Consider the following 53,031-nt stretch of genomic DNA (forward strand, 5'->3'; position numbering starts at 1 on the left):
ATATGTGTGTATGTGTGTGTATATATAAAAAATGTGCGCGTGTGTCAGAGAGACTCAGAGAGCAGGTGTACATGTATGTGGTTTCTGTCTGTACTTGAGCCGGAGGTTAATTGGGGGCAGTTGTCAGTCTCAGGAGGAGACATGTTGTACAGCGCTCAGCAAGCTGACACCACGACTGCCTCCTGACATGTCCTGTCTGTCAGCTTACTCTACGCCCCACCGGTGACGCCGACACTCTCCATTGTGTATCAATTAGGTGAGGGAGGGGCCCATGTGTCACCCCTTTGTCTTATTCATGGATTTGCCCTGCGAGCATGTGTTTAATTTCACATGATTACACATGTTTTTGGCCCATGACTCTTCCTGATTTCTTAGATATTAGACTCTTAACAGTGACCATCATCCTAATTTCAGAGAGTGGGATCGAAGAAGATAGACTTGGAGGACCACTTGAGACGAATGTAGAACTGCGTCTCTGTGTCATGTGATAAACAAAACCTCAAGAGAAATCATTTTGCTATAAACCCTCAGGTTTTTCAGGCAGAGTATGTTTTCCAGGTTGAGGCAAAGGTCATCACACAGAGCTGGAGTAATACACGAGTTATGATACACGTGCAGGCGTCGCAACAGCAGGAGTCCCCAAAGGTTGGCTGGCTTGAAAGCTACCATGAATGGATGACAGCATGTATCTGAGGAGGGAGATGAAACAAACAACAGGTTTGGGCATGTAAGTGTTTGTATGAAGCCATTTTTGAGATTTTATTCCACTACATCTACCAGTTTAAAAAAAAAAAAAAACTAAAGATACAATGATTTGGTTGATTTAGTTACAATAATTCTTACTCATCATCAACATATCTAATATTAACTTTCTTTTGTTCTAAACAAGAATCCTCAGATCCTGAATCCTGTCTTAACTGCTAAAAGTGCAGTAAAACCTAACTGAGCTTTGAACTCATTTGCCTTCAGTACAAAGTAATACCTCCTTCCAGCACTGGGTCAGATGCTGCTTTTTGATTTTGTGGCTAGTGATGTAGCAGAAAGTATGAAAAATCTCATTTGTCACAGTCTTCCTTATTCCTTGGGCATGGTCAAACAGTCAAAAAATGACCTCCCATCAGCCTTTCCAAAGCTCTTTTCCTTGACCTAGTTGGAAAACGTCAGGAGGTTAAGGAGAAATGGCAGGTGAGATTCACAGGGACCTCAAGATGATGGCTTTGCGATGAGAATGTGGATATGTGTGTGGTCAGCCCGTGGCAAGGCCGAGGTTAGTATCTAACCTCCTCTCCCTTTTCCCCCTTCAGTAATAAATCTAGTTCTGCAACACTTTTAGATAAAACCCATAAGTCCGTGTGATGAAAACATGTGGGGAATGACAGGCAGACACAAGGAGTTCCCTCAAGATTGCAAAATTTTATTATTACCACAAAATGTATGATTAAATACATACACGTAAATATGAGCTGAGACAAAAAAAAAAAGGGCATGAAGATATAAACGTTTAAAGAGCCTTCACTTAAAATATCAGACATGAGCAATGCATTTAAAGGATTAAAGTGAATATCCAGTGAGGACTGTGGCCGCTACAACCATTGGAGTAAAAATCTACAGGGTCAAGTCCTTACCCAGCCCGCAACCCACGAATGCACAACAAAACGTCCATGCAACTTAAACAAAATGCTAAAAACGAGCAGGAAATATCTGGATAAATACAGCACACGGAGGAGGGGGCCACAAAGGACGGGTGAGACCCTGCATGGCTGCCATCCTCTAAAGGCGAAGCAGCAGCAAATAACCCCACTACTAGTACATAACTCTCAGCCCACTATGTCACCATAGTGTAACTTCCTGAGGGAACTCAAATCTCCTAACTCCAAAAAGTGCTTTTGACACTTCTCCTAATGCAGTCTTATGATAGTGAATGATAGTGTTGTAACAGGATACTGACACTCATGTTCCTGTCCTCATTTTCATTTATTCTTCCACACAAATCGTTGTCACCATGACTGGATGAAAATAATAGCGGGTTGCTTTGAAAGTTGTGGCTGCAAAGAATTGTGGGACGGATTTCTCTCCTTTCTCTTGTAAGGACCCTCCACTGCTTCCTGTCCTAAAGGAGAACAAAAGGAAGCACTGAATCCCCTTTTCTGTATTATTTAGAGAATTTGAACAGCTTTCATCGCAGTTGCCAATCAAATACTTTCAGGTGATTTCACTCAGTTAGGAACCTTCTTAAGTTTAAAAAAACTATTCAGCCGGATCCTTTGTTTCCTTTTCTATTCCCTCCCTCTTTGTGTTTCTTGTGGCTCTTATCTTGTACTCTCTCTATGTATGTGTGAGTGTGTCTAGCCCCAGAGTTTCAACAAGCTGCCATTAGCCAGGCACCTGAAGCCTCTTCACTATTCAAGCACTGCTGTATGTGTGCTCTCATCTCTGAACCTCACGTGTTCATGTGGCATTACCACAGCCCGCTTGCAGGACCTCCATCTTAGTTTGCCCAGACGCCAGCTTTTGTTCAGATAACTCTTTGCTCTGCAAAACTGTGGAGTGACGTGTGGACTGAATTTTTCTGCAGTTTGTGGTTAACGTCACACACAACAGTATCATGAATGTACATCTTTGTTCGTATTTGCTGGTGAAGTTGAGCAGCACCTAAGACTGGGAACCTCTGAGGCCAAAGCTGTAAAAAGAAACGTAAGAACAGTATGTCTTTTTAATGCCTGTATAGCTTTTTAAATTTATGCTCAACTCCAAAATGACGAATGAATGTAGTTTTTGTCTTATTTCCCATTTGTATAGATATTTCTTTACTTTATCACTTTAAATCTAAACAGCTAATTTGTCATTTTCATACATTTCTATGGAATCTTTATTTATTTATTGACGTCATTCTTGTTTTTTCTTTACTTGGCACAAATGTATTTCCGTTAACCTCAAGAAATTTAGGGTCCAAGTACAAATCCTGACAAGCTCTTAAAGAGCCTGATTTTAAACACGAGGTTCCAGCTCACTGAAGTAAACTGACAATATGTCAGTTGAGCTTATTCTGTCAGCATCACTATTAAACGAGATGCACCCTCTGTGGAGTCCCCCGTGACATCCAGCCTGCAGTGCTTGATACTGCAGAAATCCTCTTGGTAGTTAGAAAATATCCTCTGAGGGCCTCAGAGATGTGTGTGCAAAGCGTGTACAACTTGACAGTCCTGCTTCTGTCATTAATGTCACATCAGCGTACACACTGTGCCTCTCCGCTCGCCAAGCTGGAATACATTTACACCTCGGCTTATCAAGTTGTCTTGTATCTTCAGTGGGTGGAGTGGGGGTGGAATTACACTCTACAACACTGGTTCATTTTGTCTGCCGCTTGATGTTGTATCATGAAGCACAGCCTCAGCCTAATCTGTCAGGCACAATAAACTGCAAAAACAATTAACAATTACTATTTTTGACACTATAAAGGTGTCTATATGTAAATGATTGAATAATCCACATTTTTCTCATGCTTTGTATCACAAATTAAATGGCTCTTTCAACTCATTTCAATTTATTAAAAGCTTTCACATTTTCTCTTTTAACGCCCTGCCAGGAAACCTCATCTGGCACGCACATAGTCATTTATTTTCTCTTCGCAAATTGCTCGATTTGCATTAAATAAATAGAAGAACTTGAAAGTTTTTGTGAGCAGATCAAATGAGGAGGATTGGGAAGAATTGAAAAATTTCTAAAAGATACTGAAGTTGTTGCTGTCACTACAACTTCAGTATTGTCAAAATATCACCAAACAACAACATCTAAGCAGCCGTTTGAGTCTTTATTTAGTCTTTATCTGTTCAACTTATCCGGTCCATTTTATTTTCCAGTCCATCTGTCCTTGCTCAGACACCTCCCATGGTCCATACATAAGCCCTCAGAGCCCTGCCATAGCTGCAGCCTTTCTTTGTTTGACAGGGCTGAAAAGGCTGCTGTCTGCCCCAATAACATCAGCACTTGTGAGCAGTCTGGGGAACAGTGGGAGTACAACTAGTCCTTCGAACCTCGTAGGAACCATCGCCAGTCGGGTGTGAGCAAAGTGGAGCTGAACTGAGGAAGTGAAGATGTCATCTTAGTTATTGTGCCAGATGGTTTTTCATAAAAATAAAGGAAGATAAGTCTAGGAGGAGGACACAAATACTCAGTTCATCGCTTTAAAAATATTACAATAAAAAGATTCCACCATATCAATTAAGCTTTGAAATGTGTATGTTTTAAAATCTTGCCTTATTTTCATATCAGTCATGGAGAGGAAACTGCAATCAATATCATGCAAAACAGACGACAAGCCTCCTTCAAACAGTGAGGCTTAATTTGTAAAGACACACTCGGTGTGTTCCTGAGGGGCAGGATTAATTCTATTTTTCTGCTCTGAGAAAGGAGAGACTCCTCCCAAATCTTCAGAGGATCTCTTTGCTCTGATAAGCCAGAAATTGCTTAAATAAAACATAGACCACGGTGATGCTTTGGATCCAAATGTCTGCAGGTTCAACTGAGAGATTAAGAAGAAATCAGGGTGTCTCTGTAACAGTGAAAGGCCTTGAAGAACACAAAAGAAATGTCAGCTTCCACAATATTGCATGAAAGCAGAAGGGAATGGGCATCTTTTCACAAGCAGAAGAGGCAGAGGTATTAATATTCTGTGAATTCTATCAGTGTAAAAATGACTCATGACCAAATAAGTTCATAAATAAAGATTTTTAGTCGTTACATATCAGCTTCAGCTTATTTTTTCATGATATTATACTTCCTTGTTAGCAAGACTGGATCACAAAACCAAGCTGAATTTCCATTTAAATGTATTAAACATTTAACCATGATTTGAAGATATTCTGCTGAGCAAAAAACTAAACAGACTCAATATAGCCACATGGATAATGTGTTTTAAAGCATCATGCTCATGTCTGCCATTAAAACAAGCATTTGACACAATGAATCAAATAATATTACAGAAAAAGGGATTACATTATCTACATAAAGGCATAGCAACAACATTAAACACAAAATAAAGGACGATCAACATGTGCATCCACCATTAGAAACTGAATTTATGTTTTTGATCACGTCTAATGTCTTGTGTTTTAAAACAAGCCAAAATTTTATGAAAATCATAAAATCAGAATAGTTCAAGTTCCAGTTGATTTTGCAGACATTTGAGAAGGTATTATCTAATTTTACAGACGGATATTCCTAAAGAAATATCCTAAACACACAGACCCATAGTGAAAATGTATACCTCTAAGCAAAGGGGCATTTAGATTTTTGATATATGTGTCAGGATACCTCAGAAGTATGTGTTACAATTACATGTTGGAAGACAGAGTAGAATCTGCTATCATTGGCAAAATAAGTTGATAACATTGCATCGTGCATTGCGTTGTATACAAACACTGAAACAAGCTGTTCACTGTTCATTGGACAGCAATATGTGAGTTGTCACTGCAGAGGTCACTACTTTTTATGTGCAGGTCGGTCAAGTTGGATTGTTAGGTCGGGGCCGGTGAGGTTCCTCTGATTTTCACACTTACAATGGTTTTAGTTTGATATTCCTGTGGGAAAATTCTGACTGTTCAAATGGGAAAGTACCGTTCGCACTTCTGCCTCACTGAAGAAGATTTCATGTTAGAACCAATGAGCTTGAGATCGAACGTTCTCCCTGTGGACTTGCAAGTGGCCTTCGGTCACCTTCTTCTAAAAGCCCAAAGATATGCATGTCAGATTAATTGGTCATTTTAAATTGGTCATGAGTGAGAGTGCTAGGCTGTTTGTCTTTCACTGATAGACTGCATAATACCCCACCTCTTGCTCTATTTAAAGTCACAGCTGGATGAGCATTGTGGAACATCAGGCATTGTCCTGCAGCCATACTGCCAGCAATGCTAGATGGTTAAAAGAAAGCAACAAAGCTGGAAAGAAGAAAGCTCACAGTATCTTTGGCACATTTATTTTGTAGTTTAAGTCACTCATATTTAGCATTTAAAGATTGACGCTCATCATCTCTGTGTATGCCTGAGCATTCTTGTTGAAGCAAACAGCACATCTGGGAGAAAGCTTAAGTGTTAATTTGAGGCTGTCCCACAGGGACTGGGAGACGGCTTCCTTGTCCTCTGTATTTATCGCCTAATGTGATTGCCATGGCTCTCTCAGACTCCCAGCTACTCTAGAATAATGAACATACTTAATATTCCTTTCAGACTCTTGTGACCCATTGTGTGTGAGTAATAGTTAAGTGTTAAAAAAATTAAACCCAGCAGACACAACTGGATTTATTGTTCAACATAAGACGTTGTGGTATGTTTGTGATGGTTGCTCTGTTGCAGAGTCAAATTAAACCAGATTTGATACGTGGTCTCTTCTGACACTTGTAGGGTGTTAATGATCTTGGGAAATCCTCTGGGAGAATCCTTTATGTAAAAGAAGCTTTTAAAGGAATAGGCTGACATTTTGTGAAATAAACTTATGAAAGACACACCACTCTCATATTTTCTGATGAATATGAAGCCACCACCAGCTATCTGAATAGTCAGTTTAGTCATTTAGAAATGTGCAATATCTTGATTGTTTTCTATTTGTTTCGCTGAAGAAGGGACTGAACCCATGAGACGCTCTCTAACTCACTGTTAGAATTAAAACATTTAGGGTGGAATATGAACATATGGGGGTTTCTTAGAATTATTTTCTTTGTGTGTGTTGTCTGGTTCTACTTTCAGTTATTCAGTTCCCTCCTATTTTATTACTCATGAGCTTCACCTCTGTCCTCATTCTTCATGTACATTGTAGCCCATCTTAGTTGCCAGTTTGGCTGTTTATTCAACTTATTATCCAATATCCTTCTACCGTGATATATTGTGTCTCATAAGAATTGATTCTTGGATCATTCCTTTGCAGCCCGTTAATCCTTTCTATTTTGAATTTTCCAAGAGAGAATTAAAACATGAGTAGCTTATAGCAGTTACCTTATAGCAACTATGACATTTGCTTATCATAGCTAGCTACAGATGACATCCAGATCTTGAGAAAATAAGCAATCTGAAACAGCAAAACATCATAAAACTTAATGAAAATAAGAAATCATTCATTTTTTAATCCAATAATGACTTGGATTGGTGCTCGTTTCCGACATAGGGCTCTACTGGAAACTAATGGAAAAATTGTTCAATTAGCACAGTGATTTTAGACATGCAACAAAAGCTTTTATCAAAATTTTGGCCTTCTGTGCTGTGCTTGATGGCGTGTTTCGACTGCTCACACATATTCATCATGTTTACACCATTGTGTAATGAATTGGGAATAATATGTGTCAGAGCACAGCAATGTTAAGTTTTTCAATTCCCATTAGACATTTGCAGCCCATTAAAAATACTGTTGCTCTGACATGCTCTAAGAAGGGAGAATATGTTAATTAAACTCTTAATTTCCTTCACATCCAGTCAATGTAGAAGTAGTTCAACGCATTGTCACTAGAGACAAGGCAATCTCATGACAGAAATACACACATTGCTCAATGGAAAAATACCTAGCAATTTCACATTTAAGACAAAAAAAATGTACAAAACATTTTCTTCCTCCACTGTCTTCGGCAACAAAGCTGCCGTCACGCTACTGATGACATTTCCACTGCTGTCACGATGTGATGTCAACAGTTGCTACTCTTCACTATGACAAAAATTACATGAAAGGAAGCATAAGGGGGTGGTTGGTGTCAGATCCACTGCCTTTCTAGCAAAAGATTGTTAGAAAGGAAATTGATGATAGCGGGCAATACGTTGAAATTACTTGCTGGCACCAATTGAACAAAACCAATAAAAGGTCAGTTTGTGAATTTGTTATCGTGGATGTACAATTATACTTGTCATAGTGGACATATAGATTTCCTCAATTGACGTGGAAAAAAAGCACAGCGTTCATTTTACACTGGCTACATGTTCAGTGTCCAAATGTATCGGAAATCATTACTTTTTATTGTCAGTCAGCTACTGTATAGTTAGGGTTCAAAGAGAATCCTTGGTCACTCTTTTTTCCTCTTTGGCTTCTCCCACAGTTGTGCGTTGTAACACAGCTGTCATAAAAAACAATCTCCATCTGAGCCCTGCACATGCACAGCCATACACATGAATTTGTTGTCATCCTGATGAGGTTAACTAAGAAAACTTAAAGGATAAGACCGTTTTTTTTACATTGGGCCCTTGATTTCACATTATAACATGATGTTCTACTCACCCCTGCTTGTTGTTGGGCATTTGGAGCTGTTCCGAAGATATTCGCGAGGCGTCTGGCTGCTCTCTTGAGATATTCGGCCATGAAACGGTTTCCTATGGGCAAGCTTATACAGGCACAAACTATGCTGTTTATAATTTATTAATTACTGTACACTAGCACTGATAACGTGGAGGTGCGTCGCTTACTTAAAAAAAATCCGGGTTACTAATTTTGAATTTTAGCCGAATGAATAAATAGGCAGCAGGTCTGTGGGCTGTCTGTGGTAGTAGCACGACGATGACGTCAGTAACACCCACTTTACGACAAAAAATCAAAATTACAGTAACCCGGATTTTTTTAAGTAAGCGACGCACCTCCACGTTATCAGTGCTAATGTACAGTAATTAATAAATTATAAACAGCATAGTTTGTGCCTGTATAAGCTTGCCCATAGGAAACCGTTTCATGGCCGAATATCTCAAGAGAGCAGCCAGACGCCTCTCGAATATCTTCGGAACAGCTCCAAATGTTCAACAACAAGCAGGGGTGAGTAGAACATCATGTTATAATGTGAAATCAAGGGCCCAATGTCAAAAAACCGGTCTTATCCTTTAAGACGCCACCCATAATGTCAAACAACAATGTAGGGTAATGTTACAGAACCTGGCAAGAGTATAACTGCATATTATTTAATACAGTAATACATGTTATAAACAAACACAACACAAAAAAAATGTATATATGTTGCTTTGTTCTCTTCTCTGAATAAACTAATCTTAAACTTGGGCAGGACTCATTACTATGGTAACCAAGCACACTAGTCTGACAAATGGATATGAACTGAGCACTACTATTTTATAATACAGTGGATTAAGGTACAGCTTGTTGCTTTCTGTTGTGCTGTTTTCTCTTCTTTAAAACATTTATTTTATGTAAAGTACTTGTAATCGTCTTCATAAAATGTCTTTGGTCTTATGAGACTTTGCAGAAGTTAAGGAGCAAATCCCTCTCATAAGAATTATTATTCAAAAATAAAATATCACGATTTGCTGAGTAATAGTGAGAAATACACTGGACTTTTGCTTCATAGCATGTTTTTATTTTAAATGACACAAATCGATAACATAACCTTTTAGCACACATAACAATTAATATTTGAACAATACAAGTATGCCGGATGAAAACTCATATTATCTAAACATATAATACAAACATATAACTTATACTAGAGACATAGTAACAACACAGCTATGTAATTATAGGTGGCAAGACTATTTGTATTACACTGCAAAAGATTGTCTCACTAAAAGCTCAATAAAGATAAATTGAATAACTACAGGTAGTAGCAGGGATTTAGATAAAGACTTCTTCAACAACCTTTTCAGAAATATGTTCAGTCGTGCAGAAAGAATCACAAAATCATCCTACAGGATGTGAAGACAGGATTGCTCTCCACAGGAGACTGTTTCCAGTTTCCTCTGGAAACTTACACATATAGAACCTATTGTGATCACGTCTCTTGACTTGGTGTTTATCTTCCAAATGCCTATCAGCAGCATTTTAAAAGTGCAATTTCATTATATTCTGTTCTTATAAAACTATTAAACAATAAAGTGTGTCTAGTAAGGCACAGAACAACAATGATACTCAAAGCATCTCATCCATCTTTCTGTTCCATGTGTGTTCAGTAATGAAATTAACTGTCATTTCATAAATGTAATGCAGACTGCATCTGTTGAGCCATTCGTCTGCTTGTTTGACAATTTGTTGCAAATTAGAATTATCTTCTCTTAGATCCAGATGACTTCTGTACTGGTAATCAATGAATGAGTTGTAAGAATCCTTCAGCAGGAGATTTACTTGCTTTCAAATATTTGTTCACGTGACAGGCATACGAACTTGAGGAGCAGAGCAGTTGTGAGACAGAGATATGACAGATTTAATATGCAAAAAGAATCAGCTGCAACAAATTTGGAGGAAGCTTATTGGTCAAGTCTGCAATTATTCACATCTGTCTGATGTGCCATTGATACTTCACAGGGACAGCTCATGACAGATCACTAACGTGTTAGCGGCCAACACGGAAACCTGCAAAAATAGATAATAACTAATTATTTTGGGAATTCTACCGAGGGAACGTTTTATCAAACTATGATTAGATACTTGAACTGGCTAAACAATTCTTGCCCACAGGGTGTATTCAGAACATGATGAAGGTGCTTTACCCATTAATGGATCTCTACATGAAAACACTTGCAAAATGCCATTAACCCTGAAATGTTCTTTTCTTTGAACAAGGGCTACATGAAAATGTCGACTGGTTATGTATGATCTCTGCTATCAGAGCCTACTGTCATGCAATCTCATTATTCACTGGCAAGGCATACCTTTTTTTTAAATGTGACAACTGTTTATTCACCAGCTGGCACAGTGCTCTCTGCAATATGGATAAATTACCATGTCTGTGGACATGTTTCACATCACTTTATTTTCTCTCCTACAAATTTTTGCAGCATCAGCTGCACTCTCACTGAGCTCTGAGGCAAAACATTTGGGAAGAGTCAAGAATGTTATCTGTTTGAAGTGGAATTGTTCCACTTGTGCACATATTTAACAGTTTCATGCTACCCAAAGGAGGAACCACTCTTTTTGAGAAACATTACTTCTCCTTAATGTCAACTTCAGTAAACATCTGCATTACATAAAGGATGGTCATTCTCCCAATGAGATCAGCTTTTTCAGTTTCTGTTCTCCAACAGTCCAATGCCACAATAAGACCTTAACCGTAATTGCCTGCATAACACCGAATCCATGTTGTTCGTTCTATCCTCAAGAGACTTGGTTTTCAGATAATTTGCCCGTTCAAGGTTTGTTCTGAGGCTTTATCTGATGCTTTTAAATTCTATCTTCCATTCAGTCCCAAGTTGAAAGAAATGAACTCAACCCCATGTTTGTCTCTTCTGAACACATTTGATTGGCTTGGCCCTTTTGTGTGACTGGATGAAAGGAGTCTGTTTTGATGTAATCATACTGTTGAGATTCTTAAGGTATCTACAAGGAAGAAAAAAAAGAAACCTTGAAACGTTCAGTGTTATTCAAATACAAGTGTTGTCAGTGTCAACAGAAGAAGCACAAACTGCTACTTGTCATTGAATTGCATTGAAACTGTAATGAGAAAAGGAAACATTTCAGTTTTCTTGTAGGTTAAAAGATTGAATCTGTTATTTCTCAAAAGTACAAGACATATACAGTTCGTGTATAAGATCTTATTTAGCTTTAAAAAAAAAAAAAAGTTGGACTGTTTGGACACTTCTGACACTTCAAAAGTTGTGATGTCAAACAGATAAAACAAATCATTGCTAATGTGTTTACAGCACACCAACACGCCACATGAATCCCATTTTCTAATGATCAGAGTCAAAACATGTTGGCTTTAATAAATGCGACTGTTGCCACCAGCTCCCAGAGCTCGTACATCAAGGAAATATTTCAGACACTTATGATGCCACAGACCTCCACATTGCAACTCATTAACACACAAACACATACACACTCACTCTGAAAAGCTAACCGAGACTGTTGTAGTGATGCCGGAGGTTGTAGTGACACCTAGCACTCAGTGAGAGATAAAACAGATAATGTGCTGATTCCGTTGTTGAAACAGGTGCAGCTGCATGACACATCATTAATCAATCAAAACTTAACAATGAACTCTCGACTTCGGTGGTCAGGACCTTTGACCTCATCCATGAACATGTATTTGAGAAAGATTGATGAGGGCTGAACCTGTCTTACAAAACTGGGTTAAACCAATGAGCCAAAACTGAAATAATACATTTCCTAACACTCCTCGCAGGGGGAAAGAGGCCAAGCTTGTGAAACTCTCCTTTTTCATCCAATAAATTGTAACCATCTAGGCCAGCTAATATGTATCTGTCCATCTGATGCCCGATACAACTTATTCTTCCTCATGGTGGCTTTGTTCTTTTCACTATAATGAAAATGGGCACTGTCAATTGATTTGGAGTCATTTCCACATACAGTACTCCAGCCTGCTCCCATAAATCTCCACTCCCAACTCCTCAAACTGTTGCCAGAGGCCACAAAAGCCTGCCTGTTTTAGAAAATGGCTGCCTGCTAAAAATGATGTGGAAGTGAACCAGAAAAGAAGAAGAAGTATTGGTGGCAGCAGATTTACAAATGAAAGTTTGGTAAAAATAAATAAATAAATGAAACAGGTTTGGGGATGAGCGGCTGTTATCAGTTCTCTATAAGATTTGAATAAAGAAATGAATCACCATGAACATACTGAATATTGTGAAATATTGATGAAGCAATCAAAACAATATAATTAATTTATTTTATCTTTTATATTCCCAATTGTTTTTGTCCAAATGTGAAAAAAAAGAAAAAGAAAGAGGGCTTTCTGGAGGGCTTCGGTGTGTTAACTTAAGAATCCCAAGGACGGAGTTTTATTCATTCCCTTTAAAAAATGAGAATTTTTCAAAAGGCAACACAGACTAGCTACATCTCAGACGTGAGGGTGAAGAGTGAAAAAATGCATGACCGAAAGCTGAAAACTCACTCTGAGCCAGTTTCTTCACTCATAAAAGACTGATTCTGTAAAGCAGTGCTGCCTTCATTTGATCATTTACAGACGATTCAAAGCTTAGAATGTATACGTGTGAGCCTGAAGTAATTTAGGGCACAAGCTGTGTTGCGATGAAAAGTGTAGGGGGGCTATAAGGCGTAAAGTGAAGGATCATCTATGATAAGCAGGATGGCTGGTGGCTGGGGGCCAGCAGGCTTGCTCATACTCTGCAGCCATTGATCTATTTTCCAGCACAGATGGCTGTGATTGCTTTTGGAGGAAGAGATGTGAGTGCTACCTGTCAAGGACAAGATCATATTCGTCTCTGGGTGTTGTTTCTTATGATGTGTCAAATATAATTCATAATGGTCTTCTCTACTGACACATTACTGAGATACGTATATATGTTTGCATATATATATATATATATATATATATATATATATATATATATATATACATATATACATATATGCATATATATATGCAAACAGCATACTCAGAACTCATACTCTGAGCAGAACATCACATTGAATAGTTTACGATCAGTAGCCAGGTCGACCATGTATCAGCTGTCACTGCAGTAAACCAAATACACTCAGATTATGGTAGATTCTAAAGCAAGAATCTAAACATTAAAACAATACGTTTAAGTTCATTGACTTTCGTAACGCACTTTCCCAGGTCTGAAACAGCCCTAAAGCATCTGAGGGCTGTTTTAGATCACTTGACATTTTTGTGGGCTTTTGATGGTGTCTTTGGGGTCTATAGTTGTACGGTTTGCAGGGCTCTCATACATATTCGTTTCAATGACAGTGGTGTTTAAATATGCCAATAAGCGAAAAAATAAGCAAAGAAATTGCCAAATTATTTGGTGTTACTTTAAACTAAGGTGATAACTAAATCGGATGAGTTGGATCAATCTATTGATGGATTACCACAGAAATTGTGCAATGCTAAGTTAAAATACCTAACACTGCTGCAATTGATATACTAGTTTAATCAAATCTAGATAAATGCAAAAGTAGATCAAAGTCATGGCAATTTGTGAAAATGAAATGTGGTCTTGGACAAATTTTTTTATGCTTTTTCATGTGTGTGGACACAAATATTTTACTTGCTGGACTAAAAATCTGTGTTAGGATCAAAGAAGGAAACCTGAAACCCCTTCCTGTCAAAACCAGTGCTTTTCATCTTTCATTTAATTTTTTTTTTCTTTTGGTCACTCTAACTCACTTTTTGATTTGAATTGGGCATCTGAGGTTTTTAGCTTTGTGCATGCAACAGGATGGTTAGGGCTCTTTTAAAAGAAAACAAGTCCTATGTTAAAAATGTGGGAATGCCTGTGTGACAATATCTGACCCATCTGCAATCCATCTAACCCTGCAACAGCACAAACCATTTCTCCGAAAGTCATGTATAATTTGTGTCCGTCTGTACAAATCGAATCATTTTAGCTTCGTGTCTATCTCACAATTCACAATGATGATGAGTTGCAACTGATCGTGCACTCTATGGGAAAACCAAAACACGTAAGCAAAGAAGCAAAGAAATGAACTGCTCAACACCACAAAGGCAGCTTTATTTTCGGACGTCGCATTGGGTAAAATGTCAGAAAACAAACCATTTGAAATGCCACCTTCAACAATTGTCCATCTTTCGACCTAACCTTTGATCAAGAAGGTCCAGACACACGCATACAGAAATATTACTGTATGTGCTTGACTTTACTTGAATAAATCCTCCATACATTATTGTGTTAAAGTTATTAGAATTTCCTTTCATTTTGATGAAGACATGAAAATATGTACCACATTGACGTAGCAAATCAGCTTGACCTTAAAACACAAGAAGACAAACAAATCTTGAAAGAATTCCTCTGAGATGTGAAAGCACCCTGAGACTGTTTGCTGTATGTATTTGCCAGTAATTGTTGAATGAACAGGAGTGAAGCAGAATGAGGGCTGATAGGTACTATGGGTTGTATGAAATGTTTTCACACTGCTATTTTTTTACAAGTGACAGCAGTGGAAGGTCCACACATGCAGAGCATTGCCTCGGGTTTGTATTTGCTTTTTCAATTCCTGACTGAAGTACAATACTGTGTATATGATATTAGATCAAATCAAAAGACATTCTGTCGGAAATCTGCGCATGAAATGAGGAAATTGCAGAGCTATAAATAAAGATTGAATTTCACAAGTCTTCTTCTCTCTGACAGAAAACGGCCATGTGATTCCAGGTAAAGTGACTGCTGGTGTCATGGCAGTCAGGTTCATTTGGCTTTTTTGTCAGTTTAGGAAGCTCTGCAGCTGCACACGGGGCCGGGAAGTGATTCTCTGGCTGTGAATACGCCAGTATCAATGCAAGACTACTCTGGATGACACTTTTACTCTTTTACAGGGCTGGTGTTTCACGAGCATCTCATGAGTATTTTTTCAGCTGGAAAAGTCAGTGACTCACACGCTCTCACAGATCTCCTTTGAGGCTGCAGGGATTCGACTGCACCGCTGCTTTAACCCAAAAACCACGAAGGTTAACATTTCCGAAACAGTTAGCTGGGCATTTCTGCTTGAGTGACTCCTATGTGCCCATGGTATTCATTTGCACTGTCTGTGCAAGTGAGCATTCACTGAACCACCTGCTAAGTCTTTGTGATTGCAACTGTGTTCTGCTGAGATTAAAAATGGTCTTTACATGACTAAATGGTGCATGAAGGAGATTCTACCCACTGACCATTATGTTGTCAGTGGGTCTGTTCTGCACCAGCAAAAACTACATTTTCGGTAAAGGAAATTCATGCGGGGCAACCTAATTTAAATGTTTTTAAGATGCTGATTTTTGTCTTTTCTTTTTATCCAAGGAGAATAGAACAGAAAACACTCAGTCACAAGGTGTATTGCTTTTAGTAGTGCTGCTGTTTCCTTTAGGGACAATGTGTGCAGAGTTTCTTAAGCTGGAGAAACACAAAGAAATATTTTTCTGCTGTAGCTTTGAAGCACTTCAAGTCTTTGGAAAATGGATCACCAATTATATTCAGTTGCCTACAGGAACGCGAGGCACCTTAATAAGGGGAAGAATGAGGATGACTGTTAGCCATATAAGATTTTTTGCACTTTGTGGCGTCACCTTGGCTATAATATGAAGTGTCTACATCTGGGAAGACAGGAGAGAAGAGACAGATTAGGAAATGGTTAAGAGCTATCAGCCACAGCCTCCTCTCCCACTCTATTTATGCATCTCTTCCTCCTCACCCGTCCTCCCCCTCCAGCCCCTCCAAACAAACACATCAGCAGCTTGCTTCAGAGCCTCGTCTGGTAACACGTCGGGTGTGTAACCGCTCACATTGCTTTTCGTTTTTTTTGGTTTCCACAAAAGAATTAACAGCACCTATCAAATACATTTGTTGACATGCAACACATGAGAGAAATCAAATTTTTTTTTAAATGTAACTCATTGACATATTTCAGGATGTATGTTAATGCACGAGAGTGTGTACTTAGGAGGACTCGCTCCTGACTAATGATTCCATAATGCTGGCAGCCACTCATATAACAACTGCCTGTAAATGGTGAGAGATCAATATTAAATGGACTGCATAATGGTGCTTTCATGTGGAATCGTGCTAAAATCAATCACTGTTAATCCCTTGCAATATTCATCTTCCAAGCAGGATAGACATGAAACAACAGCAGAAGCACACCCAATGAAGACAATTTAAGAAGATTGGAATTCTACAAGTTTCTGTTGTTGTTATACAAAGGCCCTTTGCCGTTGTAGACAGCTTTTGTGTTTAAAATATCTCCCTCTCTCACTGAAATAATGATCATAGTTATTATAATGGAGGTGGATTGCAGCATCACCCCACTGCTTTGGGGGACAATAGAAGCTAAACATAGAATCTTTAAGCAAAACATCAAATTGTCAAACAGAAGTCACTTTATATCTGAATTAATTACATATTCATTTTCCTCCCACCTATGACAACCACGGTGTTTCTGTCCCTCTCTTTTGAGCTGACTTTATTAAAAGAGCCCATTGCATATAGCCTACTCTTCTGCCTCGAGTGATCACTGGCTGCTTGGGTCTTCATCACAATCAGCCTTACAAGTGTTCCCTGCTTGTTGGATGTCTCCTCAGCCACTTTGACTCTGCCAAAAGTGGAGGTTGGCATCATGTGTAGTGTCTTTCATTGTTTTCCCATTCTGCTGGATCGCCAAATTTCATGTATTTTCCACCACGAGATGCATGTAATTTGGGAGATAGCACTTCTGCGAGAGCTCAGTGGAAATAATTGTGCAGCTGCCTGGGGCAGGAAAGGAACTCTTAATGGAGTGTTCATGTGACCCCCAACTGCTGTAAATAGATAAATAAATGGTGGAGGATATTCAGAATGGACCGAGCGATACTGTGAGTTTAAAATTGCACTCAAATTACGCTGCGTGGCTCCTATTTATATATGCTTGAGATTACTGGAACATCTCTTCTCCAGATGCAGCGTCGGAAGAAACTGTAAGCATACTTTTACTGGAATAAAACGAGTAATCCAGAAAAATTTATAATTTAAGTGACAGAATTTTGCAGAATGCCTCTGAATTATCACGTCAGAAGCATATTTAATGTTGTAGTTTATACATGATTTATGTATACAGGATTTCAAACATTTCCGGCCTAACTTTATTGCATTTTTCACCTCTTAATGCACCAAATATTTTCAGTGGGTAACTGGCTTAGCACCTGGACTCCAACAAGAGAGCAAAATTATGTAATAAGTGCAAAAATGTATATATATGCATATTTATATGCATATGATATTTTCCTTCTGTTCTTTAGGAAGACACAGCATTAATGGTTTCCAATGTTTCTTTCAAATAATGATTAATCAGATTACGGAACAATTTTCCTCATCATCTCAGTGGTATGACGTGAGCGGGGATCCAGAGAATCAGTGGCATCTGCAGGATCTTATCTATGTACGTTTCATCTTAGGAGGAGTCTTGACTCACGTTTGGAGATGCAGTGATTAACAGTTTCCGGAATAGTTTCTAACCCCAGTGGAGTGATTTCCATATCCTAATCATGATCATACTGTATAACCATGCTCTCTATGCAGAGCTGCATAAGATGATGCTCATTCAGTATTTGTTTTGAGTTGTCCATCGAGTACACAGAATCTTCTGTCTTCTTAAAATTATGCAGTATAGATGACAAAATCCACAATTTTTTTGCAAAAAAAAAAGATTATTCTTTTGTTAATCTATTTGATCTTTGGCAGGGATACTCTTTTTATACTCGATTGCTGTCATACTACTTAACTAACCTGACTAGTTTTTACTAGGATTTCTTTAAGACTGCGCTTTGACAGGCTTTTCTTGCCCCTTACTCAACTTTTAAAAAAATGTTTCGGGCACCTAATTGTAAACAAGAATATATGTTTCAATAAACAAAGTATTTCTTCAGTTGTCACAATTGTTAAGGTTTCTTTTGGCTTCCAAAAAGAGTGTTGAAATGATTAGAAAATTACTGCACTCGTCTTACAAAACCTCCACTCCACACCGTCTCCTTTTGTTTGGGGGGTGGCTTAAAGAGAGGATTGTTACACTGCTTGCGTTTGCATTGTCATGGTAAGACATTGGTTTGCCACAGTCATATTCAATTACAACTTATACATTTGAGCAGCTTGACACAATAAGCCATCATTTGTGCGGGAGTCAGAGGCTTCATCTGTAATCAGTGCATTTTTTATCTGTCCTCGGTCTGAGCTTTAAACTGACTGCACAAAAGTGCGCTGGATGAACACTGAGGAGGTAAATCTCCACACAACTCAGTTGCTTTTCTGTGTTGCCAGCGGCTGCTGTGTTCATTTATAAATAGGTGGGGATGATGCTGGAGGATGCGCTCCCCATAGTGCGCTCGAACACCTCAGACCACGTGACCAACAGGCGCACAAAGCGCAGCCTTATAACCGCCCGCTCTCCCAAACAAACCCACACCCCGTCGGCTATCCGTCTGCTTTAATGTCTTTGATGCTCACCGTTTCTAGCTGAGGACTCCACGCGGGGATATTCACCTGGCCAAACACCGCAATAGCAACCACAGCAACTTCACAATCACTTTCAGCTTCATTGGAGTTAGGCCACAGATTTTTACTCTCGGTTTTTAGAGTCATTTCTTTTCCGCGGCACGGACCTGTGTGGGATATTTGCTCTGAGAAAATCAAGGTATGTCTCTTATAAAATCACTGTATTTCACAGATATGTATTTGTAATACAAATACATATCTGTTGTGTTAGTTTTTTCATATATACGAACCGCATTCTACCTAAATTGTCCTCACACGTACTATTACTCTAATTATAGCGTTTCAAAACTTTCATTTGAAAATCATCATGTAAACCTGGCTGTTAATAATTGATATCGTGATTACTGACACCTTTTCATGGTTCATGGATTAGATATGTTTACGCTTTGTAGTCTCTCTCATGATGCTTAATTAATCTACTGATTGCCGGAAAAAGCTTAATGCCTAATGACCTTATTTAATTAATAAGAAAGCCCCCACTGTCCTGCATACATAATTCTGCGGTATCCCCTGAGGCTGCACAGGTTCATCAACTGTTCAGTTTCCCACTATTGTCTGGGAGGCATCTGTTCAGGAGTCAGCTGGCTGATACACAGATTCCCCCAGTAACACAGTTATTTTCCAGTTAATTAATCATTAATAAGTAGTGACCTGATTAGCCAGGGTGTTACAGATTGATGTGGATGGAGATGTCATTAAACACTTTTCTGTATTCCTCATGAAAAAAAATGTCCTTTTGTCTTTGTAGATGTCCTTTTGTTTGTGTCTAATGTTGCAACACCACTCGCTTCCTCACTGAGCATCTTGCAGCCACAAACCAGCCATGAAGCTGGCTTTGCACCGAATAGCAGGCACCACAATGAGCACCCTGATAACAGGTGTCCAGTATCTCGGCTCCAACGACGCCAGCTACGACGGCCCCTCAGTCGACTCCAGCCTGGTCAAGAATGGATTCCACTTTGAGAAGCCTCACTCTGCCTCCATCAGCAGCTCATTTGCTGAGGTCATCCCTGGAAATAAGGAGGTCATTTTCACCGCCCTCTCTCCCATTTTCCCCACTAACATGTCAGACTTCATCCTGGGCAACGCCACCTCTGTGGAGGGAGGGGGAGCCTCACAGTGCGCTGAGAACTTAGTGGACAACCTGGAATGCTTTATGATCCTCACTCCCAGTCAACAGCTTGCAGTTGCCATCTTAGCACTCACCCTGGGTACATTTACAGTGCTGGAAAACCTCATGGTGTTGTGTGTGATCCTACACTCCCACACACTTCGATCTCGGCCTTCCTACCACTTCATAGGTAGCCTAGCAGTGGCGGATCTGATAGGAAGCATTATTTTTGTGTACAGCTTCTTGGACTTTCATGTCCTTCACAGAAAAGACAGCCCCAATGTTTTCCTCTTCAAGTTGGCTGGGGTTATCGCCTCCTTCACTGCCTCTGTGGGCAGTTTGTTCCTCACTGCAATCGATCGCTACATCTCTATCCACAGGCCCATGGCGTACAAGCGCATTGTCACGAAGACTAAAGCAGTGATCGCCTTCAGTATGATGTGGACCATTTCCATTGTCATCTCACTGCTGCCGCTGCTGGGTTGGAACTGCAAGCGTCTCGGTTCGGTCTGCTCAGACATCTTCCCTCTCATTGACCAGAAATACCTGATGTTCTGGATTGGGATGACAAGCATCTTGGTCTTGTTCATCATATATGCCTACATGTTCATCCTCTGGAAGTCCCACCACCACGCTGTCCGCATGCTGAGCCGCAGCTCGCAGAGGAGCGTGATTGTCTACACGGCAGAGGGAACCAAAGTGCAGACAGTGAGGCCTGAGCAGGCTCGGATGGACCTGCGTCTGGCTAAAACCCTGGTCCTGATCCTGGTGGCCCTCATCATCTGCTGGGGTCCACTCCTAGCCATCATGGTTTACGACCTCTTTGGGAAGGTGGACGACGTAATTAAGACTGTGTTTGCCTTTTGCAGCATGTTGTGCCTGCTCAACTCCACCGTGAACCCTGTGATCTACGCCATGAGGAGCAAGGACCTGCGCAGGGCCTTCTTCAACATGTGGCGGGGCGCAACGCAGCCTCTCGACAGCAGCGCTGAGAGCGACTGGAACAGTAGGAGTGTGAGAGCCACCGCAGGTGGGGCAGGGAAAGATGGGGCAAGCAGTGGAAAGACTCAAGTAAAAGTAGCCCAGGTTACTGTTTCTGGAGTGACTGAGACATCTACAGCAGAGGCGGTCTAAAAGACAGGCTGTGCTGGTACAATTGTGAAGAACAGATGGTGTGTAATCGCCTCAGTCCTGTCAGTGGACAGCTCTGTGACTGTGAAATGGGCCAAAAAAGACTGAAAAACAGAACTGAAAAACAAGCTGATTCTTTCTTTTTTCTAAACAGCAATTTGTAATATTATAGTCTGTATGGTAGCGTGTGGTGACCCTACTAATTATGCCTTCGTTGTGTTACAAGATTGTCTTACATAATTCAGTAGATGATGTTGCATCTTTAAGAAAAAAAACACGTTTTGCTCAAAGGCATTTTTTGTCACAGCATTATGCTTGGTCATCTTTTCTCTACTTTAAATGTGCAAAAAATATAACAGATTCCAGCTTTGTAAATACAAAAGTCGTTTCCTGTTGTGTTTTCATATTTACATCATATAGCAATACTGTTGCTGTGATTCAAAGTAGAATTCTGTCGACTGTCATGCAACATATCTGTTCTGAATGGGAGAACATGCTTTTGAGGAAAATTGGCCTTTCATCCGCGAAGTGAAATTGAAAATGAATGATTTTAGATAAGCTTGACAGATGCTCAGTTTAGTCCAATCTTTTCTTGTGTATTTATTTATTTAACTACTTATTTATGTAATTTTGCAAAGCAAACTGGTGGGTCGCACTTTGGGTTTTTGATCAAATCAAAACTTCAGTATGTAGTTATCTGGTGTTGCATAGTTTGTTGTTTTTTGTTCAACATGTGATTATTAAACAATTACAGCATACTGTTCAAAGCCTTTTTTTTTTTTTACAATAAAATGTCAAAAGCTGTTTATTGGCCTCTTTTTTCCCCCTCTTTTTTAAAAAGACAAAAATTGCATTTGAATATGTGATTCTTATCTTGTGTTTCGTACCTCAAGGCCATTGGTCTTAGGAGAGCTAAAAATGCAGCCCTTAAAAAAGAGGGAATAATAAAAAAAAAAGCATTTAATAATGGTTATCATGTACCACAGAAATGTGTATTTTCTTTTGTTCGCAATTTAGTCAATTTGCCATCAACTCCTCAGAGCTTGAGGAGTCGCCAGTTTGAAGAGTGAAGCACTGCCCCCTACTGGACATTTTTTGGAACTTGATTAACCATGAACACTAGCATCGATTAATGTAGTCCATCAAAAACTATGAGGTTGTGACGTAAACAAACAAAATCCAAAAAATGTGAATTGCACTTGATTGTAGGCCAAAACATCTCGGACGACATCAGCCTCATCCTGTGCGTTATTTCACTACATAACCCAGAATGCGTCGCGTGTTGAGTTTCCTACCTGACGTCACGAGCCGGAGAAGCCGATACAGCCTCATATCAAAAACGGGCTGCTAAGCAGCGTTAGCTAGCTTCACTATCTAACGGCTGATAGTTGGCCCGCTGGCTGGTCGTCGCTTCAACTTTTGGAAAACAACTTTTACGACAACGCGAGTTGGTTAACGCAGTCAGAAAAACCTATTCCCTCCTCAAAAGGTAAAAGAAAATCATGTTTATTGAAATGTTCAACAAAACGTATTCTCCTGTCAGCGGTGGTCTAAGCTAACGTTAGCTTTGTTTTCTTTTCGATTATTGGCTAGCGGGCAACGCTAACGTTAGCGTGCTACTAGATATTTAAAGCCCGAGCTGCGCACTATGTTCAACATGTATTTCTTGGCAAGGGAAGACGGCTTGTAGCTGGGAATTTACACCGTTACTGACAAGTCGCATTAGAGTAACCACGATCAGCCTTTATCTAAAGTTATCGGTGTTATCACCTCATTATTTTCCTCTTACGGTGTTTGAACCATCTTTTCTCTCTTCTTTGTAATTTGAAGTCATGGCGTGTGGAGCCACCCTGAAGAGGACCATGGATTTCGATCCACTGATGAGTCCTACGTCCCCCAAACGACGAAGATGCATCCCTGTGGCCCCATCGTCTTCATCCCCTAGGAAGTACCTCAGCCTAGAGCCCTCGCCATTTGGGGAGTCGTCCTCAAGACTTAGTGCAGGTAATGTTACTAACGACGCCTAAGTTGGCTACAGTGATTCAACTTCATGATGAACAATATTAGCAACATGCTGAGCCACACGATTACAACCCCCTTATGATTGCCTATCATGAAAGCTGATCAGACTTTATAGATAGATGCTTTTCTGTCTTTTGACCCACTAGAACAAATCCTAAACGGCATCAAACAAGAGTACAAACGCATTCAAAAGAGGAAGCATCTAGATGGAGGCTACCAACAGTCAGAGTGCTGCTATTCTCCAGAATCCCCATCCCAGTCCTCCACTATGAATGTTTCCAGCATGACAGGTTGGTTTTTCAGACTCTTCTGTGGCATTTTTGACACAAAAAGCAAGTCAATGCAACTGTTATCAGCATCCTGAGAATTTGTTGGATTTATAAACAGGGACGTGCTCAGGAGGCGTCTCTCCAACTAGAAAAGAACAGCCATTATTCACCCTCAGACAAGTTGGAATGATCTGTGAACGCCTGCTGAAAGAAAGGGAAGAAAAGGTGCGGGAAGAGTATGAGGAGACCATGACTTCAAAACTGGCAGGTTGGTTTATTTAGAAGAAGAGATGCCACAAATTTAAAGAAAAATAAGCCGACACAACACGCTTGGAGATATTGAAATTCCAGGTGGACGGCACAGAAAATCAAATCGTTTTAAAACCCATTTCTCTCGGCACATTGCAGTTATTTATAATCGAAAACGTGTTATCAGTCAGTTTTCTGTTACTTGGCTAATCAACATGCGGGCACTCTGAGTAAGTACTAACTTACTAAACCGATCAGTTATTGTGTTAACTCTCAACAAGTAGGCTGAGCTACCAGATACTACAGAACTGTTTAATCCCAATCAGTTTAATTTTCTTTAAGGTGCACAGATAAGTGTGGAGCAGTCCTAACTGTCATTCCCTGTTCTTTGAATTGCAGAGCAATACGACACCTTCGTCAAGTTCACACACGATCAGTTAATGCGACGATTTGGGGAGCAGCCTGCAAGCTGTGAGTTTTTAAAGATTTTATTTTCCCACATTCCCGTTTAACTGGCACATTATCAGCGAGAAAGTCTGCCTTTGAAGTCTAAACTAACAAGTCTGCTTTCTGTACTTCATTCCACCTCCCGTTTTCTCCAGATGTTTCCTGAGTGTGGCACAGAACCTTTGCAAGACGGCCTTCTCTCTCTCTCTCTCTGCAAGCTATCATGTGATATTTCAGCAAAGAAAAAAACTGCTCGCCATCGTAAGAGATTCAGTTTAGCTTGTTTAAATGAAACTTCTCTCTCACTGTGCCATATATCTGTCTTTGGGCAAAGGTTTATATGAAGCTGTTGTTGGTTGTTACCACTCTGTTGTAAGCAACTAGGTGCTTCCTAATGTCAATTAATGGACCCAGTCTCTACCAGTGGCCTCTGTTCCTCCAGCTGTACATGTATTTACAGTTATCTCACTTTTGTAATGATTCCCAGCATTCCAGGCTTTGTCACTTGTTTATGTTCGTTACATGTAAATGAGATAAAGCAGTGAAGTTTTACACAAGGTCTGCTGGTCAATCTGACAGTAAGTGAAAGAAACAAGACGAACAGAAAGATGTTTGCAGTTTGTTCTTTTGTTCACTGCTTTTTAAAATTCGGCATAAAGTGGGCTTCTGCCTTCTTTCTTTTTTTCCCCCTTCTTCCTACCAGTGTTTTTATTTATTTTGAGATTTGCTCTGCTGGTATCCTCTTTGAAACCGTTGTACTTTATGGGGGGGGGACCAATAAAAATCTTTAGAGTTCAGAATCTTGTATTGCATGTTCAGCATCCCTACGAGCTCACATTGGCACTACTCTTATTAGAGTGGTCCTGGTTGAAGTACATTTAACACCTGAAAGTATTGTTTTTATCTTTAGATGGCTAGACAATGTGTCTGATCTGCATAATATGAAACTGAAGAGGCATAGAATACATCTTTTATTAGAGAAAAATCAAAAGGTAGCCGGGACTGAGATGAGACATTTTAACAGCTGCAGAGGTTTCTCTCCTTCGGCGGGGTTGCGGTCAGCAGCCTCCCCAGGTGAGTCGGGCTACGTGGTCGGTCTTCTGCTTGGTCGACTTGATAAAGCCCAGAAATTCGAGTTCTGACACGGCACGGATGAAACGAGCGCTGAAGGACAAGTTAAGGGATAAAGTGTTTAAACTGCAATTAAATACTTCGCCTGGAATGATCGGCCTTGACCACATTTGTCATTATAATGCAAGGACTGCTCGTTGCATACTTAAAGACGATCAGAAGTAAAAAATTCATCATTGCTGCCGTAATATTGTTGTCGTTTGCAGAACCAAACCCCAGACAACTGAGGAGTCTGGTGTTGCTTCATTGGGCTCTCCTCCTTTTAGTTTCATAGTGAAAGTTTCCTCTCGACTTCAGCCCATTTTTGTGACCCCACAGTCACTGACAATAGTTTGCAGAAATCTTCATGCGGCAGCTTCTACGTGATCATGCGTTTATGATCCAGTGTTGCTTCAGGGCCCGTGGGTCAGTCTCCTGTGTACAAAGATCTTTCCAAACCCTAAAGTACGCCATTCTGCTGCGCACGATGAATCTCCCCATTCTATAGAGATTTTAAGTTTTGAGAAGTTTAACTAATTGCTCAGTCTTTCAAAGTAGTGAACTTTGCATCCATAAGGCGTTTAAAAAATAATAATAAGACAAATATTTGTCCATCAAGGATACTGCTTGACCTCATCCACTTTCCCAAAACTGTCCGAGTCTGGATCGATGCCCTCTGCAGCAGACACCACAGTGGCGTAGGCCTGAAAACAAACAAACACGTGATCAGTCGTGTCAGTATCCCAAGTCACTGGACCAATATTTGATCTTCTGATCAATAGCAAAAAAAACATGTGATCTGCTCGATCAATAAAGCCAAGACAAAAACACAAGAACTGAAAGAGGCACGGTTGTTAAAGCTGCGACGTAAAAACAAACGCTGAGAAGAACGTCCTCCGTTCTTCTGAGGAGGGCATTAGACTCACTTCCAGCCAGTCGTACAGGTTGATCAGCCGGCCGCACTCCAAGTGGAGCTTGTATGCGATGCAGATATCAGGAGCTGCGTTAGAGACGGTTCCATCTTCAGCCTTCAAGCTGTCGTTCTGAAAGAAGAGTCGGAACGCTCTGTGAGAGGGAGCTGCTCATCACCGCAGGACGTGTCTCGCACTTCATTTCCCGGGGACAGCAGCAGCACAAAAGAGCTTTGGGTCGCTCCTGCTTTTACGACCGTTACACGGCAGATGAGACGGACGTACCTGCAGATAATAGAAGGGGCTGCTGAGCGCGGCCTGAATGGAGGTGCGAGGCGTCGCATTGAGGTGGCGTCTCACAGTGGCAGACGAGCTGTAGTAGCACACTTCGCTCAGAGTCTGAGACTCTGGCGGCGGCAGGTGACTCCTGGGTAAAACAAACACATTGGATGAAATATATTTAGCCGTATTGAAGAGTCGAAAGCCACTTTGAGCAGAGCAAAATCTGGTGGGATTTTTGCTTACTTCACTAAACTGTCAACGAACTCGAGAGCTTCATTCCTCAGAGTCTCAAACGGGCTCAGTTTCTTTGATCTACGAGATTCGTTCATCTCCAGCAGGGTCTGCAATAATAATAGGATAATCGCAGCGCTTTCAGCGTTAATGATAACCAGTTCTCCCGAGGTTGTAAATCTTTTCAAATGAACACGGCGAGGACAGGAAGGATGCCATTCTTAGGCTGACCGACCTTCTGTAGCTGAAACAGATCCGTTTTCTTTTGAAGATCTTTCACTGGAGAGATGACGCAGTCCTCCACACTGGAGGCCACTTCGGTGGCAGCTGCTGCAAAGAACCAAGCAAAAAGACTAAAATTACATCTCGGAAGGTTATTCCACTTTGAGCAATCATTTTCTGAAAGGAGAGAAATCCGAGACCCGAGTGGCCAGAGACTCGGGAGGGGAAACCCGAGACCTTCTTTACAAACAGAGTAAAATTATGCATTTGGAACCTTTTCTCTTTTTCTTTTTACTACTTACTCTCCAGCTGCTTGAATTTAGCGAGAAGTTCCTCAAGCTGGACGAGAGCATTCTTTATCTTCTTTGACTTGACCGGTTGCAGAATGTCCACACACCTCTGTAGCAACAAAATCAACTCATCTTTTGCCAGCATCCTGGAGAAAGAGTTTTAGTTGCTCATGACAGATAAAGATAGAGTCTCTTAATGTGCTGTACATCAATGGCTCCTTGAAAACCAGGAGGTGCCATGACCTCAATAAGATGCCTTAATATGTTCACGTGGTGGAGAAATATGTAAATGACATTTGCTGGAGGGAAATGGAGTAATTATCGTGCATTAACAGACATGAGGAATACTTATCACGAGATGTATATTAAAACAGCAGGATAGAGATCCCTTGAAGTTCAGATTTTTATTATTTCCTTTTAACCTTTGCACAGAGATCAACCATTTGCTCTTACCTTAAAAGCTTCATGGCACACTGGTAGTCCTCCATCTCCCACACATTCTTTTCGAGACATATCAAATGGAGTTCCCTGATCTGCAATACACAACAACAGACACCAGTGACATCGATCAGGTAAGATTCTAGTGCTCGGCTCGGGTCGTGACAGGGGAAACTATGTACTAAAGAGTTTTATAGGTAGTTCAACACACTGTAAATTCTTGCCTGTTTTCCAAGAGGATATCGAGGTAATGACGATGTCAGAGTGTGGAGACACCTCAGGATGGGGTAATAGTTCTTGTGGTACCTGCGGAGCTCCTTTATCAGCTTCTGACACACCTCCTAAAAAAAAAAAAAAAAAAAAAAAAACAGACAGTCTGAAAAACAAATCCTCATCGACTCCTAACAGATATGTGCCCCATTAATGGCCTCAAATGAAGAGGGACAACAAAGAATGCACCTTTAAATGAGTGTCATCCGTCGTGAGCTTTGCCTGTTCCTCTGTTTCCTGCTTCTCTATGTACCTATGATACACACACAAATAAAAACAGATGTCAAAGTGTGCATTTTTACATGTAAAAATGGAAAGAAAAATCATTAAACACGCCAACAGACTGACCTCTTGAACGACCGCAGCTGCCTAATCCTTTCCAAGTCGCCGTGACTGAGCTGCGCCAGGTTAAGGAGGGCCTCCTTCTTCCTGCAGCACAGCACACTGAGAGGCTGCGAGTGAAAGTGCTCCAACAGCGCCAGCTACACAGAGAGGGAGAAGTCACCAGGTGTCGGGTGTTTGCTCGTCTGAGCTACGTTTCCAGACGAGGACGGAGCTTTAGACGCCGATACTTACCTGCAGGCCCTTGATGAAGTTTCTGACTGAGAAGTCGTGGTAAAGGAAGATGCTGATCAGCACCTGCATGACTTTTCCGTTGAGCTTAAAGGGGAATTGAGGAGTCAGGATCAACTGGAAACCAAGCAGGACAAAAAGGAAATGATGCAAATGAGTTAAATTGGGTCATTTGTGTACAAGCCAGAAGACAAAATGATGTACACGAAGTGTCGAACTCACACCTCATCGATAGCCAAGAAAATAGTATTAAAGCGTGTTCAAGAGATGTGGTTGGGATTTCAATTACATTATCGCGCCTGGGTTGTTGTTGGCATGTTTCTGCAAAAAGCAGAAGCGTAAAAGTTCCAACCATTTATTTGAGACACCGTGAGTGCAGGCAGACATGTTCTGCAAGTCAGTTTCTTCTCATGAAATTAACTGGGCAGACAGCCCACTGAGGTTCCCTGCTGGGGCAGCTGGGTGTCGCTAACACAGAGACACAGAACGCCGAGAGAATCCTCTAACGCAGGCAGTGACTCATCTTTCGATTTCTCTCACCCAAAACGTATGAGGACTGTTGCTACTCCGGCCATTCATCTTGGGGACGCCACAAGTATGAGAGTCGTACCCCGTTTGTTTGGTTTTTTTTAATGGCAAAAACTTCAAATCATACATTATTTTGTGAAAAGTTGTTAGTTGATGGAGCGGGACTTAAAAACACTGCCTGTAAGAAACTCACCTCCTGTATATATCACTGGCAATGAGGTAAACACACACAGAACACAATTGAACATCCTGCTCTTTGATTGGACTGGGGGAAACTACCTTGTCTATGACTGTGGCGAGGTGCTGTGTGCAGGACAGGGACTGGAAAAGCTCTATGCATAGCAGGGAGGACACGGAGTGGGGTAGCATGTGCTGGATGGTGCTGGGTGATGTGGCGATCCCAAAGATGAAGGTCAGGGGAAGCCGCTCGATGTACCGGCTGTGGAATCACAGGTAACAGAGACGCTGGTTCAGTTCACTAAAAGGAATTGCTCTCATTGTTATCTTAGACCAGATATTTCCAAGAAGGTGACGGAACAAGTGATGACTGAGCCTGAGCCTTACTCACCTGCATATAAGTATGAAGTCCTGAAGAACTCTTGGGTTAAAAGCTTCCAAATCTTTGAAAATGATCACAACAGGCGGCTGCTGCTGCTCCTCCCTCACTGAAATGCTGCGCTTTTTCCCTGGGGTGTTGGATTTCTGAATACACAAACAGGAAAACTTTGTTCGCAGCACTGTCAACTCAAACTGCTGCCATGTGCATCACTGTAAATGTAAAAGCACGCAAACCGGGCATTCGTTGTGCCCGCACCGTTATCTTTGAAGTGTACCAGTCGCAGAGCGCACCGAGAGAGCAGTGCACACTCTTGTGGAGCTGCTCAGTTTCCTCCTCGTCATCGTCCACGGCAACAACTGTATCCATCAATCTCTCCAGGACCTTCTTCATCAAATGTTTCAATGCTGAAAACATGAAGCGAACAACATAGATCTGAATGCAATAAACGCAGCTTAAATCACAAATGCACCGGCGCTCAGCCGAGTTTCTACCTGCACACTCTTTGGCCTGCACAGAGACAACGTGAGGAGTGACGGACTGCCGGAGCAGGTCAAACAAACTCTGGAAGGTCATGTCGTGGTCTGGGACATTCACACCTATGGTGAAAATGAAAAGAAGGTCAGACAGGGAAGAGCAGTAACTGTTAACTCTAACGTGAAGCACAACCGCTCTATCAGCTGCATACCCAGTACAAGAGCGGCTGTTGGAATTTCGCTGGCTCTCATCCGCGACGTCCAGTCGCTGTGTTGACGAGTGAGGGAGCACTTCCTGGTGAACTCCAGCAAGCTGTCCAAGATTTGCCTGTTGAGTTCATCCTGTAAAACCTTACAAAAAGGGGAAAAATATCCTTCAAACTCCAAGCAACTCTTTATAACCCTATCTAGTGAGTGGCTGCTCAAGCAAATGTTAATATTCAAAGTAAGCCCAGATCAAATAAAGCTATTGCAGGTGCTGGTCCATCTTAAAATAAAACAACGCTAACCATTTTTGCCACTGTATCTGATCAAAACATTTGACATGCTTGTAAAAAGGGCCGAGTCTGAAACAATTGGCCCCTGGGCACAGACTTGCAACAGACTACTTCTTTTTAGTCCTGCAATGGTTTAGCATCATTACACTTCCCTTTATGATAGTTTTAGCCCATTTTGGTTGCTTTTGTTCCATTATGCATCAAAGCATCCCTGTTTTTTATGTCATTTCGTCATTCTGAATTGAGTTTTGACTTCTTTGCTCTCCTAACGGAGTCATTTTGGTCGTTCTATTCGTCTCCGTAGCAAGTTCTTGTGCAACTGTGGTCGTTTATGGATCACTCCTGCATCTCATTTAGTTGATTTTGTGTTTCTTAGAGAAATAAGAGTTCATTTCTGGGAGGTGTTCAGGACCTTTTTGACTCGTGGGGCACCCTTGCCCACTCACCCTGTATAAAAAGGTAATAAACATTTAAAGAAAAAAAAATAAAAAATATGCCACCATCTTAGATTCACTTCCACTCTAAACTCTTGTGGTCAGATTGTCACCACATGAAACAGCAGCTCTTACCTCTGTGTCGGTTTTGATTTTGTTCCACAGGTCCTGACAGAGCCTGTATCGTATTTCCCTGCTCTCTGCACCCTCGCAGCCATGGATGAAGTAACTCTCTGTGCACAAATGGCATCAACGAGATAAGAAACCCCCCAAAACAGCTGACAGCCCGCGATTTTAAACTTAAACTGGGGGGAGTGACTTCCCCGTAAACATCGCTGAAGCTCACCCAAATCGAGAGTCTTCTTCTTTTTACCACTGGGTTTGAAAACGAAGCAGCCCTGACAGGACCACGGGTCACAAATGATGTCAGTTCACAAACACACACACACATAAATGACAGTGATGAGGCCATTTTGTTTCATGTCGGTTTCGTGAGCTCTATCACACATGCGAGCAAGATAAGGCGTTACCTTTGACACAGATGAAGTAGACATTGTTGCACGGGCGACAGTCAACCGCGTTTGACTCCGTCAACAGCTGGAACCGAGGATCATAAACACGTTTTTAAAATGCCGGCTACGTTGCGCCTGACGCACGATCGACTTCCCGCCAATATGACGTATACGGAAAGGGTTGTGTGTAGTAAATGAACCAGTTAGGAGGCGTGTATTCATCATTTTGTACGTATGGGTTCACCCAGAGCTATAGAGTAATAAAAAGACACCACTTTTTACACCACTCTGGGTTCACCCATTCAGAGTTACTCGACTTGTATAATCTAATTTATGCGTTTTGGGCGTTAGTTTTGTAAAAAAAAAATACTAGGCGAATGTGATTATTTTACCGCGGTGGATATTTGTTAACAATACTGATCTTGAACAATCTTTGAACCCGATTTAGATGCTTTGAATCAGTTAAACTAACACACTACATACAAGCTTTCATACTTCATATTTATCACGTCAATATTAATGTAATACAGACTATAATTGTCTAGTTTCAAAAAATATATTTCTACATACATATTTTTTTTGACAGAGGGTACCTTGGTACAATTAAGGACTTATTTTGAAACTGTAAAAAAAAAAAAAACAGCCCTGTAAAAGGATTTAATAAAAACTCTATTCCGATTTTGAAAAAAATGTCATTAGAAATGACTTATCCCTAAAAATATGTAAAAATGTTATCATTCCTATCGAGTCACAGTTGGAACGTGCATAAACCAAGAGAATTCATTCAATGTACTGTGAACCAAATGCAAGGCTATACAAGGCAAGAAAATACAAGATTGGCAGTCAGTATTTTACAAAAAGAACCAGTAACATTTTATTGAACACTTTGTGGAAGACATGTAAATATTACAGATAGGTCTACTAGTGTTGAAAAAGAATGAAATAAATACAAACAGAACTTGAAATCCCATAGGGATATATAAAAACAGTTTTCTTTAAAAGTCTCCATTTAGCAAAAAAAAAAACAAAAACAAAAAAACATCTTCAGTACTAAGCATAAATACAAACATTATTCTAAAATCTATGCCCTATAGATTACCTGGTTATTATAACTAACATACATACTTAAAATCATCCGAGACAATTTTTTTTCATTAAGTACAAAATAGGCCATTTAATTGTTAACTGTGACCACGACTGTTAACAGTTGGAAATCTGAAGCATTAAGAAACAAACCATTCTGCAGCATAACTTCTCAAATCCTGAGTAAGATTGAGTTGGAAACAAGGTGTCGGGCTATGATCCGCTATAAAGCCACCTTTTTATTATAACTATGGGCCTCATGTCTTGTAGCTGCTTTAGCAAAAGATCTGCACCGTCTGAAAATGTTTTATCCATGACAATCTTAACGTTACTGCCAGATTTGAGATTCAGGGGGTTTCTGAAGTCTATAAGATTCTCACAGCCTCTAATTTCTTCAGTCATTTTAGTTTTCACTGTAGGTTTCTGTTTGTGAGTTTGTTGTCTTTTGGACGGCACTTCAGCACATGATTTTTCACTTAATTTACGTTTAGAAGAGTTTGTCGACTCTGAGGTTTCCAAGAACTTAAGGAAGGAGTCCTCAAGTCCTAAAGGCTTGAAAGACCCAGACGTAACCCCGTCGTCACGTTGCTCTTGGGCTGTAGGGGTACCAGGATTTGAGTTCTCTCTTGAACTGTTAACAGTCGAGCGGTTTCTGAGGGTCTGTATCCTCTCTGGACAAGCTGGTGTGGGATGTGCAGGTTTTCTGGGACGCCCTCTCTTAATTCCCCCTTCTGTCCCATTGGAAGCTTGAGATTCTGCACTATCATCATTGGACAGCTTGCCGTCCTCTTGGCTTATTTTATCCGCCATGGTCTCCTCTGTCTTCTGGTCGCTAGGCTTTTCGCCTTCGTCTGGCTCTGTCTCCTCCTCAGAACTCGACGCGCCCTCCGATTTGTCTGCATCCTTGAATCTGGAGCGAGAGTATTTTTTGCAGAAAATGAATTGACTCCTCTGATCTTCAATGCATCTTTCTGTGAGGCCATGAGTGGTGTAATGCTTAAATATACTTCTTTCAGCCCGCTCCACTGCATCGCAGCCTATGATCATACACGGGTACTGCAGAGCAGACTTCTTGGTGCACATGGCTGATGCCTCTTCGTGAGTTTTTAGTGTAGGCTTGCCAAAACTAGTCCAGTGTTCAATGGACTTGCCCTCTTTCTTTTTAGTGTTTTTCTTTTTCATTTTAAATTTGTTTTCTACATTCTCTTTCCCGTTGTTAACCTCTGGGAAGAGACCAATTGATTTAGTCCTTCTTCCGTCACTTGCTTTGGGATCATAAATATAATTATGCTTTTTGATCAGGTGGCGGAGGAGGTTTGATTTTGTAGTGTACACACGGTCGCATTCCTCATACTCGCACTTGAAGGTGGGATCAACCGAGCCGCTCTCGGAGATGGCGATTTCCTTATGGTAATTCTTAATGTGCTCGATGTACTTGTCCACAGAGTCAAAGGGGAGAGCACACTCTGGCCGGTCACAGTTAAAACTCCCTATGGTCATGCTGGCCATCATGGAGGTGGCTTTATCACGAGTAAACTTGTGAAGTAAAAGGTAATGTTGTACTAACCTTGTGATCCCCATGAACACCCTGGAACAGTTTTTCACTTGACATCTGACTTCATTATCTTTTCCTATGCTCTCATTGCTTTCCTGTTCGTCGTCTTCAGTCGTCTTTTCAGTGTCGGTTTCAGCTTTGCTGGGAGGCAGCGATGCCTGATGCATGGCCCTGTAATGGAGAATCAAGTTGTGCTGGATAGTGAACGCTGCAGAGCACCCTTCATGAACACAGCGATACGGTCTATACGGGCTGTAAGCATTGTCTGCGTCGCACAACTTGAGGCTTAACCTTTTCTGAAATTTGTCTTTCTTCTCCTCCTTTGTTGGTGTGCTTTTAGAGCTGCTGGGTTTCTCTGGCGAGGAGGAGGCAGACGCAGGGGGGGTCTTTACTTCCTTTGCATTACTCTCAAACACATCCAATTGTTCTTGCTGAACCATTGCATTGTCAACAGGACTCAGCATTTCTTTCACAACGGATTTCACTTTCATGTCGGGACTCCTGTTTGCGACAGCCGCTTTAGGTTGCTCCAGAGTTTTTGCAGGGGCTCCTGGTGCCACCTCCCCAGGCGGCTTTTCAGTCAAATAGGTTTGAGGGGATGGCAGTCGTGTTACAGTTAACACCTCGGGAGTCGCGTTTGCTTTTGCTGCATCTATGAAAGGGATTTCAGCCACTTCTGGATTTTTCACATTGTTTGTTTGTGGTGCGATTGCAATGTCAAGCGGCTCTTGTTTTATCGCAAGTAATACAGTTTCAGATCGTGCTGTGCGACTTGTGTTGGGTTCGGAGCTTGTACAACTGTTAACTGTGACGACTTTGTTAAGTCTGAATGCACGCCTATTTCGAGCACTAATTTTTAACTTTTGCATTTCTGCTTTTGACAATCTGTGGACTTTTTCATAGTGAATTCTCAACCCTGTCGTTCTTGTGAATGTTTTAGGACAAATCTGACATGGGTAAGGAGACAGTTTGGATGGGGTTCTTTTGAGCTCTTCGATCATCTCATTAGAATAATCGTGCATTTTACTCAAGTGCTTGAATAACGCCTCCTTTGTCATGAATGAGAACTCGCAGTCGTCTTGGTCACATTTAAAAGGCTTAGGTACCTTTTCAGGGGGCTTATCATCACTTTTACTCTGTATTTTAGCTTTTTCCAGGTCAGAGGTTGTCTCACGACTGATATTTTTCTCTAAGGACATAGACCTTCGCATCTTCTCTTGCGCCGCTTCAATCAAGTCCAGCCTTTGAAAGGCATGTGACATTTCCATCAGATGATCCTCCTGATAAGGTCCAGTGAGGGGCGGATTAGCCAGCTCGGCTGCTTTCTCTTGCTGGTTTTCAGAGGAAACTGAGAAGGACTTTGAATGGTCCATAATATTTGTATTCTGGGGCTCCTGTTTCAACACCATAGGCGAGGTCAAAGTGGTCAGGCTACAAGATTCCTGTGAGAAATCTCCATTTGGCATGTTGAACATTGCACCGTTAGTATCAGGGACATGAGGATCATTGAGGAAATCCAGAAATGACGTAGGCAGGTCTGCTGTAAGGTCAATTTCATCTAGCGGTCTGCACTGTGAGCGTTTAGATAGATGACCACCAAGAGATTTGGTGCTTGTGAACTCTCTGAAACACCTCCTGCAGATAACTTTGCCATCTTTGATGATTGCCGGCCATTTGGTGCGCTTGCTCAATCTGCTGCGCTTTGCTTTCTGTGTGTCAGGGTCACTGCCCTTTTCATCTGTGGGGTTAGTTTCACAGTCAGCACTAGTACAGTCCTCTTCATAAGGGAAATCAGTGGGAACGGCACTGTGTGGACTGAGCATGCCATCCACAGAGTTGTCCATCTGTTCATAACCAGGAGCTGACATGTTCTCTGTTTTAACTATTTCATTTGTAGCTTTTAACGGAACTTGAGTCTCTGGGCTTAGACATTTTATGGGCATATCCACTGATGAGCACTGAGTAAGACATGAGTTTTCACTTGGAGGATATGGAGTGTGGTAACTTCCATCAGGAAGGCTGTCAATTGTTGAGATACTGTTTCCATTATCCAAGTGTCCTGTAATATTTACACTGCTTTTCCTCACGTCCACATTGTCACCAGCATTATCCTGATGCACAAGTCCATACTGATGTCCTCCATTATGCATGTGCCCTCCATTGTCAAGCATTAGAGAGCTGGACACATACTGAGACATCAAACTTGAATCTGAAGGAGGATGTGGCATAGGGGGGCCATGTGCAGCTGCCATTGACGGATCTCTATCAGAAGGGTGAGCTTGATAAGGGTCTGTTTGCCAGTGAGGATAGCTGCGGGAGTGGTAATCGTTCATGTTAAAGGTGTCAGGATAGCAGTTATTCATAGGAGAAGGAGACCATGACTGGGACATGTCTGACTGCACCATTACACTGGGATTGTTAGGGCCCCCCCAGGATGGGTACAATGTGGGATTGACCATAGGAGTAATAGGCACGGGCTCCATTGATCCAGGATAACACTGGGATGGTGAGGTTGAGCATCCCCCTGGATAATCCATTTGCTGCATCCCTTGTTTGTTGCATAGTATCCCTGGCTGATTTGGCGGCCTGCTCCCCTTTTTTGCTGTAATTTTGGCCACTTTGTTGTATTTCTTTGCCAATTTCCAATCTTCAAATATTTCAGGATGCTGCTTCTTCACATGCCTCGACAGACTTTTGTTTGTGCTGTATGCCCTTGAACAGTCATTAGATGGACAACTGTGCAGGTTCTCTTCACTTCCCGTAGGAACAGCAGGTGTGCTGGAAGGATATTCCTGCAGCGAACAAGGTATCTCTGTCTTGATTTGACTCGGAGAAATTATCCGTGGCATCACTTTCTGAAAGTCAGTGCTTTGTACATCACTGTGCAGGTTTTCCTGTTGACTTGCTACAGGATTTGTAACACTGGGAATAGGATACAATGGAGGAATACCACCCTGCCCCGTCACATTATGGTGCACATGTGGTGCTTCTGGGGGTATATTTGGATCGGCAGGTGCTGGAGTGGGGTTTGTCAGTGGAGTGTAACATTTCTCTGGTTCTTTTATTCCAGTACCTGCCATTGAATTCAGCATGTTTTCAATAGAGTGTTTCACTTTCATGGGAATACACTCTTCAGCAACCTCTGGTGATCTGCACGGTGATGCATTTGCCTTTGATGCTTCCTTCACATAAACATCTGTATCCATTCTTTCAGGGCTAAAAACCGCAGAGGGTGTCTCTTCTTTGCTTGGGGTGCTTTCAGGTGGTGCTCCTACTTTTGCAGTGACAGTGGGAAGTTGATTCACAATGTTAAAACTGTTTACTGCATTATTTGCATTATGGTGCTCTTGGTGAGACAAAAATTCAGACTGTGAATAGAATATCTTGCCACAATTGTCTGTTTGGCAGGTGTAGGTAAGGTAATGCTGAGCTTCATGATCATACAACAGATAAGCCTCACTGAAAACTTCGCCGCAGTTTGGGAACATGCACTGGGCCTTAAATTCTGGGTGTGTTTTTCTATGCATGAGAAGCTCAGAATTGGAATTAAAATTAGCCTTGCAATCCAGCTGTATGCAGATATATGGTTTGCTGCCACAGTGCATCTGTAAATGGTCATTAAGATGTCTGACATTAACAAACTGCCTTCTGCAGTACTGGCACACCACTTTCTGTTTTTGTATTTCTAAAAACCTCATGGCCTCCTCATCGTCCTTGTGAGATCTGACGTGAGCCATGAGATTACGGAAAAACTTGAATGCCTTCGAACAGTTTTTCACAGGACAGAAACAGTCTTGACTAATCTGTGTGTCAGATGTAGTTTGGTCCATCCTCACAGGTGTTGCCATTTGGTCTCCCATTTGAGAATCAACTTTAACGGGACTCATGTTTGTCTTGGCTGCAACCTTTGAAATTTTTGAAGGGCTTTTAGGGGACAGAAGCGGTTTGGTTACTTTTCTTGCCGCTTTCATTGCAGCAAGTCTCTCTTTGCAGGACTGCTTTACATGTGATGCTACATGAGGTTCTAGAACTTCTCGAGTTTCAAAACTGTCCGCACAAATTGGACAAAGATACACTCCATCTTTGAAATGTTTCTGAGCGTGGCGAACAATTCGGTGACCCAAGAACTCCTTGTCACACAAAACACAATACTGCATGTAGGCTCGCCAATTTCTGAACCGAGCAGACACGAAACCCTGCTCCCGAAGTTTTTTAGCCTCTCTGTTCTTTTCTTTTTCATCCGTAATTTCATTGAGTTCGTTTGTAGTGGTTAACAGGAAATCCTCCAGATCTCTGTATTCAGGGAGTTTGCCAAGTGCACTTTCCACTTCTTGTTCATCTGTGTCATTGAGTGTATCAATTGATGAGACAATAGCTGCCTCCTCACCCATCAAAGCTAAGCAGTTGCGTTTCAGAGTTTTCCAGTCCCAGAACTCTGGATCAAAAGGCCACTGTGTCTTCAAGGCCAGCAGTAACTCGCAGCGTAAAGAATTGGGTACAGGCAGACTACCGTCCTCCTCAGGCTTTTGGTCAGGTTCGTTGTATAGTGACTCCACAGCATAATACGAGTCAACGGTAGGCTGCAGGAGAAACTCTGTCAGCTGGCATGCTCGCTTAACCTCTAGATCAGTTGGTAAGAGGCAGGAAATAGTCTTGCAGATGGTAGACTTGCTGTCTTTATGGTCAGTGGAGGTCATTTTCAGGGCTTGAATGCACATTTCTACACACACTGGAAGTCCCACCTCTCCAACCTAAGGAAATAAAAAATATAAATGTATACAAGATACAGTAAATGCCAAGAATTTTATTCTGATCCCCTGAGTCCTGAGGTACTCTCTAAACACAGATTTAGGTCTAACTGGGCTGCGGCTATGTCATCAGATACAGCATCCTAAAAGTCACTGTTAGTGTGAGTGGGAATAACTCAGTTGTGTATCACACACAGGTTGTTTTTCTTACCTCATTTTGGATTACTTTGATGAGAAACAGAATGTGACACACACTTCTGCAGAGGAGAGCCATCTCTTTACTGTGGCTGAGAAATGATTCCGCCGACGACTCCAACCGCATGAGCAGTTTACTCCAGAACAAAGTGAGTTCCCTGGAAAAGTTGGCAAATGCAACTATTCAAGATTCTGGCATTAAAGAGCACATAAACACAGATTATGTCAAATCTAAACCTTTTGCATCGTTAAAAAAAAAAGACAGCATCTCACACGACACGATCATGGATCCCAGAATATAGGTCATTTATATATTACCGTTGGTTCACTCACATTTGGCCTATTTATACTCTAAAGATATGACTTTTTAAACAATATGCAGAACGTATCTGCGGTACTTTTCAACAATAAATTCTAAATGATCCTGTGGTAGTGCACCAGTAAACGCAATTCTATTTGTCTTTTTTAAGTCTTCATCTGCAACAGACTGCAACACTTACCAAGCACAATAGACGTCTCCTTGGAGAAGCTGTCGCTTGAGAAAGGCAGAACACATGCAGAGAGCTCCTTTCTCGTCTCCTTCCGACTCCAAGTTGCAGATCATTTCAAGAGCATCTTTACAGTCTATTGATGTAATCTATGAGAGAAAAAGAAAAAAAAATAGTACTCATTATGATTACATGTGCAGTTCAGTTGAGCTACAGTTATAGTTTCAACCACAAGTTCCCCAGCAGCAGTATCTGGATGTGCTAGTCCGGTTTTGAGAAGCTTGAGTTCGTATATTTTTTTCAAATGTGTGGCTTTGGTCGGACTAACACAATAATTCATTTTAGTTCTAGTGTCGTATAAAAATGCTTGTCGTGAGACCTTTCATTGGCTATGTATTCATGTACTTTTATTACAGTGTTTGCGTGAGTTTCTAATCAGTTATCCATATTCCTGTTTGCATATAACATAGCATAGTTCAATTAATGAGTTACGGCCTTGTTACACCCTGCGTAATTGCTATTTTTACACATATCCAAAGCCTTTATCGTCTAAGTCTGCTTCAAAACACAGAGCATGTCTCAGGTTTCTCCATCTCCATAGAGACAAACCTTCTCGGGCACTCTTCTTTGTAGCTCTTCCTGTATTTCTAACACAATGCGTGCGAAGCCCCTAAGAAAAATATGGAGGTCTGCAACCAGCAAAAAAACAATATAAAAGTGCCTGGTGCGCCATTCCCAAAATTGTAATGATAAATGTCGAAAGGCATCTTCAATGCTCATTGTAATTCTGTTTGTAAGATACAGGGATGGCGGTGGAGGGTCAGAGTTGCATCTTAAGTTGATGTGACTGAGCTGGTAGGTTCGGAAGTCATACAACCCAATCATTACGCGTGTAAGGAAAAGTTGGCAGAGTGAAAAATGGTGATCTATATGAGATTCTGCAAAGTGAGCAACTGTCGCACAAAGAGGGCGTCTTCTTTGCTGCAATATTTCATGATCTCTGTGAATGAATACTGTGTATACTTGGACTTGTTTCTTACCTCTTCCATCAGCTGCTCCTGACTTTTTGTCACGCAGATGCAAAGCAAGTAGGTCTGTTTGAAGTTCCCTTTTCCTTCATATCCCGGATATTCTGAGCACATCTTCGCTAGGACAGCAGCTTTATCGACACTGTCCACTTTGATAAGGTGCTTTATTCGCATGTTGACAAGTGTAGGACCCTCCGATTCAAGATACTCGTGGACTAAGGAACAAAAGAAGGAACAAAAAGGTGAGAGACTGCAACAGTTACTTTATAAAGTGATAAAACTAAAGGTGGTGCATCTCCAAACGTATACAGATGTCAAAAAGTGAACACTAACCTTGTTCAGTTTGAGGAATTTGATTGGACAGGATGCTGCTTAATGTCGTGTTGGCCCAGACGCCATCCTGCTGTGCCAGAACCGAGAGCAGTCGGAGCTGTGTGCTTCCACTTTCTTGCAAAAGGCTGTGTGCCAACTGTAGCAGAACACCAATAAATATGTAAAAACCAAAATTGCTAAAAGGTTTGGTGAAGCAAAAGCTGAAAAAGTGACACAGTCACGAGTCCGAGGTACTTGTTTTTAGCAATGTAACCAACATTCAACCCACGTAATTTGCTTCTTAAACGCAGAGCTACACCAAATGCTTTTTTAACAACTTTTCATTGCTTATTGTTGGAAAGATAAGCCTCAGTAAAAATCTAATAGCCCGGGGGATGCTGACCTTCATGGAGGACTGAAACTCCTCCCATAAGGCACCAGGGACATGCTGGGGCAGTGAGAGCAGCAGCTCCGCACAGCTCCTGTGAATCCAACACAGTCATTTGTTAAAGCCAAATTTAGGTCAAGGATGTGCCTACATTCTACCAAATACGAATAACCATACAAGAATAAGTAATCACAGAGCGTCCTGCTGTAAAGTCAGTGTAGCATTGTAGGAAAAATAACGGAAGGTGCACAGAAAAAAGGAAGCTACATGCCAGAAGCTAGGAAAATGAAACAAATCCATCTGTGGAGGTGTGAGCGGTCTTTTTCTCTCTCTCTCTCTTTTTATTTCTAATGGACCCAGTTAAAAAAAGTCTTCTGTCCAGAACTAACTAAGTCTGTATACATGATTGATAGCTAAATCACATTGCTGATTTTGCAGACTTCATCACAGTATGAGGTCCAAACATTTCTATTGTGCATTACAACCTGACTGATGCTGTCCAGTAAGAGCACGGTGTGCAAATAACTGAGTGGCTCTCGTAGACGGTTTGCACGACATATAAACAACCTTTCCATGTCTACATTTTATTTGGTTTTTCTGTTTTCTTTTCTTTTTATCAAATAGCACGCTATCTGCATATAACCAAAATGTCATTGATTCGCTCATAAAACAAATGTACCGTCAAATTTATGTCATCGTTAAATATTGCTCGTTAAAGGTCAGAGTAACAAAAAACTAAAAGCAAAAAATGAGCCCATGAAAGTTAAGAAAACAGAACGGGATTTGGCCGTTCTTCCTTTCTTTTTTTTCTCGACAGACATATGTGCCAGTTTTTACTCACAATGCTAACTTTTCAAGTAGGAGTGGCACATTTTCACATTCGGAGGAGAGACAGGAGGCGGCTTTAGCGAAGCTGAGGATGGCCACAGTGTAAACCTCCAGCAAAGGCAGTGGATCCTCGTCAGTTTTCCAACGACCAGCATGTTCCACAAGGACCTAAAGAAAAAAAGAAAATAATCACACACTAATACCGGGATTAAAAGAAGCCCGCGACTAACGATGCTGCAGAGGAAGAAAATGTTTGAGCTGAATCTGCCCATCCGAGAACAAATAAGGTGCTTTTAACACGGCTATGCAAAATAAAAATAAAGTTTTTTTTTTTTTTTAATAATAATAATATTTGTTAATTCATCTTCAATCATTTTGTTTTAACAGCTAATAACTTGTGTAATAAATCAACAGAAAGGCAGAACAATTTACATGTTCTTGGATTTGAGCCTCTCAAATGTCACATTTTTGCATTTATGTTATCGTAAATGACTTAAATAACTAAGTTATTCTAAGTTAGGATGATCCACCCGATTCTGAGACTGCGATGTGCCTTTGAGAAGAACATGTTTTAAACATCTGATCTAAAAAAAAAAAAAAACGCCAAATGAACGTCAATAATGCCAAATTATCAAATTACAATTGTTTGCTTACCACTGTGTTATACTATTAGATGTTCCTTCTACTACAAAGTGTCAAACTGGTCCTACGGGTGTAATTACATCTAAACTAAATATCCACCACGTTGTCACTTTATCGAAATTTAGCTTTGCTGATAAAAAACAAAATATTTTGATGACAATGGCAAAGAATCAAGTGTAAAAGAAAAAAAGTTGTAAGATTTAACCTGGTGCCTCAATGGTATATGAGGGCAGTCCTATGATGGGTTGTGCTCGTTTGAAACTGCAAAATGCATTGGATCAAAGCACGGTCTTTTTTTCTTTTCTTTTTTTTTTTTCCTTTTTCCTCTCCAATAACTTTAAAGTCGAATTAAATCCTCTCAGCAACAACCTGGGATGCATCGCAGATAAATGGAGACGTAGCCTGGGCTAATTAAAGAGATGGATGTAATGGAGTCAGTGACCACTGACACACTTTCCCCTTCAAAATCACAGTCTCAGCCAGATGCCGGCAGATCGCTTGGTTTTACCCTGCCATCACTTCCACACATTTCACTGGTGATGTCTACAATGCGTTTATTAACGTCAACGACGACGTGATTAGCAGGGTTAATTAGTGCAAAAAGGCCCGGGCTAGCACGCTGAAGAAAGAAAAGAAGGAAAAAAAAAAAAAAAAAAAAAAAAAAAAAATCACTGCTCTTTCCGTTCAATGAAACACCTTCACAAAAGTAGACAATTTTACATCATGCTAAAATTTCATCAAGCTTCGAGATATACCGTTATAGCGTTCGTGTGACATTTTAAACAGTTACTACCAGTGTATAATTCAGTGCACATCAATGCATTCGCCGAGGAAAATCTCGCTAACGCTGCTATCCATTTTTTGCACAGCATGACCACTGCACAGGACAGGGGGACCCTGCATACCAGCTAGCAACATTCATCTGCTATTAGCTATCTGGCCTGGAAAATACGAGTAATACTTGCACAGTAGGCGGACACTAAGGCGACTTCAAGCCGCGCAAATAGTCAGACTTTGCCAATAACTACGTGCCGAAGGCAAACATCATTGAGAGAATGGCCGAAAACTCCTGAGGAGTTTTTTTCCACGTCTCGAATACCAGGCAGCTAGCTAGGCTGCTAGCGACTTAGCTACATTGTTGTAGCAAACGTAGACGCGCATCCTCGGCCAGGAAACCAGAGGGGCTGCAGGCTGCCCGGGATGAGCAGCGGGACAACGGGCTAACCTGGCAAAACTCCTGGCAGAAATGCAAGGAGGCTTCCAGCGAAGACTGCGAACTCTCTTTCAAAGCCGTGGTCAAACCCTGGAACCGCTCTCGGAGCTCCTCGATAGCTTTCCGTGTATCATATTCCTTCTCTGTCTCTCCCTCCGCCATCTTCACAACAATCACGACCGCGTACGCACAGATGTTACGCTGCCAGACTAGCACACGCACGCGCACGCAGGGGGGAAGGGAGAGCACAATGTGTGCTCTGCATACATCCCCCTGATGTCAACAGATCATAAATGACCAATACATAATCACACTCTGCACACAGGCTGCTCGTCTTTTATTTGAACACCAGCTAATCTTTGACTGATTGGTTAGAGTTTCTCTGAACACAGTGTGGTTCACAAGATATTTCAGGTAAGCTATGACCTCCAAGCAGGGACCATCCTGTCAGCCAAACACACTCCAAGGTGAACACAAATCTGACTTGCACTCACAACATTTGAATCAAGGCCTTTGATTCCAATGCTTAGAAACGTATCTTTCTTGCCCCCCCCCCACATTTATCCCTCTGCTTCATTTTGGTCAGCTTCACAGCAACCCTAATACAGAGTGACTTGCTCAGAAACACTCCAGCATGTTCACATGCGACAGTCATTGCATGGAAAGGTTTTTGTGTCACCCTTAAGAAATAAATGAGAATATTTTTGCAAGGTTTTAATTGATTTTAAATCCACAGTTAATCAATTACATTTATAATTGCAAAAAGTTAAGCGTATTACACATCACAGGAACAGAATCACAATAGAAATACTATCTGGCAATGCCAAGATTATACATTTTTAAAACATAGAAGAGCGTCCACATGTTGAAAGAAAGACAATGTGTTGCCATGCTGAGAGCTGCAGAATGGTCTCAAGGCTCCTGTGATATCTTATGATAATAGCACGTGCTGCAGTGGCAGTCTGTGTGGTTTCTCAGCGTAATGTCATTTATTCTTATCTGAAAAAGGAGCAGATGAGTAGGAAGAAAGAGGATTTATTAACAGAGTGGATGACACACTGATTTACAGTACATGTACAGTACCTTTTCGCTCTGAAACAAGAGATGAACGGAGTGCAAACTAAACTGAAACCGATTTTGAATTAGAAATTAACCACAAAAGCAAATTTGGGCAAAAATGCTCAAGAAGCCTCATTTGAATGCAAACAAAGTATTAGAAGTAAAATGACTCATGTCTGTAACTTAGTTTAGATTCCAATAATATGTCTTTGTCCTTTGTTGATTTCACATTTATACATAAAGTACAAAAAATAAATCTAAGTCAAAGGGCAGTTTGATTTATATATCAAACTGTAAAAAAACAATAAAATGAATGGCAACACGACACGTTCAAAAGGTAAATGCCAGTAAAAAAATTAACTAGCATTTTACTAAAAAGATTTAAACATGTTAAGATCATATTGATAAAAAAAATATGGAAATATGTACTTCAAAGCTACACACTACAGTGTTCAAGACTGAAACAACAGCTGCAATGAACATGTGTCATTTTAATGCAGATTTTAAACTGTTTGAGATGTCTCATAAGCCTGTCACTATCAAGCTATGTAGTGTTATGTGTAAACATTATCCTCTATCAGAATGTCTTGTGAGATTGGTTTTCACAATGGCTCATTCATCATTAAAATGACAAAAGTATTTACCTTGACTTTATATTCACTGATGTAATTTAAACTGGTGGAAAATCTCTAATTATATAACCCTACCTGCCCCTAACCCTTGTTTAAAGGCAAATATTCATGCTCACAAAAAATATCCAATGTCCATTAAAACTGACATAATTGACAGAGTACTTGATTCACTTGTCAAAAGATTAAATAAAGTGGCATGTTTCATGGAAATATTAATTTCTTATTCAATTTGAAACAATGAAACTCAACTTATTGCTTGTTTTGTAACAGGAAGCAAAGCTTGATATTAATTTTCAGTGAATTTCTTAAATTTTTTATTTGAAAAGTAAACCTTTAGTAACAGTGTTATTATGATAAGAAACCATAGATAATAAGTAATATGATATAATTACCGTCTTGAGAAGTGGAGTACAACCACAGTCAAAGTATGTCAAGTGCTAGATCCTAAAAGTGTACTTTTAGTACATATACTTGGGTCACATCTCTCTACTGCTGACAAAAAAAAATTGTATTTGAATTGTTTGAAATGATATAAGATACCTATAAAACCGGCCACATTTAACACGGTATTGAACACATCAGGAGACCCTACCACCACCTGTACCTCATGGCTGTGCTTTGCAACACAGCATGTTGCCTCTGAAGTGATGTTCTTTTTGATGGTCATCGTCTTAATGGTCTTGAGAGGTGTCGGATATGCTTTGGAGAAGCAGCAGCCCATACACTGGTAAATTGGGCGGTCCCTTGAAAATAAACTGTTCTTTCTCAGTTTGCATTCCTCACAGCCCACTAGAGGAGGTGGTGTAAAAGACAGAATCAAAACTCGTGAACCATGGGAGATTTGTGATACCGTCACATTTAAATTCTGAGTAGAACTAGATACAAAAAGATGATGCTCTTTTTTCTTTTGCAGTATATCTTTGGTTTGTACACTACTTTCTTTTGGTTCAAGGCATCTGTAAAAATCTATTTTAAATCCCAGCACACTAACTATCTCAATAGTAAATGTAAAAACATCACAGTAGCATTTTTATAATTGATAGAAATTTCTTACTGTCTGAAGAGTCAATGTTGGGGTATGAATCGGCTATGTAAAGAAGAAAGGACAACAGAAGAAGAGACACTCCAGCTGATTTCACTGAACCCATCCTGGTGGTAGCAGACACCTAGTAATATGGAGACAAAGGAAAATAGTCAGTCAACAACCTGGAGAAGCAAAGTAGAATTAATCATGAAAACAAGGTGTTACCATGTTACGAGAAAGTTTCCCTTTAATTATGCCTCCTAACAGGACTGCTTTATACTGTGGAGGTCTACTTCAATTCATCTAAATTTATACGAGTGTTCCCAGCAACTTCCTGGATTAGGTGAAACCTGCCTCTCTTATCAATTATCTCAGTGATGCACTGGTTCCTTAGTGAACCTTAGGGATTAAGAGGGGCTTAATCCCTTTAAAGCCCAAAATGACAAAAACAAATCATGGAAACTCAAAATATACTTATACCATCCTGAATATGGACATCACATTTAATCCCTAGATTTCTGTTCCTTGGTAACTAAGAGTTGCTGCCATATGTCAGGTCACATGGATGGAATCGAAATAAATCAGGGTTTTTCCTCAGCATTTGGCCTACTGCAAAGGGACCATTTGAAACTGTCAATTATATTTGTTTATTTCTGTTTTTAAAGTGAGTTGAAATTGTTAAATAAGAAAAAAATGCTAAAATAATAACATTAAATAAATTTAGTTTTCAAGGAGCTTTTTTTGTCATTCTTCAATATTTTTCTCAAGTTAACAGTAGTAGATCCAAGAAAAACACATTTTTGTCATGTTTTTACCTGGCTTGACAATTCAAAAGTACAAAAATTCAGATGTTTTCAGTTGAATTGCTGAAATCATAGATGGTGGTCACTGCTTTTACATCATAACAAGACTTGATCTCGGCTGGAGCGTCCATCCTCACTCTAAAAACGTGCAGGATAAAGTGGGGATGGAGAATGGATGGTAAGATAAACTTCCTCTACTGCATTTTCTAGATTATTTGTGAAATTCAATCAATGAATCTGAATGGAGTGATATGCAAATTAAAGTTAAGCACTTACATTTGAAAAAACTATTCTCTTTAAATGCTTAAAGTTACTTGTTCTGAGAAAAATGAATTAAAAGCATGCGAATGTTGTATCATCATGGCATTTTAACTGACCTGTTTTATACTGGATACATGGGCCTAAATAAGAAAAAAGCTGTTAATTAAATAGCATACCCAAAAATGTTGTCTTGAAATGACTTGAATAGTGTCAGGGTTTGCATCAGGGTTTTCTCAGTCACAACTTCTGACACATTTAGCCACCTGACAGAGAAGCAGAATTCTACAGTATTGATATACAGCTACATCATACTGTTTATGCTAATGATGGACTCCATCCCCTGTGATTCTTTTTCATGCAAGAGTGGTTTGACTTCCAACCATATTATCTGGGTCTGGTGTTGAGAAGTTTGACTTTGTACAAGTTCAGTCCAACTAACATGTTTACAGGTAATGTAAAAGTCGGGTTCTGGTCAGATTGTTTGCATTTTATTTCACTGCCAGGTAAAGGTACCGTCTGTAAGAGGCCAACCAAGTTTGCGGACACAAAGATGGGAAACAAACATACATACAAACAATATATGGAGACAAACAAGGTCTGTGCTCTACTTGACCGGAAGTCAAGAAAACTCAGAAATGGGAATGACTTGGGAATGAAATCAAAACTGAGTTAAATGTGTTCCAGTTGCAATTAGGAAAACCATTACAATTTGAATAATGTTGTGTTCACTGACCTTTCAAGCTACTAGTCACAGTTCAAGCTGACAGCAACACATAACGTTGTATTTTGCAAATACAAACACAGTAGAAATGTGTTCACAGAAATATAGATTGAACAGTACCATGAGAGCGACCGATTTAGTCAGATGAAAACAGAGAAACTTGATCTTAGATCAGCAGATTTTATATGTGAAACAACCATTTTGAATTCTGAGGTTAAGGCTGGTGTGGTTCCTACAACTTTCTAAGAGTGAAATTCTACTTCCAGAGGCATTCCAGTTTAATTTTCCTACTGGTAACTTGAAAATGACACTGACCAGTTATTTATAATTTGTAGAACCAGCCTGTCGCCTGGTCTCTCATACTATTGTGCCTGCTCTTAGTTAGCTCACAGCATAAATATTGTATTATGAAAATTGATAACACACAACTACTGAAAAGCAAACTAAACCAATTTGTTCTGGAACCAGTTATATGGGACTCAAACTCCTGTTGTTCTCACAACCATGGCACTTTCAACCACTTAATGTATGTGGACTTTTTTTTGAAGTTGAAAATGAACAATGCAAAATATTCAATATTTTGCTTCTATTTTAATTAAAATAATTTTTTTGGCCACTACCGCTAATTTGATCATGGCACATCCCGATTGAATGCAATTTCTGCCTTTGTAGATAAAATGCAAGTTTGCTCTGAATTACTTTTCATTTACAAAAGGCATACTCGAAATGATCTAAAAAGAATAAATGAATAAAAGAAAAAAATAGATTAAATTCTTCGTTTTGGGGTTGGCCTGTGTTTTTCCTAGTTTCAGCCCGTATCTATTTCAAATCTACGAGAGACTGGACAGCGTAAGCTATGAATCAATTAATTGATATTTGATAGTTGTTAAGGAGTTTCCATCTGTCCACCTCCAACATCTGAAATGTCAAGGATGAATATGGATTTATTTTGGGTTTCATTTGTAACTACACTTAAGTGCCCACGTCCTTTGTCCTTGGTTATGTTGGTAATAATCCTTCGCCTAAGACTTGTGTGCATTGTGTGGAGAACAAGATACTGAATCACTGAAATGTTAAGAGGTTGCTTTCTGGCTTGCATTAATACTTTGTCTTGCAAATGCATTCTAATGCTTATTTGTGTTTATAAGATTGTGCACCGTGTTATTTCTTTGTCTCTAAGCAGTTTTTAGTTAACACTAAATATAATGGACGCAAGAGGAACATATCTGAGAATGCCTTTTGAGGCCTACTTTTCTATTTATACCAAAACATAGTAAAATTCATTATATTATCACAATGAATGAAATTGCATCCCTCAAGATTTGACAACCACTCTATACTTTTATGCTTTCTTTCATGGGATTCTTAGATTTGGCCAACTGCATCATTGTCTAAAAGAACTGCTTGAAGGGATGATTCAGTAAACCGAGGAGGGAGTTAGTGCATCTGACCTGGATGATACTGACTCATAGATAGTGCTGTTATGAGATGTCTAAGATAAATGGTACCTGAGAGGAGGACTGTTGTAAATTAGAGAGTTCATTGAAAGTCTATCGAAAAACAAATGCCCGGTGTGAACGCACAGGGGCTTAGCGTGAGCGCAGGTTTAGTTTCCCCATTCTCTCGTTGACCTGCTTCAGAGGGTTCTGACTAATAAAACAAAGTGTGTTGCTAATTCTATCTTGTGTGGACGCACTAGGAAGCAAGATCGTCAAGCCATGTAGCCTACAAACTTACTCCGCTGGTCTTTCCATCCATCCATTTATCTATCCATACATACATATGTTTTCTGCTGTTCATCCAGGGCCGGACAAAGCAGACATCCCCCAGAGTGACACCAAGGCTTTCCCAGGAAAGCTGAGAGGGTGAGAGTGTGCTCAGGGAGGCCAACAAACATTTGGGGGAAGCTAATTTCAGCCACTTGCATTCTCGGTTTCAATCTTCAGAATCTGCGACAAAAGACTGTCTAGGTGGAGTCCAAAATGAAATAATGGAAAAAAGGCTGACTTACTGCTGGCAATGCATACCAAGCTCCCACTCTGGTTGTACAAAGACTAAATGGCCCATAACAAGGGGCCCGATACCCGTTAACATATCCAAATTGACACTATAAGGGACATGGTCATTAGCCTTCACCAAGCCTACAAAACACTTGAAGACTGGTTGGAAAAAACTCCCACACACCCTCCAATATCCTTGCAAGGGTAAAGAGTTAGTACAGTGTTCTTCAGCCATGGAGAAAACAGCATTTCTCCTGAATACCCAGGGAAGTGAAGGAGTGTGATGCCTCTGCAGGTAAAACACACCCTGGTCTGCTAATCCGGAGGCACTGACTCTGACCAACCATGTCAACCAAGACAAGCTAACTACATCCAAGGCATGAGGAAACTCAGGATGGATTTCATCCATCCCCAGGGTCTTGCTTTTTTGGAGTTGTTTAACTACCTCAGCAACTTTATCCCCATTGATAAGTGGGTCCACCCACACAATCCCCCCACCCCCAAACTCATTTGCTTCCTCTTCTGCCATAGAAGGCATTGCCGTCAGGTTGAGAGGATCCTCAAAGTATCTATTCCACAGTCAGAATATATCCCCTGCTGATATTAGCACCACTCCATTCCCACTATAAACAGTATATAAGGTTAAAATCTAATCTATTGTCATCTTATATGTTTATAAAAAAAAATAAATTAGTCTTCAGGACCAGTGGTGTACTACATGAGACTAAAGTCCTATCATACGAATTAGATCCGATCACAAATAACAATTCCAAGAGCAAATCAGCAACAATATAACTTTACCCTTTAAAGTCCGCACTGGGAAAGAAGCAAAGGACAAATGTTTTATTTTGTCATTTCATTGGAGCAATAATAATCAGAGTCAATCAGTGGATGGGAAGTCAAACAGATGAGTATTCAGGTAGGTTTTCATTTAATCCGATTTTGTAATTGCTAATAGTTGCAAGTTGGAGGGGTTTTCCTTGGAACCATACAACTCTCTCCTCAAGCTTCAACAGCGGTGGTGCAGAGTGGCAAGAGGTTATCTGCTATTTCCAAGTGGAACCATTTTTTTTATATGTGTTACTGTCCATCCACTACAACTTAACATGAAATACACTGTCAAGGAACACATAATGTAGTTGGCCATACACACAAATCCTCTGATATCTTATGCATTAAAATTAGAAATGCAAAGAGGGATACAGAAACAGACTGAGATTTAGCAAAGCCATTCATGAGCCAAATCAAGGAGGGTTCAGAGATACTCTGTCCACACGGTGGCATGAGAGACCTTTAACAAGTAATGCCCTCATGGCAAACAAGAGAGGCTTTTGGAGTTTCTTGTTGTTAAGCTAATCTGTAAGCGTGCATATAGCAATATTATAGAAATGAATAAATAAGGTTATTCTCATTTGTTGCACTGAATTTTCACTAGATATTTAAAGGATAAACATTGACAGTAAAGTATGTGTTATGGAACAGAACAAATGAATACATGCTTTTTTATGCTCATTCTTTCTTATCTCATCTTCTCATGAGTGCATGCTAAGAAAAACAATTCCTCTCCGTCATGTCAATGCAACCCTGTTAAAATGAACATGCAATTTTGCATATATTCAGTACAAACAGCTTTCAGTTATACTAGTTTGAAATGAAATATCTATGATACAAATACACTGTTCTATTTTGTGTTGGGGATGAGTACAGCAGCATGACAGGGGTGACACAGTGTGGTGGAAAGTGGGACCTACCTTACAACTTCAAGTCAAACACTATTCTGGATTATACCAGTACAAATGATATTCTCCTTCGTTACACATCTGATTTAAATACTCAATGGACTTATAACTGATTACACTTTTCTAATGAAATTAATAAGGCCTTTTATTCTACCAAGCCAAGGCTGGAACATACACTGAAAGAATTACAAAACAACCATAAACCAGCAGATATGATGTATTTTCTTCTTTTTTTTTTTTTTCAAGTTGAGTATCATGCAGAAGTTTTGCCACATCAATGATTGGTTTATGTCTCATTTAGCTATTTCCTTCCTATATGGTTGTTTATGCATCCATCTATCTATTTCTATACCTGATCTATTTAGTTCAAGGTCTTGGAGGGTTGAAGCCTATGCCAGTTGCTATGGGGCCAGAGGAAGGGTACACCCTGGACAGGTTGTTAATCCACACGGCTAACACAGACAACCTTGCACACTCACACTGATACAGTTGAATCAGAATCACCAGTTCACATAACTTGCTTGTCTCTGGGCTAATGTGAAGTGACATTGAATGGCCATTGTACCAGGATGCCACCATCATTGTCTCTGTCGGCTGATATTTTCCTCTTTTTGTGGTCAATTTAAGTCTTTTTGAGCCATTTAGCCATACAAATTTTCACTTTAGTTACTTTGTCCATTATGGGTCATTGTGTATCCTTAAGTATCTCATTTTGATTTATTTTTGCACTCTTTTGTGATTATTATTATGTTGTGTATTATTTTGAATAAATCGACAACCATTTTGTATTTTTATGGTCATATTGTTCGTCGATATAATAGTTTGGTGCCTAATTTTAAGCTCAGTCTATA

At 40.4% G+C, this 53,031-nt stretch overlaps 5 protein-coding genes across 5 annotated transcripts; 2 read left to right on the forward strand and 3 right to left on the reverse strand.

Annotated features, from left to right (window-relative positions):
- The first annotated feature begins 18,768 nt into the window (after window positions 1-18,768).
- LOC142366094 (cannabinoid receptor type 1B-like) lies at window positions 18,769-21,891 on the forward strand. The gene is made up of 2 exons (XM_075447891.1): window positions 18,769-19,041; window positions 19,651-21,891. Exon 2 carries the CDS (start codon window positions 19,726-19,728, stop codon window positions 21,145-21,147), a length of 1,422 nt encoding a protein of 473 aa, XP_075304006.1. The 5' UTR covers window positions 18,769-19,041; window positions 19,651-19,725; the 3' UTR covers window positions 21,148-21,891.
- Window positions 21,892-22,468: 577 nt separating this feature from the next.
- Window positions 22,469-24,931, forward strand: LOC142365959 (akirin-2-like). Its single transcript, XM_075447713.1, has 6 exons — window positions 22,469-22,633; window positions 22,975-23,148; window positions 23,313-23,456; window positions 23,554-23,703; window positions 24,084-24,155; window positions 24,287-24,931. Exons 2-6 carry the CDS (start codon window positions 22,977-22,979, stop codon window positions 24,295-24,297), a joined length of 549 nt encoding a protein of 182 aa, XP_075303828.1. The 5' UTR covers window positions 22,469-22,633; window positions 22,975-22,976; the 3' UTR covers window positions 24,298-24,931.
- Window positions 24,932-25,089: 158 nt separating this feature from the next.
- Window positions 25,090-31,612, reverse strand: orc3 (origin recognition complex, subunit 3). The gene is made up of 20 exons (XM_075447712.1): window positions 31,480-31,612; window positions 31,296-31,347; window positions 31,085-31,182; window positions 30,231-30,369; window positions 30,037-30,141; window positions 29,801-29,949; window positions 29,555-29,688; window positions 29,266-29,425; window positions 28,462-28,575; window positions 28,234-28,367; window positions 28,075-28,138; window positions 27,840-27,956; window positions 27,631-27,710; window positions 27,190-27,323; window positions 26,901-26,995; window positions 26,678-26,775; window positions 26,438-26,579; window positions 26,168-26,284; window positions 25,866-25,945; window positions 25,090-25,295 (listed from the first exon to the last, which is right to left on the reverse strand). Exons 1-20 carry the CDS (start codon window positions 31,501-31,503, stop codon window positions 25,190-25,192), a joined length of 2,142 nt encoding a protein of 713 aa, XP_075303827.1. The 5' UTR covers window positions 31,504-31,612; the 3' UTR covers window positions 25,090-25,189.
- A 1,130-nt stretch (window positions 31,613-32,742) lies between these two features.
- znf292a (zinc finger protein 292a) lies at window positions 32,743-44,548 on the reverse strand. Its single transcript, XM_075448726.1, has 8 exons — window positions 43,954-44,548; window positions 42,100-42,254; window positions 41,274-41,352; window positions 40,892-41,027; window positions 40,571-40,773; window positions 39,543-39,679; window positions 39,059-39,200; window positions 32,743-38,850 (listed from the first exon to the last, which is right to left on the reverse strand). Exons 1-8 carry the CDS (start codon window positions 44,101-44,103, stop codon window positions 32,758-32,760), a joined length of 7,095 nt encoding a protein of 2,364 aa, XP_075304841.1. The 5' UTR covers window positions 44,104-44,548; the 3' UTR covers window positions 32,743-32,757.
- Window positions 44,549-44,640: 92 nt separating this feature from the next.
- On the reverse strand, window positions 44,641-46,989 carry cga (glycoprotein hormones, alpha polypeptide). The gene is made up of 4 exons (XM_075448727.1): window positions 46,882-46,989; window positions 46,687-46,798; window positions 46,237-46,421; window positions 44,641-44,940 (listed from the first exon to the last, which is right to left on the reverse strand). Exons 1-4 carry the CDS (start codon window positions 46,882-46,884, stop codon window positions 44,854-44,856), a joined length of 387 nt encoding a protein of 128 aa, XP_075304842.1. The 5' UTR covers window positions 46,885-46,989; the 3' UTR covers window positions 44,641-44,853.
- Window positions 46,990-53,031: the final 6,042 nt, after the last annotated feature.

The sequence above is a fragment of the Odontesthes bonariensis genome, chromosome 17 (genome assembly GCF_027942865.1).
Source record: "Odontesthes bonariensis isolate fOdoBon6 chromosome 17, fOdoBon6.hap1, whole genome shotgun sequence".
In the NCBI taxonomy this organism is placed as follows: domain Eukaryota; kingdom Metazoa; phylum Chordata; class Actinopteri; order Atheriniformes; family Atherinopsidae; genus Odontesthes; species Odontesthes bonariensis.

Excerpts from the sequence above, each read along its gene's own strand:
- LOC142366094 (XM_075447891.1), top strand. The coding sequence starts at position 19,726 with ATGAAGCTGGCTTTGCACCGAATAGCAGGCACCACAATGAGCACCCTG.
- LOC142365959 (XM_075447713.1), top strand. The coding sequence starts at position 22,977 with ATGGCGTGTGGAGCCACCCTGAAGAGGACCATGGATTTCGATCCACTG. Across the intron at positions 23,457-23,553 it reads GAATGTTTCCAGCATGACAG|GGACGTGCTCAGGAGGCGTC; the intron begins GTTGGTTTTTCA and ends ATTTATAAACAG. Across the intron at positions 23,704-24,083 it reads CATGACTTCAAAACTGGCAG|AGCAATACGACACCTTCGTC; the intron begins GTTGGTTTATTT and ends TTTGAATTGCAG.
- orc3 (XM_075447712.1), bottom strand. The coding sequence starts at position 31,503 with ATGTCTACTTCATCTGTGTCAAAG. Across the intron at positions 28,139-28,233 it reads CAGCTGCGGTCGTTCAAGAG|GTACATAGAGAAGCAGGAAA; the intron begins GTCAGTCTGTTG and ends TGTGTATCATAG. Across the intron at positions 26,285-26,437 it reads GCCCCTTCTATTATCTGCAG|AACGACAGCTTGAAGGCTGA; the intron begins GTACGTCCGTCT and ends CTCTTCTTTCAG.
- znf292a (XM_075448726.1), bottom strand. The coding sequence starts at position 44,103 with ATGGCGGAGGGAGAGACAGAGAAGGAATATGATACACGGAAAGCTATC. Across the intron at positions 41,353-42,099 it reads CTACTTGAAAAGTTAGCATT|GAGCTGTGCGGAGCTGCTGC; the intron begins GTGAGTAAAAAC and ends TTGGATTCACAG. Across the intron at positions 38,851-39,058 it reads TCAAAGTAATCCAAAATGAG|GTTGGAGAGGTGGGACTTCC; the intron begins GTAAGAAAAACA and ends TTATTTCCTTAG.
- cga (XM_075448727.1), bottom strand. Across the intron at positions 46,422-46,686 it reads CAACATTGACTCTTCAGACA|TGGGCTGTGAGGAATGCAAA; the intron begins GTAAGAAATTTC and ends CACCTCCTCTAG. Across the intron at positions 44,941-46,236 it reads TTGCAAAGCACAGCCATGAG|ATAAGAATAAATGACATTAC; the intron begins GTACAGGTGGTG and ends CTCCTTTTTCAG.